This window comes from Camelus bactrianus, chromosome 13, assembly GCF_048773025.1.
Source record: "Camelus bactrianus isolate YW-2024 breed Bactrian camel chromosome 13, ASM4877302v1, whole genome shotgun sequence".
In the NCBI taxonomy this organism is placed as follows: Eukaryota; Metazoa; Chordata; class Mammalia; order Artiodactyla; family Camelidae; genus Camelus; species Camelus bactrianus.
Window position 1 is genome coordinate 5,063,951 of NC_133551.1, and position 72,089 is coordinate 5,136,039.

The 72,089-nt window shown below is 41.8% G+C and overlaps 1 long non-coding RNA gene across 1 annotated transcript; it reads right to left on the reverse strand.

The window, feature by feature from the left end:
• Positions 1-6,845: 6,845 nt before the first annotated feature.
• LOC141579673 (uncharacterized) lies at positions 6,846-43,601 on the reverse strand. Its single transcript, XR_012511535.1, has 4 exons — positions 43,513-43,601; positions 38,467-38,566; positions 10,817-10,914; positions 6,846-7,083 (listed from the first exon to the last, which is right to left on the reverse strand). It is a non-coding gene; the product is annotated as an uncharacterized LOC141579673 (long non-coding RNA).
• Between the last annotated feature and the right edge of the window lie 28,488 nt (positions 43,602-72,089).

The following is a 72,089-nucleotide window of genomic DNA, read 5'->3' on the forward strand; positions in this document are numbered from 1 at the left end:
AGGCTTGGCAATTAAAGGTGGGCTTTAGCTCTTGCTTTATTGCCCCACACACCCCCCCCTTTCTCACTATGCTCCTTTTAGTCAGTGTTCAAATCCCTCTTAAGCCAGGTTACAGCCTTCTCTGTGTTGCCTCAACTAGTTTCTCCCAACAGCTCTGCTATTCTTCTTTCTCTTGGTGGATTTATCTTCTCCCATGTGCCATGTACATGGCCATTTTCCCCAGGGCCTCGTCCTCAATCCTCCACTTGGCAGGAATGAATCGCCCCCACGGCCTCACCCACAGCTCCTCTGAGCTCCTGACTGTTGAATCCAGCTTAACAACGGGCATCACTCCTCAGATGTCCCATAGACACTTTGCAATCAAAATGCCACACACAGAACCATCTCCTCGAAAACATCTCCTCCCCTAACACTCCCACTGCAGATCCACTCTCCAGATGGGTCACTGGAAAGTCACCTCAGCAGCTCTGCAGCCCGCCGCCCCGGCCCTGTAGTCCCCTCTGCAGCAGTCACCACTTCTGCCGCCCACGACTCTCTCCCTCTGCCCAGGGCCTCTCTGCAGGGGTGTGCCACTTGTCTGGATTACCTGGGGTGGCCCCCGAAATATCTTTTCCCCCCAAAATATGGGCCTCCCCCCAAAAATGTTATTATCCATTCTGCTGCCACTATAACCAGATCTACTTTAACATAATCATTATGCAATTCTCTTGCTTACATATATTCCAATATAGCCCTGTTTCTTTAAGGATACATTCAAGTCTAATCACACAAGACCCATCGTGACAGTGGCCTTGTGCACCTGATATTCCCACCTGTGGATACTTTGTTCTAACCCTACTTGTTGTTCTTCAGTCTGGCCAAGCCGCTTCATGCCGTGTACTCTTATATGTCTCTACCTCTCTGCATGAAGTGTCCACTCCCTCTACCACACATTAGAGAGCTAACTTCCTTTCACCTTTCAAAATTCAGTTCAAATATTCCCAGCTCTATGAAGTCCAATGTGTGTTCACCTGCTTAGGAATCCATCAGCTACTCGCCAAGTCTCGCCTGCCCTGCGGAGTGCAGACACCAAGTCTTACCTGTCTTGGTCTCCTCAGCAGTTGATACAGTGTTTGGCATAGCAGGTGCTCAGTGTTTGTTGGATAGATAAATGAATGAATCAGTAAAGAGATGAGAGGTCTACAATCCCCCCCAGTTACTCAGCTGCCATTTTGGAAAGTTCATTCTGTGGAGTTAAGGAAATGTCAGTGCAGGTGGTGGGCAGACAGAACAGAGGTGAGGGCGTGGGGGAGAAAGGCCAGGTCCTGGAGAGCGCAGGAGAGGCGTGGGTGGGAGAGCACTGGAGAGAGAGGGAATGGAGGGGGCGGGTGCAAGGAGATGTTGAAGAACAACTGATATTAACTGCAGTAAATTAAATGGAGAACATAATATATGAAGGGAAGATCAAGTTAACACAGCAAGGGTGGAAAAGGCAGTACCAGAGACGAAGAGCTCTCACTTCATCACTCACTGCATTTCACTTACGGCACCCGCCCTCTGGGAAGGCAGCGCCAAGTTCTTGAGAGACTGGTGTTTGTGCTTTGGGTGCTCTAAGTACAAAACGGTATCTTATGGCTTCCAGATTTTAAGACTGATAGATTATTTCTCTTATGTCCCGTGTCTGAGTTCTCAAACAGCAGGATCTTTTGCTTCTGGGGGTGAGCTATTGTGGTTAATAACTCAGGGTTACTCCAATAATCTCAAAGGACAGTGGGGAAATCACTAGAACAAATAAAAGAGAAATTTCACTCAGAAAAAAACATATGCCCTATAGAACCTTGTGGGGGCCTTGGGGGCAATGTTACCGCCAACTCATCTAACAGTTGTATGTGAGTGCATTGAAACTCCAAGCTCAAGTCACTTAAACACGTATGAGAACCAGGGTCCAGGCTGTGGTGCTTCAGACATGCACGGGAAGATGAAAAGCCTGACTATTGCCTCCGACAGGATCAGTCCAGCCGGGGAGCGCAATGGACACAGACATGATCACACACCATCAAGACAAGAATCAACTGCAATTCATGCTTAGAAAGGAGAGCAGAAAATCTCTAAAAAGTTGAGGGTTTGCTGGCAAGGCTTGGCAAGAGCCCTTCCAGGCAGAAAAGCAGAGAAAGATACTTCTGGCGAAGGAGACTAGGGATGGTGGCAGGGTGCGAGGCCTAAAGAAGCAAGGGTGGAGGGCTCCAGGGTCATCTGTCAGAAGCTGTTCCCCTTCAGCAGCTAAGAGGCCTAACTAAAAAGGCAGGTGTGGTGTCATTAATGATCATGGGGAAAACTGGGAGGAGGAAACTGAGGTCAGGAGATCACCACCAAAGGCACTTTATTTGAGAGGAACAAAAATAATTCAAAAAGCACTTGGAAATCCTATCTCCCATGAACGAAAAGAACACAAAATAAGTTTCACTCCAGCGTTGAATACAGAATAACAGACTGCCTACTCTCAAAAATTGATTGAAATTTCTAATTCGTTAGGGATTATTTAGAGAATAGGAAAACGAATAAATCTGAACAATCTCTCTACAATAGCTGTTACTCCATCCTGTTATGTAGGGTAGAGTTAGGCTGAATTATTTAATTAGTATTTTATTGAGACTATAAAGTTCTAAAAGTCCTATCCATTTCTCCCAAAAGCGTGCAACTTTTCCTTTCAATGACCTTTATTTGACTTAACTAGAACAATAACTATTTTCCAAGGCATTTTTCGTGTGTGTTAAAATACCAAATGATATGCTGCCCTCAGAATGTTGTTGTTATTATTAATGCTGATAATAGCCCCAATAAGAAATATTTACAATTATGACTCATTTTGGAATAACAGGTCATTGGATTAAAGTCCTTTTGAAAATAAGCAGAAAAAACGAACATAATTTCTACACCAGGGACAGGAGCTGCACCCTTAATCGAACCTGGTCACTAAGCACAACAAAAGCAAAGATGAAACTCAAATCAGACACCAGGCCACAAAGCATAGCTGACTGAAGATGACACAAAATGACCTTTCATTCACCGAGGGAATCAGATGCGTTTCTATGTATATTATATATTTTAAAAGCAATTATTATATATATAGCATGTAATTTAGGAAAAAGAAAACTCCCTCTTTCTGTAGACTTATAAACAGGAAGCCCAATGGGGTGTCTTGCAGACATGAACCGGCATGCATAAATGCAAAGCCTATTGACAAAAATACTTTCCTGTCTCCTAAGCTTAAAAAAAAAAAAGTAATTCAAGGCAGTGGTGAGCTCAAAGGTCTCAGATACAAAACGTGAACATCATCAGCCTTCTAGTAGATAAAAGTGCGCCATGCATAATAGAAAAGATGAAGTTTCCTATGGAAATCTATTTTGAGATGCAACAATTTAAAGGCAACCGAGAGCTCAAAACCAAGTTCAAACAAAGAGAAACAAAGGCCAAGCAAATTTACAGAAATGGACAAAGACATTGGAGAAGGAGGGGATCTGTGTTCTACCAATACTCCAGATCAGCAAATTCATCCTGAATTCAAGCCAGTGATGTGCCATGAGGTGACTCAAGGAACCAGGCTGAAACCATCGGCCAGAAGAAATAGGAAAAATGTCAAAGGCAGGTGTGAGGTGTGGAAGGGGTGACCCTGTGACCCTTGCTGCCATGAGGCAGGATGCTCTTGCGGGCTTTCTGCACAGGCTGGCGGGCTCACATGACTCTGTTTAGAAGGATATCAGCCAACAGCTGTGCCACACGGGCTGCAGCCCGTGCTGAGTCACATCTAGTAACGGTTCTGAGTTCATCCTTAGATGACATGACCAGAAGGATCTGAGAATCAATGATGGAGAATTACCTGAATGAGTATTCCGTTTCATTCCTTGGCAGTAAACCTTCAGCATTGTACAACATAAATATTGACAAAGATATACACAGGCAACCTATTTGAAAGCCTGACTGCATAATTGCATCTAATTGAGAAAAGCGGGATCCGTTTCGGTATGCTAGGTCTTTGTTTGGCTCGGTAACCGATGCTTCTGAGACCCAAAGCATATTCTAGTATAACCGACAGCACAGAAATCCCCACTGATGACTTACTCATTTCAGGGTATTCATAAAATAATCCCAGTTTGCCCGTGGGATACAGATGGTTGTCCCATTCCCATCGTGGGGTGGTCTGTTCTGCTCCCGAAACTGTGGCATCATTAGATTCATGACCCAGCTGTCAAACAGATCAAATTATAAAGCAAGATATTATCAGACCAAGGTCATAAAAGTATTACTGACATTTCAAGCTGAACACATCATCTTCCCAAGAATTTAATTTCTTGTTTTCAGGATAAATTTCTTTTTATTGCTGCCTACCTACACTCAAGTATTGTGAAAACTAGTCCTGACTACGTACCTTGTGTTTACCAAAATTGTAACGACTACTACTACTTTATCTCCTACCTCCTTTTCAGGTGGGCACTTTAGCTTTTAGAAGATACCTACCCTCATTTGTTTTTTCCCCCATTTCTCTGCTATTATCCACCATGGCATTTCCAGTTTGTAAATTGTCAGAGAAAATAAGTAAAAGAAAGAAATACAGGGTCGGTGAGCTGGTGATAAGTGCTGCAGAGGAAAATAAAGGAGGGCGAGGAATGTGTGGTAGGGAGGAGTGTGGATGGGGCAAGTGACCTTTGAATAAGGCAAAGACGGAGGCAAAGGGGTGGGCAGAAGGAACAGTGATCACAGGCCTTGAGGTCCCTCACGCTGGACAGACAGCATGGAGGCTGGTGTGGGCCAGAGTGAATAGGAAATAAGTGGTGGTTTTGGGGGGTGGAGCCTTAGAGGCTGCCGTGAGGATGTGGGCATTTTTCCCTCTGAAGGAATTGTGGAACCATGGAGGATCACTGATCAGAAAAGTGATACTCTAACGTTGGATCGAACAGGTCTAAGACCCTAATTTCAGCTGAACAAATCAAGGGCCAAAGAAGTGACATGCCACCTCAAATTCAGTGCAGAGCTTGAAAGAAACAGCCTCGACTCGCAGCCCAGTGCTCTGCACCCTTCTGGATGTTGTCCCACAGAGCTGTCTCTAAGGTTAAATTTTTTCCTCACTCAGAGGCTTGTGGGACAACTGAATGCTTCCCCCTTTTTCAAATGGCAATTTGTCCTGAAAGGAATTCGGAGTTGGCAGTGAAACAAGGCATGGACCTGTAGACTACAGAGCTGTTGTTCCTGAAAGCAACAGCTGGCGCGTGGTTTACTCGTGGAGTTCAGCAGAAGAGACAGAGCAACAACAGACAACTTAGCATCTGGCGGAGCTTCGGCTGACTGCACTGCACGTATGGATGGATTTCAAATTTGGACAGTGAGGCGTCTTCACACGAAAGGCAGGTGTATACATCATACATGCCCACACGTCTGTATGCACACACACGTGGACACACACAGAGTATATGATGTGACTTGTAAAGAGCTTCCCCTGCTAGGTTTCCCACTGCCTCTGATCTCAGCGTTAACCTTTCCCTGGCCATGCTCCCAGGGTTGCTACGAGATTTCTTTGCAATGGAACATGCCCTTCGCTTCACAAACTTTCCCCAATTCTTTCAATGACATTAGGGGAAGAGCAGGGAGCTCTGTGAAGGGGTGGGGATATGGACTCGAGATACCCCTGAATCTGAATCCACACTTCATGGCTTATTTGTTATTTAACTTTATTTACATTCAAAATGCAATTGTTGCAGATCTCAGAAGTTGATTTACACTCACTGCTGTGGCAGAATGTTGCGGTCAGTAGACCCACCACTGGATCCTCTTATTCAACACGTCCTTCCAATAATTCAGATATTACTGTATCACAAAATGCCCATTTCTATATTTTGATACCTGCTTTTCAGTATAATTATCTTCCTTCTTTATTCTCTAAATCTTATGATTTTTAAACATTTTTCTGAGAAGTGTTCCACAGGCACTTTACATATGATAAGTTGATAAAGAGATCCTGGAGTTCAAAACCACATTTAAATCCTGAGATAAACTCAACTGTGCCGTATACATGGATAGGTTTAGTCTGCTTCCTTTGTTACTTTGTTTAGTAATTTTTGTTTCAAACAAGATCCTACTGTATAGCACAGGGAACTACATTCAATAACTTTTAATAGCCTATAGTGGAAAAGTATATGACAAGGAATATATATATATATATATGTATGTATATGTGAATCACTATGCTGTATACCAAGAATTAACACAATATTTTACACCAACTATACTTTCAACAAAAAATGTTGAAATAAAATTGGGAAGTGAAACTTCGACTGCCCAGGCTGCTGTCAAGATGAAACGATTCAAAGCAGGCCAGGTATTAGCAAACCCCCTAACACATCAAAACCCCATATGGGATCTTCTTTTTGAGCAGCACAGGCTAACCAGCTGTGGTCACCTGTAAATAAGGTTGAAGTCACTTAGACCCTTGGCTTGGGAACGCCGTGGCCACCGGGGTGGGGGTCACTGCAGCACCTACGAGAATGACGGGGACAGCCTGCTCCTCACTCCGCTCCCCAGGCCGCAGCCCGGAGCACTGCAGTCAGGTCTGAGGTCCGGCCGGGAGCGCACAGTTCCACAGCCACTCGGAGCCCTGCGGTGCGGGTGGAGCTGGGACCGTGCTCGTCCATCACCCTTCCAGGCACCCAGACTCGGGAGTCTCCTGGGGGAATTTTTCTCTGCCTCATAATTCCTGTCTCAGCCTCTTGTGGAATGCGGTCCATGCCCAACGGAAGCAGGGCTTTAACCCTCCGGGACCCAAATCCATCACGGTTTGGATCCAGGATGTAACTTCCATGTTAACTCACCTGGTGCTCCCTTCTTGTGCTGAACTGCCCTCCCCCGTCGATGACATTAGGTCGTATTAGAAGTCCCGACTTGCTTGTCCTTAGCTAAGACTCTGAGCCTCTTGCTCAGTCTTCCTGACTGGAACCACTCTTCTGTGGCAGAAAAGCTTGGGCTGTCGGCAACCCATCATTGTCCTCGGTCTTTTGGGTTTTCTGTTGGTTTATGGTTCTCATGCAGGGATACCAATTTGCACATGAGAAACACCTGTAGACATTTTAAAAAATACAGACACTGGATCCTCCCCACTCTCCAGCCAAGGCTGGAAGCTTTCTCCCTCTAGCAGTGGTTACACAATAATTTGCTTGGGAATTGACCACACATATTGGCATAATCATGGTAAATTGCCCTTTACTCAGTGCTTCCCACGTGGCATTTTCTACTTCATGTTGTCTTTGTACGTTCATTATCACATTTAATCCCTGAATTATAGATAATCACCTTTTCTTTTGAGGACACTCCTACTTGCTAATCTTGAATACAAGTATCTTTGATTCTCTTAATCTATTTCATTCCTGAGTTTCCTGTTCCTGGATTTAAAGAGTGAATTATGGACACATGTATTTAAGATTCTCTTAATATATCTATCTGACTCATCCTCTAACCAAATCATATCTGGAGAAGAGAGATTTTCTCTTTTAAATATTTGCATTTTCTTACTATATAGTAGTGCGTACACACGGTGGAAAATGTAGAAAGCATATAAAGTAAGAAAATTACAGCCATACATTATCTAAACACCAAAGGACAGTGCTATGTCATGTTGGGCATTTAACCATTTTTCTTAATATTTTATCATAAAATTTCCCTAGGGAAAGTTACTTAACCCTGGAATTGTACTAGACTTTTGTCAAGTACAGAATAACATTCCCAGAAATGACCCCAACATCAAAATAGTACGTGAGGCTGGGAAGGCCATAGGGCACTCAGCTTATTCTCTGAGTCCTACAAAGAATGCTGTTAATTCACTGATGTTACTCATTCGATGCCTGTGAGTCACTCACTCACTCAGCTGGCTCGGACTGAGACCTACTTTATACCAAGTGCCGATCCAAGTGCTGGGGAGACCCCAGAGAGAGCCTGGATCACGGCATCACTGTCCTTCTTCATTTGCTCCCAGAATCCTACTCAACAAACCCACATGGGATTGGGGGGTGGAGGCAGGTGAGATATGGTAAAATTCATTTCATTATGTTCCTTTAGACATATTTAAATAGCATGAAAATAGTCACTAACTTTGATAAGTTTTCTTTTCCCTTCCGATGTATTTTTGAGGATGGGTATAGTTTTGGGGCAGCAAGAGTAATTGATAGATCTTTAGTATGTTAGGATATTATATGAAAAATTAAGAAGGAAACTGGCACCTTATACAAAGAGAAGAGGCAGTGAGGAAAACACAAGCCACCCTCGAACTTGGCTACCATTCAGAATTTCTGGTATTCAAAAAAGGGAAACATAATTCAAAATATTTTCCCTAAATATTTTAGCCCAGAGTAGAAATACATGTAGGCAAAGTTCAGCTCACTGGAACCTACAACAATGTGCTTACTTAAGCGAAGGTATAAACAGACCACAGATACTATAATGCATCCTTTACTTTAAACTAGTTAATGTGAGCAAGTTTCATTTCACATGAATTGCTCAGTACCAATTTAGGAAATATATCCTTCTTGATTGGTAAAAATAGCTCACTGATAACCAGATTCAACAAAATTTAGTGTTAAATAATTAACCTATTTCCTTCAGGAAATGCTTTTGAGTAATCTGAGTTAAGTATTTCCTCTATCTGATCTATTTCTTTTCACAGAGAAAAGTAGTATTATTTGCACATGAGCTACTTTTACTCCTCTGGAGAAATCTGACTTTGAGCTCAGGGTAAGAGTTGTCTACTGCACAGTTGGGAAAAAAAAGATTCATTTCACAGCAAAGATCAGAATCTTTATTTTGAGGGGCGTGGTGAGCTGGGGGACAAGGGAAATGCCTTTGTTTAGAGACAGACCACAGTAATCCATCCTGAAGCTGAAAGATGAAGACCTTGTGAAGAAATGTGGAAGGACACACTGACACACAAATGTGTTCACTCTGCAAAAACAGAAAGAAGGAAAGAAAAAATAATTTAACTGCCCTATAAAGAGAATGGACAGAAAATTGGTAATAAGGGAGAGTGAAGGAAAGTTAGGGAAGGGAGGAGAAACAGTGAAAGGGAACTTGGATGCGGTGGGCAGAATAGCAGGTTTCTGGAGCTTACAATGAAGGATGATAAGAAAAAAAGTAAAGTTTAAAAAAGTTACAAAGTTTAAAATAGTTTAAAAATTAAAAAATGAAGTTAAAAAAATAATTTTTTTTATAGTGGCATGGAAGATTGTAAAATGATGGAGGTTTTTATTTCAAAATTCAAGTTGTTTGAGTTTCTCCTCCATGCTCCAAACAACAGTAAGAATTGCTTGTGTAATTGGTTTTGAGGGACACCACAGAGAGTGGTGAGCAATGCAGTTAGGTTGGCCAGGAGCAGAATGCTTTTGTGGAAGGCAAGACAGAAGAGATATCAACAGTTTCATGAGGACAGAAACTCAAAGCCAGAAATTATCTTAAAAAGCTTAGTGTGGTTGGCAGAAAAATGTTCCCCCCCAATATGTCTATGTCCTTATCACCAGAAAATAGGAAGAGGTCAGTTTCCCTGGCAAAGGGGGTCTATGGTTTCAGATGCGGTTAATGTTGCTAACCAGCCTACTCTAAGAGAGACGAGCTGGATTATAGAGGTGAGCCCATTGTAATCACCAGGGTCATTAAAGTAGGAAGAGGGAGACAGAAGAGGGGAGAGAGGAGAGGAGATTTGACCACAGGATCAGAGTCAGAGGCACACAACCATGCTGACCTTGAGAGAAGGAAAAGAGGTCACAGGCCAAGAGACGTAGGTGGCCTCTGGAAGCCAGAAAAGTCAAAGATACAGTTTCCCCTGAGGCCTTCAGAAACAGCCGTGCCAATATTTTGACTTCAGCAGGCTCCTGCGTTCAAGAACCCTACAAGGTTAAATTTGTGTTGTTTAGTGGAGACTATTTCTTTTTCTTCCTACTACCATGTCATTTGGGGATACTTGTTACAACAGAAAGTGAATACACTAAGCTCCTTGAAATGTTCAGAAATTGCAGATAACACTGGAATGTCCACTTTGATATGGGATAGGGCTTATGTGAAAATCCAAAGGACAGTGTGACCTTTGCTAACATCTGCTTTTCTCATTTTTAGGAAGAGAACAGTAAGTCAAAACCTCTGTAGTTATTATTTTAGACAAGTGTCTCTTAAAACATTATGTAGCCCTGTGCCTTAGGACACCAAGAGAGTCTCTGTTCTTAGAAGAACATGAATTCCATGAGATAGGGTCTTACATCTGAGTCCCACAGTGGTCTCTTATTGGCAATGAGAACTTGGGCAAATCATTTACCCTCTTTAAGCCACAGGATCTTCATTTGAAAAGGAAGATAAGAATAAGGATTGTTTGGGTGATTAAATTGTACACACACACACACATATATGTACAACATTTAATACAGTGACTAACACATACTAGGCACTCAACAAATTCCTGTTATGGATTTTTAAATGCATGTATAAAAGGAGGAGAAAGTTGCGGGAAGTTGTGGGAAAACTTAGTTCATGGCCCCAAAAAGGGCCATCTCTCAACGGGCTCTGATCAGTCAGTCCCCAGTGATGGGCTAATAAGCAGAAACTATAGCACTTGAGGATTTAATTTAAACATAAAAAGGAAGGAATTTAAACATAATTATTAAACAGGAGGTATGTTTACACTGTTGGCTGGATCATCTTATCTGGAGAGCTTTAATAAGCAGAGAGTCTCCCCTGTTTTAGAGATGGGCATGCAGGAAAATTACTTGGATGGGTGGGCCGTTCTCACCCCAAGATCACATGACTTAGTACTCACGGAAGTAACACCTCTTGTATGTTATTCCAGATGGACTGTCCTCCCATGATTATTGTCAGCTGCATCATCAGTTCAAGGAGACAGCCACCTGGGTCACACTGGAATATTAGAAAGAAAATCTCATTTAAATTTTAGATAGCTCTAACATGAAATAAAGTCATTATTTTATGCCTAAAAAAATCTAAGGAACAGAGAGTAAAGACACTCTTCATTGGGCAACTAAGAGAATACAAGAAACAGGTTAGACTGTCCGAACACAAAGCTGTATTCACACGTCTTCATTTCTGTATTTTCACAGCCAATACACCAGATCTCCAGGATAAGTCACAAATCTGCCATTAAAGAATGTGATGTAGAAACACGAGGAGTAGTATTTGACAAACTGGAAGAAGAACACCTTCATGGCTAGGTTGTTCCCACAGTCAGTCTGGTCCTTGGGATCTCTGCAGCTAGAATAAAGAAAAGTTAAGTCTGTAAAACTGTGAACAGCTTTGAGACCATAATCAAAGCCACGGACACATGAGTTAACAAGCTAAGTATGTATATATATATATATACACAATTCACACTTTTTTCATATAAGCTGTTTTGAATTCCTTAAAATAGCTACTATGTTAATTCCAACTGTACACACTGTTGTAAGAGTTTCTCCCACTATGAATGCAATATCACACAAGGCAAAAAAAAAAGTCACCCTTTCCTTAAAATTTATAAGCACAACAGTATCCAATGGGCAAGAACTGTCCTCTGTCAGGTGTAAGTTGAAAGAAAGCTACTTCTAAACATCCTGCTAAGTGAAATTCTCTTGTCTCCCTGAACGGCAGGAAGGTAGGACTATTGAAGAAAACAAACAAAACACGGGGCAACTTGCTAGAAGCATTTGGGGAACATAAAACATCCTCCTAGTTCAAAATTTGAATTGGTCTTAGTGTTTTCAGAAGATGACCACTGAGCAGACAACTGGGAGAACGACCCAGCCACATGCAGTGTGTGGGAAGCAGTTAACTAGGGCCGCTAAGCCGCTGGCTGGGATACAAGCCAGAGAGAAGAAACATTTGTTATAGAAGCCACAGCTGATGAGAATGGAGCTACACTAACAGGAACAGCATGGGGGGAGGACACATAACAGTGTGATTACTTGTCCTCTCCGTAACGCACAAGCAAATCTGCCACTGGAACCACGACCCTCTTCCACTTATTTGCAATAGAGAGACTATTTACTTTCAACAATAGGGTACATGATCTAATGTAATTGAAATTATTATTAAGCACTGACATATTTACACAGAGCTTGGACATTCTAAAGCTTTCTTTGTCCCTTTTACTAATGCATAGTTGCAGCTAATTCACTTCTCATATAGGCTAGAGAAAATACGTTTACACTTGAAGTTTTCTAAAGACTGTAATGTACTGGAATTGAAGTGCCTAAAAGATAAAGTCTCTGTTTTGACCTGGTTCTAAAACTGGTGTAGAAATGACCTCAGCTGCAGAAGGAGCTTAACAGACTCAGTCATCTTGATTGCCACTTTCTCATATATGGCGTTCAGGGTCACGATGATGTTAAAACTGATGAGGGAAGCAGTGATGGGCGTGGCCCACCTGCACAGTCAGGTACTTCTGGATTGGGTCTCTTCCATTCAGGTTCTTGGGAAGTTCTGCTGAAAATACAATGAACACTGAAAGTCCGTAGACAGTGATCCCAATAACTGAAGCAATGGTCAACAGGACCTGACAACCCAAATGCCCAGCAGCATAAGGCTCACTAATGATCATATTTTTACACAGAAAACTTGCCCCCAATCTACGCTTAAACAGACAACATGCACGTGCTGTAAACCTCACATAAACCTGAGAAGTGATGTAAATCGCATGTAAATGCCACAAGAGACGTGAATATCCGGCATGTTAAATTTTAGGGGAGGAGGAATGAAGGATGTCAAAAAGAATGAGTGCATCCACTAATGTAACATGCTGACAGCAGGAGCAGCTGTGTGCAGGGCATAAGGAATATATGGGAACTCCACTTTCTGTGAATTTTTCTGTAAACCTAAAACTGCACTAAAGAAGGAAGCCTGTTAAGTATATCTTTAAATGGCTGAAAATGGAGTAACTGGTGGCATGTTCTTTTGGAGACAAGTCTGTGATAGCAGAACCAATGAAAGTATCCCTTCTACATCTATAGAATTATTTAGGTTATGAACTAGTTGTAACCCATGAAGGGGATATGCTTCCTTTCAAGGGAGAACCTATCACTGATTCAGGGGTCAGCAGGTGCTAGCTGTCATCTTCATTCTGAATAGGACCAGTGAAGCTGTGGACATGCCCTGAGGGAAATAGTGGAAGTGACTGCAGGTCTCTGCTGATGAAAGCTTCACATGCTTTTCATACTCCTTGAGATCTTAAAATGGCAGGTACTCCTACTCCCTGCATTTGCACAAGATTCATGTCCCTGATCCATTGTAGATCTGACTGTGTGGATTCAAGGGCAACGGGAGTGTCTGAAGCATAATTTGCACGTGGCTGGTAAGGCTTCAGTTCCTCACTAGGCAGGTATTTTTCTGCCCACTGAAGAATGCACATTAAAGGTACCATTTTTAAACTGTTTTCCTTCCATCTACCTTCTTGGTCATAGTCCAGAAGCATGTACTCAGGGTCCCTGGCTGCTCCTGATGGCTGCCCCAGAGAGAAAGCTACAAAGAATGTGAATTTCAAGACTAGGTGAACCACATCATGTTATTTACAGTAACAGCGGGAGGCTGGCTTGCACCTGCAGGGGAGAGCAGATGGAGTGTTTACAAACCCCTCCTGGAGCCACACTCCTGCATCTGGATCCCAGCTCCGATGCTAGCTGTGGGGCCTTGTGCAAATTTCTTAACTTCTAGGGGCTTCAATCTCCTCACCCATATAATGGGGGGATAATAATAGCAATTTATAGGACTATTGTGATGAGTCAATTATTTACTAATTGTGAAAACAATTAGAACATTAACCACAGGCATGTGAAAAACTATACCTAAGTATTAGCTATGAATATGGTGACCAAAGTCTTAAAAAGGTGTTTTTCTTAGTTTTTAAGCCATCACTTTGTAGAGAAAGCATTTTATTTTCTCCTCTACTCTCTTTCATCATCCTTTTCTTCACAGTAAGCCTTCATGATTGTGAAAGGAATAACTTTTTGGTGTGTGTGTGATTAAATGTGAAAATTAGTTAAGGCTGTGAAAAATGTATTATACAAGGTATATTAAGCCTTCCTCTCTTGTACAGCACATATAGGCTATTTAAATACTATGCATTTTTAAAAAGTCTGCATAATAATTTTTTAATTATGTATTAAGTAATCTTAATAGTTAAGATTCTTTAAATGCTTACTATTGCTTCAGCACACATCTATTTTTCTAAATCCTCACAATCACCCTGTTGGGAAGGTAATATTATATCTCTTTTACAGATGAGGAAATAGAGCCACATGGAGATGATGCAAATTGCCCCAAATGAAGCAACTATTAAGTGAAAGAACTGAAATACTCAAAGAGCCCAAAGACACACTAACTGTAGAGCACTGTCTACTACATGGTCTGTGAAATCAATTGTAATTCATTTCAGAACTTTTACAAACTTGACACATTTCCATTTTTCTTCCAAGCACTTAATGGGTTCAATATTTCTTATGAAACAGGAAAGCTTTCCATTCTCCTTCCTCAAGTTTCTTCTTATTTATCATCTTTTCTGATCATAATTTTAACATTTGCTCATTAAAGATAATTTGAAAGTACTCAGTACTGGACAGAACTGTTGTCCTGGATCTGTCCTCAGTCTTAGATGAGGGCCCAGAATTTGCTTTAGGATAAATAACCTCCCTTTTGTTTTTAGTCCTGTGATTTAAGCTCGATTAACCAACTCTTTCTGAAGCACCAGAGGTAGATCTCAGTTGGTTTAAGACAAATAATACCCCTCATTGTATTGGCCTCACACATGATTGGAGAATTGGCAAATAACCCAGTAAGAGCCACTATTATGTGAGGAGATACGTGCTTGTGCCCATGTGAATGATAAGCTTCCTCTATCAAGAGAGGAAGCTGCCAAAGAGACCTCTCTTGGTTTGGATGGATGATCTGGGATGCTGAGTGCCTAGAAGCAGCATGCTGAGACATCATTGGACACAGAATGAAGACAGGACAAGACCAGCCCTTGACATCATCTGGGCTACAGTATCTCTCCTTGACTGAAGCCAGACCTCAGATCTGAGGTTTTCATTTACAGGAACCAATAAATCCCATGCATCCTCATTTTTTGGGTGTTGTTTAAACACATTGGAAATTGATTTTGTCACCTACAATGAAAGGACTCCAACTCTGAAAATGAATAAAAAATAAATTAAGGAAAATGCTTCTACCTATAGACATAATTCCTTCAGAAGGGTACATTGTTTGTATATTACAAATCATTTTATATATTAATTTTATTCTCAAGCCTATCGTAAGTGTAACACTTTGACATGTCATAAAATATTTTCATGGACACACTTTTTCATGGCTGCAAACTATTCTACTTTGTGAACGTTTGGAAGAATATTTTGGCTGAGATTTTATATATATATATATATACATATAAAAATATGTCTGTGACTTGCATCCGTACTGACTTTTCCCTGCCATTTTGAAATACTTCCTGATTAAAAGTTTTTCAAAGCTGAATTAGTTGATTAAAACATAGGAATATTTTTGACTCTTGATATCAACTGCCAGACTGCTTTCTAAGAAAGCTTGAGGAGTACACCAGAAATTAACACAGCATTGTAAATCAACCATACTTCACAAAAAATATCCAGTAACCTAGGCATGGGATTGGTGATCACTGGCATTTCATCCTCATAAACAGAGCTGTGTCACTTGAGAGGTGGAAAACTACTTCATTTTGATGTGCACTGAGTGAATTACCATTGGAGTGTGACATCTATTTTTCTTTGTGAATGTGTGTTCCTTTTCTCTGCCTTCTATGCTCCTGAGATTTTTTGATGTTACCTTTGAAGTGATCTGAACTCTCTATGTATTGAAGGAATTAGCCCCTTGTTGGATTTGTAAACAAATAACATCCTCTGGTGTTTTGTTTAAAATTAGGATGCTTCTGATGCATGGAAATTTTGTATACTTTCCTCAGAAACTTACTGTTCATCTAGAGTTTGTGTAAACATCCATATTTATTTCTAGTTTTTTTCTAATTGTGTTACTTTTTAAATGTTTCTGGAATTTCTCACAATATATGGTTCACTGTATGATTTCAATCTTTTCTTTTCCCCCCAAGTAGCTAACGAGTGTTCCATTCACTGAATAACCTTTATTTATCTCCCTGATTTGTAATGCCTTCCATCTCTTATATTAAATTATTATTGATATCAGAGCCCATATCTGGACTTCCTGTCCTATTTTCTAATCTGGCTATTCTTGAACTACTAAAAGTCTCATTATCTTATTAATTATTATATTACTAATATGATTTTATTCACAATAAACCCCAAATCAATTTTATAACTTCTGATATTTTGGAGATATGATCTTTTAATCTAGAATCATGTGATTAAAGCATCTTTTATATCTTTCAGTAGTTTTTACTTTTATTTTTTGATAGTTCCTACTATCCTTTTCTTAGGTTATTCTTAGACATTTTACCTTGGTTGTTACTCTTGGAAAATTTTAGAAATCTTAATGCCTCCATCTGGTCTCTTAATCAGACCCTGGAGAATCCTAAACCACTGATCTGATTTGAACAAATGAGGAGAAAAGAATAGGGGGAAGCACTGTGAGCAGAAGAGACTCTGGAACCTCCAGAGTGGCGCCCTGCATTGGCTCAGATGTTCTCTGGAAAAAGTTTTCTCTATGAGACTTCATAGTTCCCAGCTTGATTTTCAGTTTTCTCAGGATTTCACATTAGATTTTAAAAAGTCTGTGGCAGGTTCTTACCCAGAAAAAGAGCACTTGCACAAAGGGTTATATGTATAAACTTTCCCCAGGTGGTAAATGGAAAACTCTCTTCTTCCTAATTAAAAAAACAAGTTAAGTCAATCAAGGGATTACACCAATGAAATGACTTTTCTCCTAATTGGTCAATAAATCCTAAACATAATTTAAAAAAAATAATTTTCAGACATAGCCTCATTATTTGTAATTGCATGGGTTTTTTCCTTTTTTTTGTTCTTTTCTTTTCCGTTAACGATGTCAAACAAACAACAAAATACGTACAGTGTTCATTTTAATACTATTTTTTGAAAATGCATATGTGAACAGTAAACTATTTCCCTGCCATGGTCTGAGCTTGGGGGTCTGGGTACCTGACGAGGCCTGAGCTTGCCTTAGATTTCAGAAGTGACGGTAGTGACAGCATAGAGTCCGTGCAGGACAGAATGTTTCACAGGTGTCGGCAGCTAACTGGTCTCCACTGTGTGTTTCTTGGTTGAGCTTTATGTGTTAATTAGCTACAACTATGAAGTTTTAGAGTTTACATTTTAGAGTTTATATTTCGAATATTTTTAAGAGATGAAATCAGTAAGAATCAAGGTTTACCTGGATTATAAAAACAGATATAGTATAATAATAGCTGTCCCTAAGTACATGGCCCTTCCTCTGTGCCAGGAAGTCTTCCAAGTAGATTCTGTACATTACTTCGACCCGTCATTGCCACAGTCATGAAGAAGCAACCCTCTTATTCTTATTTTATAGGAAACTATGGCACAGAGAAGTTAAGTTGTCCAAGATCACTCAGGAAGCAAGCTGCTGTGTTCAAATATGAATTTAGGCAACTTCATTCCCAAGCTCTCACTACCACAACGCTGGCCTCTCTAAACAATGGAGCATACTTTCGCAAGTAAAGTAAAATGCTTCAATTAAAAAACTAAACAAAAAATATTAGGCAATTTTTTAAAAAAGGAAGTACGATAAAGTGAAATGAGTTTTCATCTTCAATTTTTCAACAAGCATGTTCTAATGAAAATTTAAACTTATTAGCTGGCAATTTTAAATTTAAAATTGGCAGTTTAAATGACCAAAAAACTTTTCTTCAGTATTTTTTGTATGCTGCCAATATGATACGTTTTTGTTTTTCAGGACTCAAAAGCATTATGAACATCTAATTTTGTCTAAGTTTCAGCTTTCAACTCTGAATGTACAGTCTTTTACCAACATATGCTTTGACCCCCATCTTCAGTTGTAAACAATGGGAAATATTCATAATGGGGATTATTAGAAGCTTATTACATTGTAAAAGACAAATGTCACTTTCTATTGGTAGCTGAACCTCATTTTTTTCCATTTATAAAAAGAGGAGTTTTACCTGCTCCCTCCAGAACTTTTCAGTGCCAACATTCTGTAGATCTGTGATTCAATTTATTAAATCTATAGTTGGAGACATTTTCAGATGCTCCTAGTAAAAGCATTTTCTTTCCAAGAGTTATTCATGTTCACAACATACTGTCCTGCTGCTGCTGACTGCAAGTACCATCAGCTCTAAATTATCTCAGCTGATGGAAAGAAGCAATAATACAGATGACTCAAAAAATCATCTTTTCATAGCTCTGGAACGTTGATACAAAGATATATAGTTTTATTTTTTTAATTTTGCAGCAGGAGTGGCAGCAATAAATTTACATTTCCAATTATATAAAATGCCTAGCTCAAACACTGCTCAAACACTGATGGCATCTCAACAAATGTTTCCCTGCTTCTCCTAACCCTTCTCTGACTTTAGGATGAGAGTCATGCTGCTTTGTGCACATCCCAAACGGAAGTGGGAGCAGTGACCGTGACTTAGTTAAAGACAAAGGGGCACCTAGTCTACGATGAAAAGGAGGCGGCAATAATGAAGGCACATGTGAAAAAATGGGAGTCAACTATAAAAACCAATGTGTCTTTCCTCCTACATCTATGTCATAGCAGCTAATTTATATTTTGCATTTATTTATTGGTGTTATGAAAGGATAAAATTCAATGCCTCTTTTCTTATACACTTATACAAGACTTTTTCTTTTCCCCCTTTTTACTGTTACTATGAATGAAGGACCACACTTCTCTTCTGTGTACACCATTCCAGTCAGTGCTCCTTCAACTTGGCTGCACATTAGAATAACCAGAGGAGCTTTAAAAACTTCCCTATGCCAGAATGCACCAAAGGCCACTAAGTACCATCCGAGTTAGCAGTGATGGAATCCAGGCAACAACATTTTTTAAGGTACCCTGGTGATTCCAACATGCAGCCAAGGCTGACAAGCCCAGAAGTAAACAGACTAAAGTGCATCTAAACAGCGCCCGCTTTTCCTGGGTAATCTCATCTGTCTCCACGTGGGGACACCGCGCCTCCTATTCTGGCTGGACTTGTTCTTCCTGTTCAAACGTGTCCCATTTTTACTCAAGTTCTGCCTGGCGCCGCTTCCAGAACTCCAGAAGTAAGGTGACTAACAGAGAGAGAGAACAGCAGAATGTGGATCTTCAGTGATGACTGATGCTTCAGAAACCAGTACTTAATATTTATTACCCTTAACACTTTCGTAAACGGTTAATAAAATCACATTTATTTATAGGCGATACTAAAGAGAAACATGAGTTAATGCCTTTTTTTAAGAAAAAAGAAAATGTAGATTATTTATTGAACTTTTGGAAACAGACTAGCTCTCTAGCTCAAGAAAAAGTTATTAACGTGATGGTCAGACGCAGGTGACTGTGTCTGATGCTAAAGTACCTGCTACCAGCACATTATGCCCACTAAAAACACAAATATCAGGGGGATGGGTATAGCTCAGTGGTAGAGCACGTGCTAAGCATGTACAAGTTCCTGGGTTCAAGCCCCAGTACCTCCATTAAAAAAGAAAATTAAAAAAAAGTAAAATTAACTGTCACAATTTAAAAGCAGTGCACGGTCCACCCTCCAAGCCTTCTCCTCACATCCCTGTCTCTTCTGTCCAAAGGACCTGAGGGTGGGGAAGGGGATAACAATGCTTTAGTAACCCTTGCATTTCTATTTTCCACCACCCCAGTCACACAAAATTAAAATAATATTCTTAAATATGGAAAACTGCCATTTTCCTCAATCTTCAGTAAAGTAATTTTTAGAAATCGTCAATCTGTTTTAAGACTCGTAACTTCAAATAGTAGACAAAAACAACATGAAATGTTTATTGAAAAATATGGCTTCAGGGTAAATCCCCTAAGCCCTTCTTCCAACCAGACTGTTACCCCTAGGCCCTAACTCTAGAGAAATTCCAGAATAACCACTGTTCCCTCCACCATTATACCTGAGTCTCTACCATGCTCTGAGAATAAAGAGAAAAAAGACACAGTCCCTGCTTCCGGGAGCTCCTAGGTGCACAGGACTCATCATGAAATGATGGCTGAGGAGGCGTGTTAAGACGGCTTGGATAACAGTCAGCAGTGGGTGCTCGGGGCAGAGAGCCGGAACTGTAGCCAACGCTCTCCCAGAGGAGGGAACCACTGTGGTGAGTTCTGAGATGCCCTAGAAGTGATCAGGTGAAGTTATAATGTTAAGGCCATTTCTCCCTGGGGAGCTGCACATGCAAAGGAGGGAGGCCAAAGAGAGCCAGGTCACTTCCAGGAACTGCAAATAGTCTAGAAGTGAGAACAGGGTGTGGGAGGCAGGTGAGGCAACCAGGTGGAGAGATCACAGGTGCACATCACACAGGACTCTGTGTGCCTCCAAGGTAAAGGAGACATGCAAAGTGATCTAGAAAGAAAAAAGATAGAGGCAGGGAGACCTATTGGCAGGTTCATGTGAAGGCCTGCTGAGGCCCCGCTAGGAGGAGAGAGAAGAAAACATTTCAGCAGGTGGACGGATTGGCCACAGATGTGATGGAAGGGCAGGAAGAGGTCAAAGATGCCGGCCAGCTTTCTGGCTTTGGCAGTGTCCTAAATTATAGTGCCATTTCCTAAAACAAGAAGGGCAGGAAGAGGAGCAAGTCGTGAGAGGAGACAACTGATTCAGTTCTGGCTGGGTGCCTGTGGGCTCCAGGAGAGATGTCCAATAGGCAAATAAAAGTCTAGAAATCGGGAGAAAGTTCTAGGCTGAGCCAAGTAGTTTTCCTGCTTCAAGAGGCTAATGGTTGTGAGTGGACAAGCTCACGAGAAGAGATGTAGAGGGGTAGCTCTCACCGTCCTGCACATGGGAAGCATCTGGGAGCCTTTAAAACATAGTGCGCCCCAGCCTGGTGTGGGGCCTTTGTACTGTTTTTTGTTTTTTAAATACTTTCCTTTTTTGGGGGGGTAGTTAGATTTATTTATTTTAATGGAGGTACTTGGAATTGAACCCAGGACCTCTTGCATGCTAAGCAAGTGCTCAGCCACTGAGCCATACCCTCCCCACCATTTTTTTTGTTTTTAGACATTAGCTGTACTGAGCAGTCAGGGTTGAGAATCAACCTGTAGAGAGCAGAGAGCCTTGGGGTAGAGATCAAGGAGAAGCTTCCCAGAGCCCTGCAGACCCCAGCAAGGGCAGCCGGAGATGCAGGGAGCCTCGGATGGGCTGTGAGGAATGTGAACTCAACACTCCCCAATGACAAACATGTTTCAAGCACCCACTTCCCAGCAGTGTTTCTTCTGAGTTTACTACTTTTCCAGTAATACTGGGTGAGAATAGAAATAATCTGGACAAAGGGATCAAATTCAAATGCTCGTTCTGACCATTCTTAGCTGCGTGATTACTGATTAAAAGGTTACCGGTCTGCCACGTGTAAACTGGGGGACCTAGAATCGTGCTCGTGGGCTGCTGTGAGCGTAATGAAATGACAACTATAAAGGCACTCCTGACTCTCAGAGGTAATTGCTACTATTGTCCCCATTTGGGACACCAAGAAACAGAGTCACAGAAAGCTTCAAACATTTGCCCAAGATGAAGGTTAGTGTCTGGAATCAAGCCAATGACTTCGTGGATCCAGAGCCCAGGATCTTCTTACGAATAACACGGCACTGCCCAGGCTCCCTGCTCCAAAACCCGCCTCCCTTTGGCTCAGTTCCATGGGCCCTGGGCTGCACAGATGTCGTCACTGCCTGCCTGCCCGCCCGGTGTCTGACCCCGGCACTGCTCCCTCCATCTCACACACCGCTTCCTTGGGCACACAAACCCTCACGAGGCCATTGCTGTGGGTACTCGGATGTTTACACGGAAATGCAGGTGGCAGCCCAGCTTTTTGCTATAGATGCTGCTGTCAGTGGAGGCAAAGAGCTCACAGTTGGTGGCGGAGGCCACTTCTGGTATCCTCCTTGGCTGGAGAGCTGGATGGAATCCAGTTTCCCTCTGCAACTTAGACATCCAGCATGAGAGTTATGTAAGGCCATCTGGCCTCTCAACATAGAAATGATGCCCCCGCAGTCGTACTTAATATTGTAATCTCCTGGCTCCACCAGGGAGCAGAGGCCATGGCCTGTTGTCCAACAAGTTTTGTTTCCTTACACGACAGCTACAATGGGGTGAGTAAACACCGGACCAGAAAATCTACAAAGCCCTCGTGTACTATTTCCTGACACTTGCAGGTCACCCAAATACCCCAGATCCTTCAAGTAAACAACTAGTAAGAGGAACTGAGCTGGCTCGTCTGTCAGATCCCTGATGGCAGGACGGATTTGTCCTCTCCTGCTCTCGGGATCATCCGTTCTCCTTCTGTGTGCCCTTCCCCGATTGAAGGAGACTGTTCTTTGTTTATGGGCTATGGAGTATTTGTGGCTGTCTGACGAGAACCTTCGAAACTAGAGCTCTTGGTGAGAATGGAAGCATGGCACCCACGTCTCATGAGCTCAGCTACCGAACAGCCTCATCTAGCCAAGACTGTGGCCAACACCAGGGGTCCACGCTGTTGAGTGTTGGGTCTGGAGAGCAATGCCTCCACCACTGAGAAGCTGCCCCACCACTTGTGCCCTTGTCCCCATCCAGGGGGAGGTGACGCATCCATGGGGTGAAAGCCTTGAGGGCACTAGGTGACTGTGGACCAAGCTGTGACTGGCTGGTCCTGCCCCCCAAGTGACCCATGTTACCCTCACATGCAGAAAATCCCCAAAGAGACCCCTGCTTGAGGGAATGGGTCACCTATAAGCCAACTGTCCTCGGGCCACCTAAGAAGCAACACAGTATACACAGTGAGCCGCCCACTCACTACAGTATCCAAGGCTCACAGTTCCCTCATGTGACACCATGTACCCCCAGCAAAAAGAAGACCGTTACTTTGTAATTGACTTGAGAATTCTACTGAAAACACTGCCTTCCACCTTCCACTTATGAAGTTCTTTCCACTGTGTCCCCTGCTCTGCAATTGTGCAATCAGTCCAGAGCTCCCTCATGAGAAAGGAAGGAAGGGGCCGGGCAAATCCAATAAAGGAATGGCACAGCCTTTAGCACCAAGATGGTGGAAAAGTCAACTCCCAGTAGATCTTGAGCTTCAATACACACTCACCGAAATACAGCAGGATGTTAAATGGCACTCCCACAGGTCCCAGGACAGGTTCAATGCTGACCATAAAATGTCAAAGGGTGAGTGGTGGCCCAATTTCTGGGAATCCCAACACCTTTCCCAAAGCAGTTGGAATATTCCTCCCACTTATTAGCATATGAAGATACTGAGTGCATAAAATCTAACAATCCCACACCTCGTGGTTGCTCTCTCTGCTGAGATAGACAGCACACACACTGTCTGTGGAGTGTGTATCTACTTTTACTTTAAACTGGAGCACCCAACCCCCATGCCTCATGGCCTTTCTGTTGCCTTCTGAAACAGCCCACTCTGTCTATGGTGTATATATCTCTCTGAATAAATCTACTTTTACTGAACTGTGGCTCTCGAATTCGTTGCTGGGCAAACCAAGGACCCACACTTGGTGAGGTGCATCCCAGGGACCCAAATACGACCTGGGATATGGCCATCCTCTCCCTCACATTTTCCTGTATCATACATTCCTTCTCAAAGGATCTCACCTTGTGCACGCCAAAATAGACAGCACTCATGTGTCCTGACCAGGATCTGCTCCTGTGTGTATCATTTCTTATTTCCACTAGAACATCAACTTCAGGAGGACAAGGATTTGGTTCTGTTCACAAAGGAAGCACCAGCACATCACAGGTGCTGGAGAAGTATTAGCTGAATGAATGAGCTGTGGGAAGTCCTGGGATTTCCACCTGGAACTCCTAGCCTCTTGGGTCCCAGCTGACTACAGGTGCTCCCTGCTACTCATGGCTGACCTCTTGCCACCACTCTCTGCTCTGCCATCACCTGAGCTGGGATGAGCTGAGATGGGCACACACCCCGGAGAGCATGGCGCATGGTTCATGCCGTTACAACACACTCGCCCCTTGACTGTTAGAGGTTACTTAGGGTGGACAAACTGAAGGCAGCACCATGTGCACCGCCCTACCCCACAACTCACTTGAAGCACCAGGACTGCACACAGGGGAAACGCTGGCCCTTTGCAACCTAAGGAGAGGGACTATGGGTGAGAAGAGGGTCTCTGTCAACTAACAGTCTCTTTACAAGCCCAGTCTTAGGAAAGCTCTTTAAAGATACTTTTTGTATCATCCTTGTGTTTCTGTAATCCCTCTAGATTTTGTCATTTTAATCTACACATCAGAAATACAGATATTCTTGAAATCTCTATTGATTTTCAATGAAGAAAATCCTCAATTTCCTACACTGCTAAGAAAATTACTGCACTTTATTTAAAAAAAGCAGCTTCCTTTCATGACTTCCTATCTTCAAACACCTAATTTCACAAGAATCAGTGAAGCAGGACATGAAAATCATGCTGTGCTTTATCACCTACAGGTGGGCAGGGATGAAATGAATGAGTACTGATCTCATGAGACGGGTGAGGGTGAGGAAGGACCAAGGATGAGAAACCAACATTTTCTAACCCATTTCTCTTTTTCAGAGTCCCAGACAAAACAGTGTGATTGTATCAACTAAAACAAGAATATCTGCACCCTTCTAAATGCACGCTACAACTTTACTACTACACACGACACTCTGTCACTGACCTAAAGGCTGATGACAGCCAAGAAATTTGCAGGGATCTTATTCTGTGCTCATCCCTTTTTGTCTTTGGAACCTCAGGATATTTGCCTCCTCTCCCTGAGTGTCATTTTCCTCATCCTTCAAATGGGAGTGTAACAGTCATTTATTTGCTCAGGGTCTATTCGACAACTGGAGACGGCTTATGAAAACAACAACAACAAAAAAAGCAAAACAGAAATTCTGATCTGTGCTGTCTTCCTCCTCCTCCCTGAACATGAATGGCATCTTTCACTGAATCCCGAACTTAAGGAGTAGTTCTGATGAGGAAGTCACAGGACTGCCGTGTAACTGAGAAATGACCTGGTGTAAAAGAATGAATTGCCAGCAAATCCTCAAAACCCATAAGGGTGGAAACCCTGGGAGCTACAGGCATGGGTGGGAGTTCCTTAGTACCCCATTTCACAAATGGGGAGAATTTTGCAGGATCCATGAAAGACACAGATAGCCCAGTAAAACCACACCATGTTTTGGAGTACACCAGGGCCACGTCGATGCTGACCTGTACTTCTTCGTGTCCCAGAGCAAGGGCCCTGGGCAGGGGTGACTGTGTTTGAGGCTGGACAAGAACTTTCTGTTCTGTCTCTTTTGCTCTCTCTCTTCCTGCAATAAAACAACTGGTAGGACTCTGGTGGGGAGCAATATACCCACATTCTCTGGCAAGCCACACACCAGGCAGCTCTAGCTGATCTGAGAGAGGACTCTTCAATGAACATATATACATCAAAGTCAGGCAGAAGGCTGCCTGTGACCTTGGGAATCCAAACCAGCTTGTCCTCTTAATCAGGATATTAGACATCTAAAGAAAGTGTGCACCAGATGAAGACGATGCATTAGACAGCGTTGGTGGTTATGGCCAGCAGTATCTAAGGACAAGTCATGCTCTGGCAGATGGGAGCATTTTGGTTGCTTTAAGAGTTTGCTACTGAAGGGCTGGGACATTTCATTGGGCCTTGAATCTCCACACCTCTTTACTCACAAAGGCAGACAAGTTAGGTGAGCCTGCTCAGCCTTTATTCCAACTTCCTAACCAAAAGGCTATGAGGTTGAAAATATATTTCTCAGACTCTTCTGCAGCAAGGGTTCCAGATGTGGCTTTAAAAATGCCCATCAGAGATTGAGATTTACAAATATTAACTACTATATATAAAAATAGCTAAAAAAACTAAATTTCTTCTGTATAGCACAGGGAACTATATTTAATATCTTGTAATAACTTTTAATGAAAAATATTATGGAAAGGAATTCATACATATATATGTGTATATGAATGACTGGAACATTGTGCTGTACATCAGAAATTGACACATTTTAACTGACTATACTTCAAATAAAAAAAAATATATATATATATAATGCCCATCAGCAGCTTCTGAGTGTCACTTAAAGCAGAAACCCAGATGAATGGAGGCAAAGGTGGGTGGAGGAGCTACGTTATTTTGCTGGGGTGGATGCAGCGGGCATGGCAGGGATCTAGAAGGAATGCTCACAACAGCCACTTACTGATCTGCAAGTGAGTTTTGGTAATAGCTTCCTGAAATCCTCCCCACCCCTCCTGATGAGCCAGGTGTCTGGCGTTTCTCTGGAAATCACTAGGCACAGCCTGGGACTCAAAGGTAAAAATTAAAAACTGCAGTAAGGTAGCGAAGAGGCTGGCAGGACGTGTTGGACAAAAGTAGGTCAGAATCAACAAAGAATGGGGAGGGGATACAACGTGGGCTGAGGACCCTGACTACAGTTGTGGATTGTCTGTGTTAAGGACTCTGAGTCAGTATGAGTAGATGGATTGGTGTGGACTAAAATGGTGGCCATTGTTCAGATAAATATGTGATTTGGACTTTATTTATTAGAGGAGGGATTTTTTTCCCCCTTCAACATTGATCATTCCTAGGGAGCAGAAAAATACTCTGCCACACAACATCTAAGTGCAAAAGAGATGCTACGGGATGGTGGTGGTGTGAAAAATTTCAGTCCCGCAGTTCCAAGGTTTCCTTAATGAGGTTCACAGCAGTTGGTACTTAAAATAAAATAAGGTACTTATAATAAAGACATCATCATATGTACATATCCTTAAAGATACACATATGGTGCTATAAGTGGGCCTGAAATGTGTTCTACATTCTAAAATTCGATGAAATAAAATCAGTAGCTCAATATGCCTCTCGGCTCTATAAACATGATGTAGCTAATGATCACAGAAAACAAGATCAGCTAGTAAATTTGAAATTTGTCTTTTCCAGTGTCAAAGATAATATTTTTTGCTTTACTTAAAAAGCATTTTGTTAATTTGGACTGTCAGTGTCCATTGGTATATGGGGTTCAGTAGATATGTTCAGATGTTCTAGACAGTGAATCAGAGCAAAGACTGAGGTTTAGACAGTAGTTAAATGCCTCACCCGTGTAATCATCATCCACATATTGCTATACTGAAAATCCTTAAAACTGAGAACTTCATTAAAACAACTAAAAGAAAGGGAAAAAAATAGCCACAGACTAGTGGAAGATTTGTAACGTGTAAAAATGACAAAGGGCTATTCATGAGCATATTCTTAAAAACCCCTACACTTTAATAAGTAAAACAACAAACGGACAACAGGTTGCACACTTCTCCCTGTAGGAGAAGCCATGCAGATGGACTCTTATGTGAATGGGGCTGGAGCTGTAGAATTAGTTACTCTTGCAAGTAACTCAGTTAAAAACAAATGCAAATGGGATACACTTCTACAATATCTGAGTAAAAATCTTGGAAAACTTACTCCTCTGTTAAGCAATGACAATGGCAAAATTTGTTAAAATTAACCTCTGCAGAACTCTGGAAATTTAACCAAGGCTTCCAGCAATAAGGGGAATGTTTATTTGAGAAAAAATAACAGCTAAATCTCCATAAAGATAGTCAGTTTTGTCATATCGTAACTTGAACTACCCCCATCCCCGTATCCTCACCTAAATGGTGGCCTTTAAAAGCAACAGTCTCACAATCAAGGAAGGGGCAGAAGTGATTTGAAGTTACCCAAAAAATCCGCCCCCAGAGAGCTGTCACTAATTCACCTATCTCAAACTCATGCTGTGCAAACAGCCTGTCCCCAGAGTGTTTGTGGAAAACAATCAGCAGTGAGTAACTTTACAACTGCATGAGGCAGTGGTACCAGTACAGGCTAATTAGATGCTGACTAGGAAACTTAGAAGGCAAAATTGAGTATTGAGACTTTCTGGGGGTGGAGGTAGGGTTAAATAGCTCCAAAAAATTCTGAGAATTGTAGAAGTGCGTACACATGTGTGGCATATGGCAAGGAAAGATCTGAGAAAATCTTAAGCCTTCAACTCTGGCTGAACTTGAGGTTCTGCATAAGCAAGAACTAAAGTCTACAGAATAGCTGCAGACTGCCTGCCGGTGCTGAGGGCATCCTTCAGCATGCAGGCACACAGCCACCTGGCAACAGCTCAAACGATTGGCTCCAGGCATTGAAAGAATTCACTGTCCAATCATTATTACAGTGATGACAACTAGGCTTTCTGCACACATACAGATCTCATGGCCATGCATGATAAAGAATACAGACTTTACAGAATTTGTTCAGGAAAGTAACTAAATAAATATCTGCAGCAGCAATGACAATGGAAACAATGATAAACCCTGGAGATGAGGAAAATCTGGCTTTCAGATCTGCCATATTGTAATATTTTAAATGTCCAGTTTTCAACAGAAAATTACAAGATGTACAAAGAAACAGAAAAGTTTGGCCATAACACAGGGGAGAAAGTAGTCAATAGAAACTCCCTGAGGAAACCCAGACACTGGACTTACTAGACAAAGACATAAATAAGGAATTACACATATGATCAAAGAGCTAACCGAAACCATGCCTAAAGAATTTAAGTATGTGAACATCTCATTGTACAGAGAATATCAATAGATAAAATTTACATTAAAAACCAACTGGACATTCTAGAGATACAAATATAATGACTAAAATGAAAAATTCAATAAGAGATTTCTCTGTAGATATGAACTTGTTGAAGAAAAAGTCAGTTAATTTAAAACTACTGAGATTATCCAGTCTGTGGAACAGAAAGAAAAAGGAATGAAAAAAATGAACACTGTGTCAGAGATAGGTTGGACACCATCAACAATACCAATACATATATAATGTGAGTGCCAGAAGGAAGGAGAGAAAAAAAGGGGTAGAAAAAGTATATAAAGAAATAATGGCTGAAAACTTCCCAAATTTGATGAAAACATTAATTTGTACATCCCAGCAGCTCAACAAACTCCACGTGGTATGAACGTAGAGACATCGAAAATAGGCACATCAGACTAAGTGTGTCAAAAGAGAAGAACAAAGAATCTTGACAGCAGAAAGAGAAAAGAGGCTCAACATATTCAAAGGCTCCTCAGTAAGACAGTTGATTTCTCATCAAAAACCATGGAGACCAGAAGGCAGTGGGATGGTATCGTCAAAGTGATAAAAGGAAAATACTGTCACCAAGTATTTTATAGCCAACAAAATGATTCTTCAAAAAAAAAAAAGAAGAAATTAACACACTTCTACAAAATCTGAAAGGATCAATTGCTAGCAGGCCTGCCCTACAAGAAATACTAAGGATAGTCCAGCAGGTGTAAATGAAAAGACACTCACCTGAAAAATAAAGAGCACTACTACATGAGTAAGAAAATAAAACAGTATAAATACAGTATTACATGTACGTGTTTTCTTCTATTTGATGTAAAAGACAACTACATAAAACAATACTTATGAAACAGTGTAGTAGCACTTATAAATGCATAAAGGTGTAACTTGTATGACAGTGACAGCATGAGGAGGGGGAGGGAAAAGATTGATATCAAAGCAAAGTTTTTGTGTACTATTGAAATTAAGTTGGCATTCATGTGAACTAGATTTCTTTAAAACAATATGTTAATAATAATCTCCAGGGCAATGGAGGAAAAGGAGGAGGAGGAAGAGGAGGAGGAGGAGGAGAAGAAAAAGATAAAATAAACAACAAATTAAAATGGCACACTTGAAAATGCCTACTTTGTAAAAAAAAGTGTAGTAATAGAGCATTGGGGAAATAAAAAGTCATATAGAAAGCAGATAGCAGATGTAACTTCAACCTGATAAGAAATTACATTAATGTAAATGAATTAAATATTCTAATCAAAATAGTAAAGGCAGAAATAAATGGAATAGAGAATAGATGAAGAACAGAGAATAATCAACAAAAAGAAAAGTTGGTTCTTTGAAAAGATCAAGAAAATTGACAAATTTTTAGCTAGTACTGAAGAAAAAAAGAGAGAAGGTTCAAATTACTAAGATGAGAAATGAAAGGAAGGATGTCACTACTGCCGTAACAAAAATAACAAGGAATATAAGGGAATACCATGAATACTTGTATAGCCAATAAATGAGATAATCTAGATGAAATGGATAAATTCCTAGAAGGATATGTGTCTAAATCTAATTCAAGGAGAGATAGAAAACTCAAATAATCCTACAATAAGTAGTGACTGAAACAGTAATCCAAAACATTCCCACAAGGAAATGCTAGGCCAGTATGGCTTTGCTGGTGAATTCCATCAACTAATTAAAGAAAAAACAAAAACAAAAAACAAACAAACAAAAAAATGCTTCACAAACTCGTCTAAAAATAAAGAGGTGGGCACACTTCCCAATTCATTCAATGACACGAGTATCACACTGATACCAAAACCAGACAAAGGCATCACAAGAAAACTAAAGACTATCTCTTATGGATATAAATGCAAAAGTCCTCAACAGAATAAAAGCAAATCCAATCCATTAACATATAAAATAGACCACAATTCAGTGGAATGTATCCAGGTATGCAAAGGCACTTCAACATACAAAAGTCAATTCATGTAATATGCCATATTAATAGAATAATAGATAAAAACTAGGAATAGAAGAGAACTTCCTCAACTTGACAGAGAACATCTATGAAAAACCTGGAGCAAAGATCATACATAATGGTGAAAGACTGAATTATTTCCTCCCAAAATCAACATTGTACTAGAGGTTCTAGTCAAAGAAAACAGACAAAGAAAATAAAGCCTCTAGATTAGAAAGAAAGAAATAAAACTATTTCAATTCCAGATGACATGATATTATACATTGAAATCACAAGGAATCCACAAAGAAAAAAGAGAGAGAGAGAGAGAGAAAAAAAACTATTAGAATTAAAAACATAGTTTGACCAAAATTGTAAGACACAAATCGATATATAAAAAAGTAATTATATTTCTATACAACAGCAGTGAATAATCTAAAAATAAAATGTAGGAAACATTTTCATTTACAATAGCATCAAAAAGAATAAAATACTTAGGAATATTAAGAAAAATATGTGGAATACTGAGGAAAATGTCTGAAACTTGTATATTGAAAACTAAAATACTACTGATAGAAGTTAAAAATGACCTAAAATAAATGGAAAGCTCTTCTGTGTTCATGGATCAGAAGCCTTATCATTGTTAGGATGGCATTTGTCCTCAAAATGACCTATAGATTCAATGCAAATCTGGCTTTTTGGGAGAAATGAGCAAACTGTTCCTAAAACTATGGAAATGCAAGATACCCAGAATAGTCAAAACAATCTTGAAAAAGAACAAAGTTTTGAAGTTTCCAAATTCAAAACTCAGTAACAAAATGGTAATCCATACAGTGTGGTACTTGCATAAAGGACACACAAATAGATTGAGAGAAAAGAACTGAGAGTCCATAAACAAACTCTTACATGTAGCCAGTTAATTTTTCGTAAAGGTTCCATGACAATCCAACGGGAAAAAACTAATTTTTACAAAAATGATGCTGGGACAGCTGAACATACACCTGGAAAGAAAGAAAACTGAACTTTTATCTTAACACCATTTATGAAAATTAACTCAAAATAAATCACAGACCTGAAATTATAAAACTTTTAGAAAATGAACAATGAGAAAATCTTCAAGATTTTGAAGTACAAATACTTCTAAGATATGACAGCAAAAGCACAAACAACAAAAGAAAATATATCAAGTGAACTGGACTTCAGTAAAATTAAACACTTCTGTGCTTCAAAGGACTTCATCAACAAAGTAAGAAGACAATTCACAGAATGGGTGAAAATATTTCCAATATTTTCCCTGATAAGGGACTTTTTATCCAGAATAGACAAAGGAGACTTAAAACATGAAAATACAAAGACAAATACAATTAAAATGGGCAAAGAATTTGAATAGATGTTTCTCCAAAGAAGACATACGAATGGGAAATAAGCACATAAAAAGATGTTCAACATCAGTAGGCATTAGGGAAACAGAAATCAAAAGCACAATGACATGCCACTTCATACCAACTAGGATGACAAATATATATGATATATGATATATAAATATGTATCTATAAACTCGGTAATAAAAAGTGTTGATGAGGATGTGGAGAAACTGGACTCCTCATACATTACTACTGGAAATATAAAATGGTGCAGTCACTTTATAAACTACTTTAGCAATTCCTCAAAATGTTAAAAGTAGAATACATCCCAGCAATTCCATTTTTTGATATATCCTGAGGAGAACTGAAAATATGTGTTCACACAAAAACTTGTCCATGAGCATTTCAGCAGAATTATTCATCATCAACTGATGGATGGATAAGCAAAGTGGTGTATTTATAACAATGGCATATTATTTGAACACAAAAAGGACTTTGGGTACTGATATATGCTACACCATGGATGAGCCTTGACAACGTCACACTAAATGAAAGACGACAATCAAAAAAGGCAGCATACTGTATGGTTCTACTTATATGAAATGCCCAGAACAGGCAAATCCGTAGAGACAGAAAGTAGAGTGGTGGCTGCTGGGGTCTAAGGGAAAGGAAGTTTAGGGAGTGACTTACTAAAGGGTACTGGTTCTTTTTGGGAGTGATGGCTACAAAACACTGAAATGTACTTAAAATCCTAATGCACAATTTCAAAGGCTGCATTTTATGGTATGTGAATTATATCTCCATAAAGCTGTTACTTTTGAAGCTGAGCCCACATATGGAGCAACTGGCCCAGCACTGACTGCAGCATCTGGAGGGGGAGTGACCCACCCACCCACCACAAAGGAAAGGATCACCTGACCCAGTGTTGGAGGGGTGCAATCTTCTTGCCGAAAGACACTGTGAGCAGCACAGACAAGGGGGCAAACAGAGCAAGGTGAGTTTGTGAAACAGGGCGAAGACACAAAGGCCTCTCAATAAAACCATTAAGAGCACACAGTCTCTAGGAGAACACATCTTTGTTTTTAAAATCTTTTTATATCTGTTTTATTCCTATTACATTTTTAATCTTTATTTTTAAACAGTCCTATATGTTTACAATTCTCATTTCATTTATATTCTCTTGGTTTTGATCTGTTATTTATTAGTCACAGGTTTCAAATATTGTATTTTGAATTTTCTCTTCTTTTTATTAAGATTCTTAAAAGATATCTCAACTCGATTCCTATTCTGCTTCAACTTGCTCTTCTATTATTGATTATACACTCTTTTCAAACCTTCTTTTCCTCCATTCTTTTAAAATTCTCTCTCTCTCTCTTTTAAGTTTTATTCCCACATAGGCTTTAGATAGATAAATAAATAAACTCCTTTAAGGACCACAATAGATAACTGATACTCCAAAAGCCACAGGGCCAGAGAGATATGAGCAGAATGAAGAAGCAGAGGAAGTCCTGCCAATTAAAAGAGCAAGAGAAATCCCCTCAAAGAACGATCAATAAAATAGACATTGATGGCCTACTAGATCAAGATTTCAAAAAAGAAGTGATCAAATTACTGAAGGAACTAAAATAGATAGTCTTTAGAGACATAAAATACATCAAAAACAAAATAGAAGCTATAAAGAAGAGCCAAGTAGAGTTGGTAAATTCTTTGGCTGAAATGAGATCTGACCTAAAGGCTGTACAAAGCAGGCTAGATAATGCAGCAGAACGAATAAGCGACCTAGAAGACAGGACAACAGAAAGCACCCAATCAGAACAGCTGAGAGAAAAACAAATATAAAACAATGAAAACAATATAAGGAACCTATGGGATAATATAAAGCATGCCAATCTATGCATAATAGGGGTACCAGAAGGGGAAGAAAGAACAAAGGGGATGGAAAAGGTAATTAAAGAAATCATGACTGAAAACTTCCCAAACTTAAAGAAGGAATCAGACACCCAAGCACAGGAGGCTCAGAGGGTCCCAAACAGGAAGAGCTCAAAGAGAAACACGCCAAGATATATCATAAATCAAGATGGCCAGACTGAAGGATAAAGAAATGTTCCTAAAGGCAGCAAGAGAAAAACAAAGAGTGAGTTACAAGAGAAGGCTCTCAGCTGATTTCTCTACAGAAACACTACAGGCCAGAAGGGAGTGGCAAGATATATTCAAAGTCCTGAATGAAAAAAAAAGATGCAGCCTAGGATACTTGCTCCAGCAAGGCTATCCTTTAGAATAGAAGGAGAGATAAAGAATTTCACAGAGAAGCAAATACTAAAAGAATTTAGCAACACTAAACCCATGCTAAAAGAAATATTGAAAGGTCTACTCTAAATAGAAAAGAAGCAGGATGCTACAGAAATGAGAATTCATGACTGTGAGAGTATTTTTCCTTTCTTCTTTTTTTTTTTTTAAATCTTGTTCTCAGTAGGATGGGTTTCAGATTACATTAATATCTGTTTAGTACACACAGTTACAGTAATTGGTTAACAGACTTACAAAAAAGTGTAATCACAAGCCAAAAACTTACAAGTGAGTCACAAAAACTAAATACAATACAAAGGAAAATTACCATACCACAAAAGGAAGAAGAAAGGAACCAAGAAGAAATACCAAATCAACTGCAAAAATAAGTTCTAAATAGCAATAAACTCTCATCTATCATTAATTACTGTAAATGTTAATGGTCTAAATGCTCCAGTCAAAAGACAGAGTAGCAGACTGGATAATAAAGCAAGAAACTTCAATACACTGCATACAAGAGACACACTTTAGGGAGAAGGACACATATAGATTGAGAGTGAATGGACGGAAAAGGATATTCCATGCAAATGGAAATGCCATAAAAGCAGGTGTAGCAGTATTGATTTCAGACAAAATAGACTTTAAAACAAGGGCCATAAAGAAAGATAAATAAAGACATTTTATAATGATTAAAGGATCAATACAAGATGAAGATATTACAATCATTAATATATATGCACCCAACATGAGCACCTAAGTACATTAAACAACTACTAACAGAGATAAAGGGGGAAATTGATGGGAATACAATCATTGTCAGAAATTTTAACACCACATTAACATCACTAGACAGATCTTCCAGACAGAAAATAAATAAGGCAACAGAGAAATTAAATGATACAAGAGAATAATTGGATTTAGTGGATATTTTCAGAGCATTACAATCCCCCATAACAGAATAAACAATCTCTTAAAATGTGTGTGGAACATTTTCTAGGATTGATCATGTACTTAGTCACAAAAGAAGCCTCAACAATTTTAAGAAGATAGAAATTATCTCAAGAATCTTTTCTGACCACAATGCCATGGAAACTAGAAATCAACTTCAGAGAAACAAAGGAGAAAGAAAGGAAAGCATTGAGATTAAACAACATGCTATTAGAAAACCAATGGGTCAATGATGTAATCAAAGTTGAAATTAAAGAATACCTTGAGACAAATGAAAATGAAAACACAACCACACAAAACATATGGGACACAGCAAAAGCAGTGCTAAGAGGAAAGTTTAGGGTAATGCAGGCCTTCCTCAAAAAAGAAGAACAATACCAAATAAACAATCTAACCCACCAGCTGAAAGAACTAGAAACAGAAGAGCAAAAACACACAAAAGTCAGCAGAAGGAAGGAAATAATAAAGATCATGGAGGAAATAAATAAAATAAAGATTAAAAAAATAGAGAAAATAATCAATCAAACCAAAAGCTAGTTTTTTGAAAGAATAAATAAAATCGAAAATCCTCTGGCCGTACTCACAAAGAAGAATAAAGAGAGAGCACAAATTTGCAAAATAAGAAAGGAAAATGGAGAAATTACAACAAATAACATAGAAATACAGAATATCATATGAGAATATCATGACAAACTACATGGAAAAAAATGGATAACCTAGTGGAGATGGACAAGTTTCTGGAAACATACAGTCAACTAAGACTGAATCAAGAAGAAAGTATCCACTTGAACAAATGGATCACTAGGAATGAAATTGAATTAACAATAAAAAACCTCCCTACAAATAAAAGTCCAGGACTGGACAGCTTCACCGGGGAGTTCTACCACACATACAAAGAAGAACTCATACCAGTCCTTCTCAAACTCTTCCAGAAGATTGAAAAGAAGGAATATTCCCAAACTCATTCTATGAAGCCACTATTACCCTGATACCAAAACCAGGCAAAGACACCACCAAAAAACAGAATTACAGACTAATATCACTGATGAACACAGATGAAAAAAGTCCTTACCAAAATACTAGTAAATAAAATCCAACAGCACATAAAAAAGATAATACATCATGCTCAAGTGGGGTTCATCTCAGGGACACAAGGGTGGTTCAACATATGAAAATCAATCAATGAAATACTTCACATCAACAAGAGAAAGGACAAAAACCACATGATCATCTCAATAGATGCAGAAAACTTTTGATAAAATTCAACACCCATTTATGATAAAAATTCTCACCAAAGTGGGTATTGAGGGAACATATCTCAACATCATAAAAGCTATAGATGACAAACCTACAGCCAGCATAGCACTCAACGATGAAAACCTCAAAAGATTCCCACTAAAATCTGGGACAAGTCAAGGATGCCCACTATCACCACTCCTATTCAACATAGCCTTGGAAGTCCTGGCCACAGCAATCAGGCAAGTAACAGAAGTAAAAGGGGTCTAAATTGGAAAAGAAGAGGTAAAAGTGTCACTATATGCAGATGACAAGACAATATATATAGAAAACCACACAAAAACTACTAGAGCTGATCGAAGAATTTAGCAAAGTAGCAGGTTACAAGATTAATGTTCAAAAATCAGTTGCATTTCTTTACACAAATGATGAGTCAACAGAAAAAGAAAGTAAAGAAACAATCCCCTTTAAAATAGCACCCAAAGTAATAAAATATCTAGGAATAAATCTAACCACAGACGTGAGAGAATTATACACAGAAAACTATAAACCATTGGTGAAGGAAATTAAAGAAGACTTTAAAAAATGGAAAGGTATCCCAAGCTCTTGGATTGCAAGAATCAATATTGTTAAAATGGTCACACTGCCCAAGGCAATCTACAGATTTAATGCAATCCCTACCAAATTATCCTGGACATATTACATAGAACTAGAACAAATCACAATAAAATTTATATGGAACCATCAAAGACATAGAATTTCCAGGGAATAACTTAAGAAAAAAAGAAAGAGGCTGGAAAAATAACTGTCCCAGACTTGAGACAATACTATAGAGTTACAGTCGTCAAGACAGCATGGTATTAGTACAAAAACAGACATACAGCCAAATGGAACAGAATAGAGAGCCCAGAAATGAGCCCAAATACTTTTGATCAACTAATATTCAACAAAGGAGGCAAGAATATACAATGGAATAAAGATAGTCTCTTCAGCAAGATAAACATAAGACAAGATACAATAAACCTCCTAGGAGAAAATACAGGCAAAATATCTGACATACATCTCAGAAATCTTCCCCTAGGGCAGTCTACCCAAGCAATAGAAATAAAAGCAAGAATAAACAAATGGGACCTAATGAAACTTACAAGCTTCTGCACAGCAAAGGACACCTTAAGTAAAACAAAAAGACAACCTACAGAATGGGAGAACATTTTTGCAAATGAAACTAACAAAGGCTTGATCTCCAGAATATATAAGCAGCTCATATGACTTACTAAGAAACAACCAAATAACCCAATCCAAACATGGGCAGAAGACCAAAACAAGCAATTCTCCAAGGAAGATATACAAATGATCAATGGGCACATGAAAAAATGCTCCATATCACTAATTATCAGAGAAATGCAAATCAAAAGTACAATGAGGTATCACCTCAAACCAGTCAGAATGGCCATCATTCAAAAATCCACAAATGACATATGCTAGAGAGGCTGTGGACAAAGGGAAACCTCCGACACTTCTGGTGGGAATGCAGTTTGGTGCAGCCACTGTGGAAACAGTATTGAGTTTCCTCAAAAGACTAGGAATAGAATTGCCATATGACACAGGAATCCCACTCCTGTGCATATATCCTGAAGGAACCCTACTTCAGGATGACAGCTGCACCCCAATATACATAGCAGCACTATTTACAATAGCCAAGACATGGAGATAGCCTAAATGTCCATCAACGGATGACTGGCTAAAGAAGTGGTATATTTATACAATGGAAAACCACTCGGCTATAAAAACTGACAATATAGGGCCATTTGCAGCAACGTGGATGCTCCTGGAGAATGTCATTCTAAGTTAAGTAAGCACCGTAACAAGGAATAAAGAGAAGTTACCTCTAAGTACAGATATTTTGATTAAAATATACATACAGAAAGCAAGTCACCCCCACGACTGCTGCCAGGAGGAGCATCTGAATGTAATAGCCCAGCCCAAGCAAAGTAGATTCCGACCTTCTCTCCGTAGAATTTCCTGTAGAAAGACAGAAGGTAGTTTCAGAAGACACACATATTCACACTGTAGCTTCATCCTCATGTTAATTTCTTTTTTCTTTGTTTTTTGGTGGGGCATAAATAGGTTTATTTATTTGTTTTTTAAATGGAGGCATTGGGGATTGAACCCAGTACCTCATGCATGCTAGGCATTCACTCTACCACTGAGTTATACCCTCCTTCCATCATACTAATTTCTGATTCTAAATCAAGGGGGCTTTAAGTTTAAACCTCTGACTCAATTCACACTTAAAACATATGCGCTTTCACAGCAGCCCCCAAATTCTACCGTGAAATAAGAAGTATTTTACGTATCATAGAAATACAGATCACTGGTTCACCTGCTGAAGAGAGATAAATGAGAACAGAGCAAAGGAGGGGACGAGGCCGACTCCGGAGCAGATGCAGGGGATCATCACCACTCACTGGACAGTCTGGCACATTCAACAAATCCCACCAAAGATCATTCTTAACAGGCTTGACACAAGTGGACTTCAACTACTGGCTCAGTCATCTGAGTCTGCCTTATCTCGGGAACTTCCCTGGAGCAAATGCATCGTAAACCACAGATAATAAGGAAATGGCTGATAATGATAACAACTGGGAGTGCAATGTCTCTCTGACAAAATATTTATAAAACTCATGTAGGAATGGAAGAGGGCAGGAGGGATGTGGCAGAGTAAGGAACTGCCCTGTATTCTTTGTATCTAGCACGTCGGCTGTTCCTAGGTTTCAAAAACCCTTCAATGTTACTCAGTTAATCTGGAGTAGACGGAACAGGCCAGGGAGGCAAGATTAGAAGAAAGGAGGCAGGGCACGAAGCGGTGCCAGGCTGGTCCTGAAAGGGAGACAGACACAGACAGGCAGACACAGAGGGCTTAGGGATGAGGCGGAAAAATGAGGCGGCGGCTCAGGTGTGTTTGCTGCTGCTGCTACTTCCCTCAGCTGGAGCACTGCTGACGCGGCAGTGCTGGGTAAAACCTGTGACTTTCCTCAGCTCTGAGTTCTCTCGGAAGCTTCCGGCTCAGTCTGGAGCTGAGATGAGCTCCGAGGGCTTAGCCTAGGGGGGACTCAGCTCTGAGAACAGCCTGGAGTCCTGAGAAACTTCACGCAGGAACCCCTAGGGCTTGACCAGCGCTCACAGGGCTGCTGTGAGACCAGCTCCATCGTCAGAGACCTGGGCGTGGACCATTCCATGGGGAAAATGGCTGAGCCCGATGCCAAATCAGATAGGAGGGACAAAGTGTGTTCATTCTCATGTGACTGGTCTTTGTGGCCTGGCTCACAGATGGCAGGCTCAGGATGGTGTCTGGCAGAGAAAACCCTGGCAATGGGTTTGAGATGTCTTGGACTCTTTCTTGTTAAGCTTTTTGTAATACATTCTTATCAACTATCCATCCTGAAAATGCCACATTCAAAACTGAAAGAATGTTAGAAGTTGCTTGCTCCAACTGGCCAATGGTAAACACACCCTGCTACAGTTAGAGAGCTGGTCAGGCAGCCTCTGCCTGCATATTTACAATGACGGAGAGTTCATTACTTCCAAAGGTTACATGTCGGCAAGAATGTCAGAAAGAATTTTTGAACCTTAAACAGATGTCTGCCCCCTAGTCCTTGCTGAAAGGCTAGAAATAATGAGGATCCCTTCAAATGTAGTTTTGTCTGATTGTTATCTCTCTCTGTCAAAAACACCCCAATTCTTAACATCAATTTTTCAAAATTCAGCTTTGATTTCTTTTTATCAAACTTATACCATACATTCATTAAAGAGTCAAACAGTTCTCGAACACCGATTGTAAAAAGGAGCAGTTCCCAACAACCACCCTATTTCCTGGTCAGAAGCAACAATGTTCAGCTCCTACTGCTGACTCTTGGAATAAAAACTCCCTATTTCTGACTAATATCCTTGTAACACAGCCTACTGACTTTTTCAGCTTTATGTATCACCTATTTAACTTTCTATTTTGGAAAATGAATATTAAGCTCTCTTTCAAACCACATCTCCTCTACACACCCAAACCTTCATTCTTCCAACCTTTTGATACAAATACATTATAATTTTGATCAGCTCAGTATCCTTGCTTTACATTATTAGGACTCTGTACAGACTGTTCACAGCTGTAGCAAGTTGTCTGCTAGGCTTACTTTTTTATTCCCTACTTTGTTTTTCCTGGAGTTAATAATTGTCTTGGTGGTTCATAGCTTAGATTTCTCTGCGCTTAACAATTCAACCCCATACCTTCTCCTAATGAATAACTTTCTCAATAATTTCCAATTCATTGTCTACAAATTTCATCTCCTTGAATAAATCTCTTCAGATCTCCTTCAACCTGGATTAACGACATGCTAGTCTTGTCACAGAGATCAAGGGGCCACTAGTGGGAAGCAACAAGGGAATACATGGACCAGGAGAAGGGAACAGATCAACATAATTTCCTTCACAAAACATACTTAAAATAGTGGGAAAATTGTTTTCTTTACAAACACAAACACACACACCAACCCCAAAATCCCATAAAGAATGATTAAATAGCCATCAAACCCATTGCCCTGCCATCAAATTCTGTATAACATAAGACAAAAATAACAGAAGGAATATATCATATAAATATGAATCTCAAGGGGGATGGGGTACACTCAGTGGCAGAGTGTGTGCTCAGCAAGCATAAGGTCCTAGATTCAATCTTCAGTACCTCTATTAGAAAAAAAACATTAGAAACAATAGAAAAATGTATCAACTTTAAATATTTACAAATATATAAACTTCCTCTTTTAAAACTGTTCTACAGGATAATCCGGGTTAATGAGAAAGTGCCTCTTCATGACTGTGATCCTGCTGATAATTGTGGGAGGAAATTAGAGTATGACCACATGAAATAAAATCCCTTATGAAATAATGATCCCGGGTGACAATCATTATTGGCTGCTGTCATCACAAAAAAGAGAGTCAACTGGACATTATGTACCTTATGACAGGAGTACAAAACTTCATATAACAAATATTCTTGCACAAATTTGAACCTCGTTCAGATCAAGCTTTTAGGGGAGGATCAAATCACTTAGCTAAAGCCAATACATAGGATGGAGAAATAAGTCTAACCACAGGGGAGAATGAAATCAACCAAACAGGAAATAGAGAAATCCCTCAGCAATTTCAAGGAAAATGAGAAACAGGAAAATTATAGATTAGAACCCACTTGAGAGATATGCTAGCTGCAATGTGTGAACTTAGTCTGGATCCTGATTTCAACCCCAAAACTGCTTAAAAGTGTATTTTTGTGACAATCAGGGAATTATTTTGTAACCCTAAAAAAAATGAATATTCCAATTGTATTTGAAAGAGACCTTGTCATTTCACTAATGAAAGGTTAAGCTACGTAGGATTGCCTTCAAAATGATCCCGAAGTGGGGGAGGGGAAGAGGTGGAGATGAAAGTTGCAACAACAGTGACTCTGAGTTGATAATTCTGGAGATGGGTGACTGATACAGACAGGCTGGCTGTGCTGTTCTCTCTACTTCTGTACGTGTTTGAATCTTTCCATAAAATGTGAAACAAACAAAAAGACTTCAGTGATTTAAAACCCTCACTTGGAAGGTTAAGAGGTTTGCCCAAGTAGGTGGGCATCTGAATGGGGCACTGAGATTAGGAAGATCAGGCACCTGGCTCCAGGCCGACCTGGGGCTACCTTGACCCTTCTCTTCTCCTCACCATCCACAGCCAGCCCATAACTGCATCCTGTCAGCTCCACTCCCCAAACGCATTCTCCCTGGCTCCCACCATCTCTCATCTGGCCCACTCCAAGAGCCTCCGACCACGCCTCCCTGCTTCCTGGGTCCCTGCAATTCATTCTCCACATTATCTTTGCAAATTGTGAGAGAAAATTACCTTAGTGCTTAAACTATCATGACTGTTTCTCACTGCACTTAGAGTCTACACTACTTTCCGTGCTCCTGATGCCCTTCTAAACCTCGCGTCTCATCACTCTCACCAGTGTTGGCTCCAGTATCTCCTCAAACCTGCTGAGCACATTTGTGCCTCGGGGCAATGGACAAGCTGCCTCTATTCCTGGGGTGACTTATCCCAGATCCTCAAAGACCAGCCTCCTTATCACCATCTCAGCTCACATGTAACCTTCTCAAAGATAGCTTTCTTGACTCCATTTCCCCCAAGTCTCCCATCTCAACACTGTATTATTTCCTTCATTTCAATCTGAAATTGTTTCCTTATTAGCCCGATTATTTTTGTTTGCTCAGTTGTCCTTGGCCTCCCTCCTCCCAGCAGCCTTGCACAAACAGCATAAGCTCCCGGGGAGCAGCCGGCGCTGATGCTCTGAGAATACACATGCTGAGCGCGACATTACAGTCACGTGGTGTAGTGAAACGGTGTCGAACAGCAGATAGAGCTAAGCAGTGAGAATACTTCTCTTATTTTATAATTTAAGTGAAACCTAACATTTACTCCTGTTTAATGAAGAATTTGGTAGGTCTTTGTTCCCAGTTCCTGGACGGCAACCCCTAAAGCCTTGAAATTTCCCAAGATAGGAGTGTCTTTACTATTCATGGTGGACCCTTGGATGGCTTGTGTTCATGAGATAACTCAGGATGGGGACTGGCCAGCCAGAGACACCAACCATGTGATTAGAGGAGTGGGGCTTTGAGCTTTGTGACAAGTGACTGACCATCAGGAGAGGTAGGGGCTCAAATGTTAGGGCTTTGACTTACAGTTAGTGTTTGGGGTAGCCATGTCAGTAGTGACCCAATAAATCATGTCTTTGTAATAAAGTCTCCAGTAAAAACTTGGGGCAACAAAGCTCAGAGCTCCTGTGAGCTTCCTGGTTGGTAACACTCTCGGAGGACTGTCACACTCAGAAGCCATGAGGGCAACCCTGAGCCCTTCCCACTGGAGTGCTCTCCACAACAGCTCACCTGATGAGATCTAAGGGCTGCTTCTTGTCTATGCTTCGAGGAGGAGCACATTCCCTGTACAGAAGGCCCTGTTCGCTGGGGCAGCTGAGGTCCTGTGATGGAGGCTGAAGTTGCACTGGGAAGCAGAAGCAAACAGGTGAGCGTCACTGTCACCACGTGTTCACATGTTCTGCTAATAAAATGTGGTGCTAACACTTTGTGGTCATTTGTAAATAAGGGGCCCTCCTTTGCCAGAAGGGATGGAGGTACCATATAATTTTTCATAATTCTCACCGAGGATTAATACTAACCCCTTGAGGGTCATTTGCAAACGTGGCTGGAAAGGAACACTTGGATGTTACAGTCCTGGGACCACCGTGGGTACCTGGTGAGGGCCTTGCAGATGCTTAATGTCCTACAACCGGGCCAGTCTTCCACAGCAAAAAAAACTACGCCACCCAAGTGCCCAAACTGCTTCAGTGGAGGCAGCAGCCCCCTCCTTGGACACCCAGAGGAACCTGGACTCTTGCTGTTTAGGGGCAGGGTCAATTCTAAAACCCAGGCTATTTTGTCCCCACAATTCAGTAGTTATTCGGTGACAGCACATGGAATATAAACAATAAAGAAACTTGACATGATGTTATATATTTAGCTTACTCAAGAAACAAAATTTAAATCCAGTCATTCTCCTTCCCACCTGACCTACATTCCTTTCTCCTGTACTAGAACCAGATTATTACCCACCCAGCCTTAGCATGGGTCCTGACTCCACTTACCTCCCTCCCAAACACCACATGAGATGATTCCTCAGCCTGGATGTGGAACCAGCAATTACAACAGGCTTTAGTGGAAAAGAAATGGTTGTGTGCAGATGCCAACTAAACACTGTAGAATCCTGGTGTCCCACATTAGTAATCATGACAGCTGTTTGCAAGTGTCCCCAAAGTTCATTTCAGACTCTCACTGCTAATTTTGCTGGGATATAAATATAAAACATGTGGACTGCTGGGCTGGACTGCTATGCTGAGTCTCTGATCCAGGAAGCTCAGTGTCTGCTCCCTGCAACCAGCTCCCTGTTCTGTTCATGCATGTGCATCAAGCAGCTGTTTAGTGTCCATTTTAGTATCTTAGACAGTGCATTTCAGTATGGTCTTCATCCACAAATACGTGTACCACACAGTAGTAATGATCAATCTCAGTCTTTGCTTTCTTTTGTCTTAGAGAGTCAGATAAACGGATAGCAAGGTAACAAAGTCATAGAGCGCTATAATATAGTATTTCCTTTATTTCAATGACAGGATTTATTTAAAGAGCTTAGATATAACATCTTTGCATTTATGGCATCATTTAGCGTCTGAAGCTCTTACATTTTACAAACTTCATTTCATGCGAGATGTTGTCAGTTAGAGAAGTGCTTCTGAATTTGAGGGGTTGCTGTCATCTCAGATGGAGTCCCTAAAAAATGTCAAAACTCTGCAGTATTGTCATCATGACAAGAACTCAGACAGATGAAATTTGGAAAGCCCTGTGATTTACTAGTGCACAGACAGAAAATGGTATTTCAGAGGGAAAAAGCCTGAATTACAGAAAATGATAAATGAAATGGTCTAACATGCATTTCCCTTACAAAGAACTAATACTTCTTTGGTTGATAATAACATCTGTCAGTAATTATGAAAAGAGCTGGCAAATGCATAGTACTTACTATTAGCCAGGGCTGTTCTAAAATTCAAGCAGATTCATTAATCCCCATAGCATCTCTACGAGGTGGGTACTATTATTATCCCCATTTTATTGATGAGGAACTTGATAAACACAGAGGCTAAATGACTTTTACAAGGTAGACAGCGAGAAACCAGCACAAGTGTTCCAGCCTGAGTCTATGCTCTTGGCCACTTCTACCTTTTTTTTTTTTTTTTTGGTGGCAGGGAGATAATAAGGTAATTCTGGTGGGGGGTGGGGAGGTAATTAGGGTTATTTGTCTATTTTAGAGGAGGTGTTGGGGGCTGAACCCAGGACTTTATGCGTGCTAAGCATGCGCCACATCACTTGAGCTGTACCCTCACCTCTCGAGTCTATGCTCTTAGCTGCTAATCCACACTGCCCCACATGGTAACTCTGGGGGAACTACAGTTCATTCATTCATGCACTTGTTAAACTCAGCCTTCCTGGTGCCTGGGATTCAGCAGTGAACAAGACAACATGGTTCCTGCCCTAAATGGGCTTGTCGACTCCTGACATATTATCTTCATTTTACCCAGGAAGTAACAAGGTCAAGAAGACTCACCTTTTCCTGTTAACACCGGAGGATACATGAAGTGCTTTATTTCATTTCTGCCATTTGACTTACACCATGGGAAGGGAAAGCTGCCTTGAAGATCCCGGAGCTCACAAGCCAGTTAATCCTGAATTTTTTTTTAAAACTGTCCCTTACTTGATACTTGATCTGAGAAAGGATGAAGTAAACCTAAATGGATTCTAAGAAAGCGTGTGGTTTATACAGGGTAAATAACCAGCCACTGTTTACTATCCTAACAGGAATCTGTAGGCATATTTCTTTTCTTTCTCTTTTTTCATTTTTATGGGCAGCTTTTAAAAACCAAACCAAACCAACAAAACCAAATCACTTATAATTCAACAGCAGGTTCTAAATCACCCCCAAGACAGCAGCTAAACTCGGTTTAGACTTACAGTGCGGCTCCTGGTGGTTGGATTGATGAATGTATCTCTATCCTGAATATAAAAGTCGTTCACGCAGCTCTTCTCAAATAGGGCAATGAAAAACTCTTGTTCCGGTTGTTGATACTTTCATCCACTTGGAGGACTTTCATAAAACAGCTGAAGGTATCAAAGGCTGAGGACACGGTTTTCAGATGATTGGGATTCAGAGGCAATTTTATGTACAGTATCTCAGCGTATGTACAGAGCACCTCCCACAGGGTGTGTACATTTGCAAATACAAGCTTGTCATCCAAAACCTATATTGGGAGAATGAAAACACAAACCAGGAAACTATTTTCACATTTTTAGTACACAGATTTTTCTTACATTGCTGGTAGTTAAAGCACTTGTGCAAACACACACAGATATGACACTGGTAAAAGTGAAGATATAATGAAAATAGATTTGCAAACCATCATACATTTTTGCCTTAAAGTTAATTTCTTTGTTGAAATTACTGAAAAGTTATTTAAAATCCTTACAATTCATTCATAAAATAACCAATGTTTTAGATGAAGAAAAGTAAACTTGTTAACTTTTAGTCCAAATTAGTAACTAAAAATAGAAACACGAAAAAATTCTTTGCAGGGGCATTGTAATGACAATTTTTTAAATTTCTTAAACCTAGGACTATTTACATATCTGTTCAATATAATGTTAAACAGCCATTAAAAGGGATTTAAAAGAATTATATTTATTAATATGGAATATATAATAAAAGGAAAAAGAAAAAAATGTGAAATAATAATTTTCATTTTTGGAAGGGAAAAATATCTACATTTGAACAAAAAAATGTTTAGAAGGATTTTAAGATTCTTTATGTATAACTAAGGTACAGATGATTTTTAATTCCACTGTTTTTAATTCCATTGGATTTTAATTCCAATGTTCTTTCATTTTCAATTTTGGGGGAAATTTTTATAATAAAAAAACTTTAAAATTGTTCTTGCATAAATACATTAATAGATATATTTATGACTACATTCTCTGGCTATTAAAAAAGATCTCCTAGCTTTGGATCTGAAACATACATTCCATAATGCAGATTCTGACTGACTCGCCTCCCAGTCCAGAGCGAAGGCACGGCTAGGGTGACATGTTTCAAATATCATTCCAGGGAACATGCAGGCTCCCAGCCAACGGCTGCAAAGGGACTGACACTGATCTTCTTGCTCCCAGCTGCAGACCATCACAAATGAGTTTAGATTCATAGGCTCAAGTTTTCTCTGTCAAAAGAAATCAGAAAATGTTAGGCTTTTACTTTCACCAAGGGAACAAGAAGTTGTTTGATTTTCTTTTATTAAAAAAAAAAACAACAAACCAATTTGAACCTGAAGAAAAGACATTTGCTCAAAATACCACAGTAGCAATGAAGGTGCTCTGGCTGGCAGGGACTTGTTGGATTCCTGTGAGTGCTGGACTCCTCACATGGAATTCCCTTGGCACTCCAGAAGGCCTGTGGTTGTCCCCATGGGTTTGTGGCCATATGTGGTGCACAAAAGTCTCTGGCTTTGCCACAATTTCAAAGGCTTTTTTGGCTTATGAAAGGCTTTGCACTCAAATGGAGTTTTCTTGAGTCCACTCACTGATGTCATTCACCAGAGTTATAGTCCAGATCTGACATTCTAGACTCTTAAAATCTTGCAGACATTCAAATGGTTCAGGTTTGGATGTGTATTCACCTCTGCAGGCCTGGACCAAATTCCATAAAGCTACCCGGACAAGTTCAGCAAAATGCAAAGACATTTTTCTTTCTGCAAGACTGAAATGTCTGTGAAGCTATAAAAACTTCTGCATCTACAAAAATAGGGAACCAACTCATCAATAACATATCTATCCATAATGCATGGACATTTGAAAAAATACTGTATTTACTCCTATTAAATTCTATCTGGCTTTTGCCAAATTGTGTCCTAAACTGTAAGGAAAGTATATAAATGTAGAGAATTTTTGACCTTTTAAGAGAAAAAGGAACACTCCTACTCGGTTGGTGGGAATGTAAATGTTGCAGCCACCATGGAGGACAGTATAGAGTTTCCTTAAAAACCTGAAAATATACTTCCATGTGATCCAGCAATCCCATTCATGGGTATATGTCTGGAGAAAAATATAATTCAAAAAGACACATGCACCCCAGTGTTCACAGCAGCACTATTTACAATAGCTAACACACTGAAACAACCCAAATGTTCACTGGCAGATGACTGGATAAAGAAGTTGTGGTATATTATATATATATGTATATTTACATATATACACGCATATACACACACATATATACACATGAACACACACACACAATGGAATACTGCTCAGCCATTAAAAAATTAAATAATGTCTTTTGCAATAACATGGATGGACCTACAGGGTATTATGCTAAGTGAAATATGTCAGAGAAAGAAAAACAAATATTCTATTTATTAACTTATATGTATATCTAAAAAATAAAACAAATTAATTACTATAATAAAACAGAAATAGACTCACAGGTACACAGAACAGACTGGTGGTTACCAATGGGGAGAAGGAGGAGAGGGAGGCAGGGAGGGGGTAAGGGATTGAGAGGTAAAAAGTACTATGTATAAAATGGATAGGTTATAGGGCTGTATCATACAGCACAGGGAAATATAGCCATTATTTTATGGTGACATTAAATGGAATATAATATATAAAGATGTTGAGCCTCTGTGTTGTACACCTGAAAATAATATGATGGAAATCAACTACTCAATTATAAAATACTTAATCAAAGTTTTTTTCATATTATTTGCAATAAGTTAGAAGCCAGCACTGTCAATAGAAACATAGTGCAAGTCACAATTTTCCAGTAATCCCATTTAGACAATAAAAAGGAACAAGTGTACTTAATTCCAGGAATAATTATATTTATCCCAAAATATCCAATATACTATCATTTCAAAAGTGTGATTAACACTTTGAAAACTTTTAATAAATATTTTACATTATTTTTGTTGTACAAAGTCTTGAAAATCTATTATGTATTTTCCACTTATAGAACATCTCAATTCACAATAGCCACATGTGGCTGGTGGCTACCATACTAGACAGAGCAGATTACACCATTCACACTTCTGATAAATTACCTGCTCTTATTTATTTAAAAAACTTCCAGAAAAGGCTTTAGATATTCCCTATATCTAACAAAGCAACCTTGACGGGTGAGGAATATCTTCATTATAAAGTGAAAAATAAAGGTAAGAGAGCCATGGTTACATGTAAGTTAATGTAACAATTCCTTCTTAATTCATTCAGGACTTAACAATCTTTCTTCATATTCCAAGGATTCACTGTCACTGTGCAATGTTTTTCACTATAATCATCTTTGGAATTGAGAGGCTTCTGATGACCCTGCTTTGTGCATCTGTACATAAAAGAAAATAACAAAACAGAGAAAAAGACCTTATTAAAGATAATTTAGGGGGGTATAGCTCAAGTGAAAGATCATATTCTTAGCATGCACAAGGGCCTGGGTTCAATCCCCAGAACTTCTTATAAAAATAAAATAAATAAAAACCTAATTACCACCCCCTGCAAAAAATTAATTAATTACTTTAATTAAAATTTAAAAAAAGATAATTTAGAGAAGCCTTATCAGGCTACAAGAGCTACAATGAATGCCCCTCCTCCATTAATTTAGAAGAAGTTTCACAATATTTCCCAACATAAAGGCTAAAATATAATTCGGAACACTTCCTGATGGTCAGCATCATTTTAACAAAAATGTAGATAATTACCTCCCTGGTGTCAAAGCTCTGTCAGAGATGGGCACAGAAAATTTAGTAAAAATTATTTTGCAACTACCTTTGAAAGAAATGCTGAGAAATGATCTTTTCTGTTGGAAATTAGCCTGCTTTTACATTCTGCAGTAGGCATACGTGTTTACAAACCAGGCAGGAACTGGATCATATTTTACACATACTTTAGAAACTGATTTGAATTTTGCTCTCTACCTGCAAGGCTATTTCTTAGGTAATAACATAAGCTGGCCACTATACTAAATTTTGTTTCCCTGTTTGCTTAATCCTCACAACTCTGTAAGCTGCTATTATTACACCCATATAACAGACATAGAGCTTGAGACAGAAAATAATTTGGGTAACTTGGTAAATGGTGGAGCTGGGTAATATCGCAGCCAGTCTGACACTCAAGTCCATTCTTCTCACCGATGTCTGATACTGCTGCCTACATTCAGCAATGACTCCTGATTTCATATTTAAGTGTGTCATTTCTAAAAGTGCAAAGCTATATTAGTACTGCTGTGTAAATTATTCTTTTCAGATGTGATTGCGAAAAAAACAAAAACAAATAAAATCAGGGTGCCACTGAGGGGAGGGCGAACTGCATATGGATGGACACAAGGGGACTATATGAGGACACAGTTGCACAACTCTAGAAATAGTTAAAATGGCTGACTTGTACAATTATAATATGTGAATTGTATGGCCTGTAAATTACACCTTAATACAGCTATTAAATTAAGAAACTGAGATACCAAATTAAGACTAAAACACATATATATATATCATACATAGTACAACAGGCAAATATCATTATTTACTGCACCATTTTCCTTCATGCAGCTTCCTTTCCTCACCTGTTAATGAAAGGATGATTCATTTTTAAAATAGCCTTTTAATTTATTCAGCAAATAATTTTTGACGGCCTACAATGTACCCAGGACTACTCTAGGCACTTGGAATAGATCAATAAACAAAACAAAAGTCCTGTCCTCACGGAGCTTGGTTGGAGTCTAGCTGGGGTGGGGGGTGGAGATGACAATACACACAACAGAGCAGCAGAGGAGGTGGCATTCTAGGAAAGAGGAACCATGGAAAAAAGTAAAAAGGGCAAAGTAAAGAGAGTTGAGGGTATAGGATGAGGGTGATGTTGTATTAAATACCAGAGCAGGGCACACTGTGAACTGAGGTTAGAATTAAGACTAGGAGGTGAGAAGTCCCAGGAGGACGGAATAACCATCACCAAGGCCAGCGTGACCTCGCATGTTCCAGAATGGGGGCACGGCTGGAGCTGCGGAGAAGGGTCAGTGCAGATCCTGTATGGCCTTGGAGGACATTGTAAGGACTGTGGCTTTTACCCGGGGTGAAATGGGGAGGCACTGCAGAAGGACGACACAATCTAACTTAGGTTTTCAAGGCTCACTTGACTGTGGGGTGAGAATAGTGCAAACGGGTCAGAGATGAAAGGTGGGAAGCTACTGAGAAGGGCTATGCAGGAGGAGAGGACAGTGGCTCAGGGCAGGGAAGCAGCAGTGGAAGCAGGAGCCATGGTGAGAAGTGGCTGGGCTCTGGATATGTTTTAAAGGCAGTGTCAAACCAGATCTATTGACAGAATTCATGTGGTATGTCAGTGAAAGTCAGAATAACTCCAAGATTTTTGACCCAAGCAGCTGGAAGGATTAAGTTTCCACTAACTGAATGGGGGATGCTGCATAAAGAACCAGTTTGGGGGGTAGGAGGACCAAGAGCTCAGTTTTTACACATGTTGGTTTTAAGATATCAGAGTTCCAAGTGAAGATGCCAAATCAGCAGAATATTATAAGAGTCCAGAGTTTGAGAGAAAAAGTCTAACGGGAGACAGAACTGTGGGAATCATGGGTCACACAGGTGGTACAGGAAGACATGAAACCCAGGTACTCAAACATTAAGATACCCTGGCATTAACCATAGAAGTTATCCTTGAGGGCTTGCCTACTAGGTGAGGATATCAGTCCTATTTCCCGACCACTCGAGTTTTAAAAAGGAACTTACAAATGAATTCGTGCAAGACACTGCCTCCAGTGTGTGGGATCAGAGCTGGAGTCAGAGAATGGGATGGTGCACGCTACTCCCTACGGCACATTGTGTGTGTGTGTGTGTGTGTGTGTGTACGCATATTTGTGTGAGCAGGGGGATGAGTTACACCTGTCTTAAGAAAAAGAGGTAGAAATTCTAGAAGCCGAAAGATGAAAGAACATCCAGATCTGGTAGAGGGAACAGGGGAAACATTGTGTACTGTAAGACATATCCCCATAATGCCATTTCCCACCATTCTTTTATCAGGAACACAGTTGGAACCTGGGGAATTATGTAGATACGTGTGATGTACACAAACTTTCTGACTATGTAACACTAAATATCTACATATGTAGCAAGTTAATGATATTTATATCTGCTTCAAGTTTAATAACAAGTTCACAACAGAAGGAAAATAAAATATTGAGGACTGGTAGAATTATCCTTGAAGGACTTTCAATGCTCAGAATGGAAGCATAAGCGGCTTCACCCCACAAAGTATGTCATTAAGAGTCAAGAATGTTTTTTATTTGCTTAAGAAATTGAGAGTTACAACTTCCTGCTTTAAAGAGTTAACTTTAAGACAGATACCATACTATAAACAACATCTATACTGGTGCTTTCTTAAAGCTATTTTTAGTTCCTGCTTGTTCTGATGTACTCCAGAAACTCTGCAAAGAAAACCTTCTATTCAAAGGCTTAAAGGAATAAAAAAAGAAATAACACCGCATTCTTTTAAGTGTTCTCTGTACTGAAAGTCATTTGCAAATGCAGCACTCTGCCACATATCTACATTTTTAACAATAAAGACTTTTGTGCAATTTTTCAATTGCTATGTGACTTTGCGTCAGTCTCTCACTCAGAAGCAGAATGGAGTACCAGAAAATGACACATCATGTCTAAAACTACAGATGTGGAATATGAACTTACACCAGGAAACAGCTAAGTGGGAGGGTAAGGTTTACCTTTTAAGTTACCGTAAGTGCAGTTACACCTTCTCCCTGCTTCCCCTGTGAAGTGAAGAACTAGTCTTTTCCAGGAAAGCTCTCATTCTGAGTACTGTTTTCTTTAAAATATTTGGAGATTCTTTTTTAAGGTTCTTTCACTTTTAAGTCTTTCCCCAACTCTACATCCCATAACAAGTGTTAAAATTTTCCAATAGCCTATTGTTACAGAACATACTCTACAAAAGCTGAGGTTTCCCAGTGCTTGGATCCCACAACTCTGCTACCAGATAATCCTAAAGCCTTCCTTCCATAACTGACTCTTCTACCAATTCCCAGCTGCGGGCAAATTCGGCTTCTCAGCCCAGTTAACTTTCTAACTCTGCCTACGAACAATCTACTGCCAGTAAGGGAAATCTAAGGGAGCCAACAAAGCCCCTAGTGAGGGTTGCCTCCTTCAAACAATCAAGAGGCCATCACCAAGCAAATATTTAAACCTACTGCAAAACTTCTGAAGACATCTTACAAACAATATAGTTTATATAGATTCATACTATTTGCTCTGGAATAGTGATTTCCAATGGAGGGAACAAAGGACCACATGACCCAAGCAATTATTTAAAACTGCACATAACTATCCCTCTTCACGTGAGGATTCAGGTAAGCCTGTCTTATAGGTCTAGGTGTAACAGAATGGCAGCGCCCCTAGCAGTAGGGTGAAAAGCAGCGAGGTAGACTTTTAGTGAAAGGGAGTGATGTAATAGGACCCACCGCCCACTTACCTCCCACCACAGGACAATCATCTCAGATCGAGAACAAACACTTTGGGAAACAGAGGTTGTTTATGTTTTTATGGTATCTGGTGGAAATAATGCCCTGAGTCACGTGAAGTTGTGGCTGCAAAATTGAACAGGAGACCAGACATTTTCACATTCAGGACACAAATAATCAGCCCCCGAGTGGTCACCATATCTGCTCTCCCCTTTGCCTGTTCACCCCAAAAGCTGCAGGACTCTCCTTCTTGCAGTGACACCCACCATTTCTCACAAATTCCTGCCAAGTTCACGTCAGCAGCTGGTGGTGTCAAAGTCAACATTTGTACTGCTCTGAAGTCTCTCCATTACTTTATATCCTTCTATTTTCTCTGTTGTCTTCCTAGCTACCCTTGCATTCAGAAGCTGGTTAACGCACTAACATTGACTCTGTAATCAGTCCAGGATATAGGAAGCAGAGATTCAACTGTAACCAGTCCCAGAATACTTGTCATGCCACTCTAGTGTCCCAACAAAATACTCTGGCATCCCTCATCTCACCCAAAGAACCACCGAATTACTTAGAGGTTGTAAAAGTAGAGGGTTTCTCTTCTGGGAAACACTGGCTTGTGGTAGAGTCTTGATTTCAGTTTTTGCAACTAGTTACAGGCAAAAAGACATGGTCCGCAAATTTTCTTCAAGCGTTTGGAATTTAAACTTTTATTAGATACAGAGCCGGCGGACTAACCGTAATCTATGAACATATGGTCATATTATAAAATAATGTCCATGTCTGCCTTACAGCCATGTAAGAATTTGAATTACACCTGCATCCTGTAGGCCTTTAGAATTGGATGTGAAGCATCCTGTGTTAAAAACCTCCTATCCAGTCCCAGAACACCTTAAAGACAACATCACATTAATGCCACTGAATACATTAGTATAGAACTTGTATGGTTAAGTTACATCTCCAATTTCCCAGAGCTGGAAAGCAGATGCCTAGAAAGGCTGGAAAAGCCCAACTACCAAAACAGCTCAAAAGTTGAAGCAGACTCCTGCACCTCCCAGGGCGGAAGGCGGAGAGTGGAGGGGGCATTGCCAACCACACTGTCCTCCCCCAGGACGTGGCATGTGGGGAAGCAGGCAGGAGTGGGTGGCTGGGACTCAGAGGTGGAGAGGTGATGAAAGCAGAAGTGGAACTGCTCTGGTCCTAGAAAAACAGAGCTGTAAAAAGCTCGGCTTCTGTTCAACCCGCTTTGTCTCCCACTTCCCCTCCCACCTAAGTGACAAACAGAGCACAGTCAGGCACTTTCTGCCCATGACGGTGACTACTAGCAGGAAAGGGACCAGGATAAAAGCATGTCCTACAAAAGATCAGTCTGATTTTAAAGACTGTGTTATAATCAATGAAAAGCAGTGTCAGAGTGGGACACTTGTGAGGTGCTCAAATAGGGAGGAAGAGGCTGAGGATCCATTTCCAGCACTTCCATGTCTTTTATCACTCCTATTTCTGACCTTTCCTTTGCCACGTTTTGTAGCACTGCCATCACTGGCAGGTAAAGGGGCAGCAATGAGACTTGGCCGTTTGGCTGATGGGGCTACATTTCCCAGCACTGGAATGAAAAGGCACTGGAAGAGGAGCAGCTGGAAGATGTGAACCGCGGTCCTGGCTTGTGCCAAACACTAACCAGGTGACCCTGGGTTAGGCTGTTAGTCTCCCTGGGCTTCCAGCTGTTTACTTATAAAAGAAGGTTTTGTCATTGCACAAATATATCCAATATGAAATGTAACGTGAAAGTCAAACATAATGACAACTCACCTGCTTGCCTCAGGGAACTGTAAAAGCACTGAACACTATGTGAATGTAAACACAGAGTTAAGAAAACTGTTGAGGTAAAGCGCTAAACTGAACATGGAGATAAAGTTTTATGGATTTTCTTGGCTTTCTTTTTTAATTGCAACACTGAATTAATAGTTATTAGCTATACTCCAAACCACCACCCCTGCGAATAAAGTAGGTTAGCACTGCCTGGATGCCTGCTATTGCCCGATGCTAAGCAGGGTGAGGGTATAAAGGAGGCTGAACAAGGGAGTCTTCTCCAGTTACCAGCTAAGTGAGGAGACACATTGGAAACCAACCGGCAATGGTACCAAGTCAGTACTCAAAGACTAGATTACAGGCTACCGATCATGAACAGTGCAGAAATACAAAGAGGAGCTAGAAGTATTTGGAGTAAATAGGGAAGAATCAATGAAGGGGATGGGGCTCCAACTAGTTCTCAGGGCAATTCTAAGCTGTTTTAACTGAGGACTGGATAGGAAAAGACTGGTGACTCCTGGTTTTTAATAAGGCACAGGTTACCCTAGGAGGCTAAGTCACATAATGATTGGAACCAATAAGGTAAGGCCAAAGTGATTAAGGGTCGAAACTACCTGGCTGAGATCTGGTTGTGGTAAGTCTTTGACTTGACTCTAGATGTTGGAGGGTCAAAACTGAAGGTTGACTGAAAGGAGGGGAAAGAATATCCAAGAATTCAGCAGAAGGAAAAATTCTTGTATCAGGGATGAACGCTCTTCATCAGAGTATCAGCAATCAGAATAGACATTTGAAACCAAAAACATACAGTTCCAGAAGCCAAGAATATGTGGAGGGTGGTGAGAGAAATATAAATCAAAGACCATTCCAAGCCTTTGGGTATTCAAGACTAGAAGAATGATTATGCCACTGAATAAATGGATACGCTGCAAGAAAAATGATTATGAAATCAGCTTTAGACATGTTGAATCTGACATATGAGCTAAGAGTAGGTGTTCTCTAAGAAGCTCAAAATTCAAAACTGAAGCACAGATCTAGAGTACAGGCTTAAGATGCAGATGGACAAGACATGATAAATCTCCTAAAAGAAAACATACGCAAAACATTATCTGACATAAATCTTAGCAACGTTCTCCTAGGGCAATCTACCCAGGCAATGGAAATAAGAGAAAAAAAACAAAAGGGACGTAATTAAACTCATAAATTTCTTCACAGCATAGGCAACCATTAGTAAAACAAAAGGAAACAACAACCTACGAATGGGAGAAAATATTTGCAAATGATACGACTAACAAAAAAGCCTTAATTTTCAGAATATATAAACACCTCATACAACTTAAAAACAAAAAAACAAACAACTCAATCCAAACATAGGCAGAAGACCTAAACAAGCATTTCTCCAATGAAGACACAAATGGCCAATAGGCACATGAAAAAATGCTCGATATCACTAACAAACAGAGAGATTCATATCAAAACTACAATGAGATATCAGCTCACACCAGTCAGAATGGCCATCGCTCAGAAGTTCATGAATGATAAATGCTAGAGAGGCTGTAGAGGGAAGGGTACCCTCTTACACTGCTGGTGGGAATCCAGTTTGGTGTAGTCATTATGGAAAGCATGGAAATCCCTCAAAAAACTAAAAGTATATTTACCCTATGACCCAGAAATCCCACATCTGGGTATATAACTGGAAAGAACTCCAATGAAAAAATACCTGCACCCCAGTATTCATAGCATCACTGTATACAGTAGCCGAGATATGGAGGCAAGCTAAATGTAGCAACAGATGACTGGATAAAGAAGTTGTGGCATAATTATAGACTGGAATATTACTCTACCATGAATAGGACAAAATAAAACCATTTGCAGCAACATGGGTGGAGCTAGAGATCGTCATTCTAAGTGAAAGCAGCCAGAAACAGAAAAATACCAAATGATATCACTCATATGTGCAATCTAAAAAAATAGAGAAAAAGACACTGTGAACTCATCTACAAAACAGAAACAGACTTGCAGACTTAGTCAACAATCTTAAGGTTACCAGGGAAAGGGGATGGCAAGGGATATATTTGGGAGTTTGAGATTTACAAATGTTAGCCACTATATATAAAAATAGATTTTAAATAAAGTTTCTTCTGTATAGCAGAGAAACCTATTTTCATTATCCAGCAATAACCTATAATGAAAAAGCCTATACAGCCACCAACTGAGGAAGCAAGAGAAGAAAGGAGAGTTAGTTATGCTGGGCTAGAGCCCACTTCCAAAATCATTGTCAGCCACTGAGGCTGCCCCGAGGGCACTGAGCACTCCTCCCAGGGACAGACTGACATGACATGCGTCCTGTGAACCTGGGGCAGCAGAGGCCGTCCACAGATCTGGCCCTGGGGGAGATGGGAGCAAGTCCACCTGATCCCCTTGGGGCAGCACCCCTCCCCGCAGACCCCGCCTCCTGACTGCACCGCTCCTGCCTCTCAGGAACCCACTGACTTGAAAACAAGTGATCCACGAACCTGGGGCAGCGGCAGGGAGATGGGCAGCGACCTGGCAGGCTGGTCGACTTGCCCACTTCTCTCCCACGGCCTGTCCAGGGCTCGGCTTTTGCTGCTCCAGGCACGGTCCGCAGGTCAGCCTGCTTCTGGAAGGAGGGCGCGGTGTGGTCGAAGGCAGTGGCGGGTTATGGGGTCTGCCCATGAGAGCCCGTGGATTGGCTTCAAACTCCCCAGCGCATGGCCTGAGATTGGCCTCTGCTGCCCCAGATTCGTGGAACTCAGGTTACAGGCCAGCCTGCTCCTGGAAGGCAGGTGCTGTGCTGTCAGGGAATGGCGGCGGCTGCGATGGCGGGACTGGGGCTGCCCTGTGAAAGCGCGGGGTTTGCGACCATTTCCCGCTGTTGCTGCAGCCATCCCAGCACACTGATCACACTGCGCCCACCTCCCAGGGGCAGCCTGACCTGTAACCTGAGTCACAAGAACCTGGGGATTTAGAGGCCGCCCCCAAGGTCAGGCTGCGGGGAAGATGGGAGCAAATCTAGGGGCTCTCATGGGGCAGCCCCCATTGCATCCGAGGTCCCGCGACCGCACCGCACCCGCCTCCCGGGAGCAGGTCATGGTCTGAGGGCCAGTCAGAGATGCTTCGGAGCCGTCCGGTGCCCTCCCACCTCCCGGGGCAGTACCTGCTCTCCTAAACCCGGGTATAAGCGGCGGCAAAAACGCGGGGTTCAGGAACTACTAATAGCGGGGTTACCACTAACCACAGCGGCGGCTGGGACCCGCCTCAGGGTCCTAACGGGACGCGCGGCCGTGACCTCACCCCCGCACCCCTCCCTGTGCGCCTCCTCAGTCGCACAGCCCAGGCGTCACCCGCCGGCTTCGAGCAGCACGCCCCCACCAGCGCCCCCTTAACAGCCCGGCAGCGGCAGCCAAACCAAGGGCAAGAGGCGGCCCAGAACCCAGGCCGTGTTCCTCTTCCAGGAGCTGGTCCAGGAGCAACCGGCTGCCGCCAGCTTCCACTCGTTCTGGGCGGGTTCCGGCGTCCGCGCATCTGTCCGTCAGCGCGTGCGCGCCCCTCCTCCTCCTCCCTCCTGCAGCGCAAACTGCTCGGGTGGGTCTCCTGCTTTACCAGACCTGGCCACTGGGGCCGGGAGGAGCCAGGTGGTGCCCCTCCTGCTCGTCCCGCCGGGTCTCCATCCCCAGAGCCTTCACCCCGCCACCGACTGGGTCCTGGCACTGAACTAGAACCACGACTGCCCTGGGCCAGGCCACACCCCACCAGCCCCACTTCCCCTGCTCACCTTCCCCTCCCTGTTACTACCCTCCCACCCCTGGCCAGGCCCAGTCTCCCACCAGACCTTAAAGACAGGGCTTCTTCTCCTCACACCGAGGTCTGTGCCCTGACACTCCGTCCTGCTTGGTCCTAACCTATGGCCCCTACACCCTCATGCCTCACCACAGGACCCCCAAAATCCTGAAACTATACTCCTCACCTCTCAGCCAGGTCAGTTCCAATCTGAGAGGCCCCACACTCCTCAACCTATACCCCCTCACCATGGGATCCCCTTCACTCTGAGAGCACCCCTACCCTAAGCTCACTCCCTCACCCCTAACCCTGTGGTTGGGGTGGGGAAATCTGAGCTCCAGTAATGATGACTACTGCCACCAGCGGGGGATCCAGCCTAGTGTGCACCTTCATAGTTAGTGTCTGAGGCTACAGGGCGAGGCAGGCTGGGCTGAAAGAGGTTCCAATTCCCGCCCTGGCACCCTGATCCCCGCACCCTGTGTCTCATCTGACACGATGGGTCAGGGTGATCCCAGGCTGCCAGCCAATGGCCTGTGGGCCTTGGGTGGTTGATGGTCCTGATGGTGATCTGGACCCCTAGGGCGGAGGCACTAGGCACGCGGACGTTTGGGGTGGGGGATTTCAGAGGGTGCACTTGAGCCCAGGGGTAGACAGCAAATGGTGGGCTGTGTGCATGGGGCTGTGTGCGTGGCCTGGCCTCAGCCCAGGTGGGTGCAGGTATCTTTTTCATTCACACCAGGCCAGAGGGAAGAGGGACGGGAGCTTTCAAAGCATCAATTTTAGGAAGCCAAGGCTGGAGAGAAAAGTAGGAATGTGCACTGTCCAGGCCACCATGGATCCCGCCGTGACGCTGGTCCCTTGCATCAGGGGAGACTGGCAGTTAACTGGCCAATGAGACATCCCCTGCTGTGGTATAGTTTACAGGCAATTGAAGGGATTTTGACAGGTAATTTTAATCCAATAATTGTCACTTTCTCTGCGGGAGATCAGGTCCAAAGTCATGGTGAATCTGGCAGGGACCCTGCCTGAACTGCAGCCTGGGACTGTAGAGGACCCACCCAGGAGTCATCCTCTTAGCTCTCACCCAAAGGCACTGTAATAGAGAAGAACAAATCTGACTCCATATTGGATCTTTTCCTTTCCTTTAACCCTCTGCCGTGTTTTCTAGGCTTAGTCTTGCTAGCTCTGCAACTTTTGTAAAACAATGTTGCCTTTAGGCTGAAATAAACAGAAGATCCTATTCTCAAAACTCTGACCTTTAAGGATATTAACACTTTTGCACTCTTATAAAGATAACAAGTTGCAGAATAGAAAAAGTTTGTTTTGTTGCAGGTGTTACAGGAACACGGTGATCTGATTCACGTGGACAGCTGCAAAGGATTCAAAGGACAAAGAAATCCGACACCAAGAAGTTTGCAACAACCAACCACAGCCCCTCCCCTATTTACTAGAAAAGGAGCCTGAAGTCTGACTTGGGGAAGATGGTTCTCCAAGATATTAGTCTGCCATTATCTTGGTCTGCAGCTGTCAACGTAGACCAGGTCATAGGGCCTCTGTAAAACCTCTAACAAAGCAAAAGTTATTTTCTACTCTGCAACTTGCTGTCTTTATATAAGTGCAAAAGTGTTAATATCCTTAAAGACCAGAGACTTGAAAATAGGCTTTCCTGTATATTTCAGGCTAAAGGCAACACTGTTTTACAAAAGGTGCAGAGCTAGTAAGATTAAGCCTAGAAAATAGGGCACAGGGTTAAAGCCAAAAGGACAGATCTTCTATGGAGTCAGATATTTTTCTTTTCTATTATAGTATATTCTATTTTTGTTTTAAGTTTACAAGAATAAAGTTTAGCCTTTTCCCATTTTAAATTGTGCAATTTTAAGGAGCATTAAGTGCATTAAAAATGTTGTGAGACCAACACCACTGGTTTAGACAATTGCCTTCCTCAAACTAAAAGCTTGTATACAAAGCGCACCCCACATCCTACCACCCCCAGCCAATGAGAAGCACTAATCCCCTTTCTCTCTCTGTCTTAACCTATCCTGGTTGTTCCCTATCAATGAAATCATATAAAAGGTGGCTTTTTTTTCTCGCTGCCCTCATATCTTAATTAGGGACGGGTGAATTTTTTGTTTGTTTGTTTTCACGTGAATTAGCATTTTTGTATTTTGAGAGGGAAATCCAGATGGATTAAAGATGAGACGTACCAAATGAAGCCCTTTTGGTAACTCTGTGCATAATCTCGTGGTAGGCACTGCTGTTCTAAGTGTGAAACCAGAGCCAGAAGGGAGATGCTTAGCTCTTCTTGTGGCAAAATAAAACCAAACTAAAGCAGAAAACAAAGGCCAAGAAAGACAGCTGGAAAGAAAAACCACAGCCTGGAAAAAGCTTTCCTCATGACCCAAGGTCGGAGAAAAGCTTCACATCGCTGTGGTGCAAAAACCTCTTGAAGCCCAGTGTTCTGAAAAGAAACAAAACACACACAGGCAGTTCCAACGAGAGGCAGTGCAGGTGGCCAGTGTGTGCTAGAGATGCTCGACCTGTAAGGTGAGTACATAGGGAGATGGACAGACTGCAGGGATAGCATTGGCCACCATCACACTGGCAGGTCTTTAGCCCGGTGACAACCAGCCCTGGTGACAACGTGAGCAGGCAGAGGCCCCAGGAGGTCCCCGGGAGGGAAGAGCAAATGGACGCTCCTCTCCAGCAGAACAAGGTACAGGATACATCAAAGTGCCACAGGAACATCACTTCCCTAGCAGTGCTGGTACTTAGAGAAGATTCCACCAAAGTGTTTGCACAATTTTCAAAGATAATTTTTCTTTAGTAACATGAATTCAAAATAATCAACATGTCATCAAGGGATTTTCAGAAGTGACCTGCCCTGGGCCCGAACAATACACACACATAAATACACACATAAACACATAAATATATACACACATACATACCGGAAAAGAGACAGACAGACTGAAACACAGAGAAGCAGGGGAGACAGAGAAACAGAGAGAAAAGACAGAGAGAGAGGCACTGAGAGACAGAGACAGAGAGAAGGAAAACTGGAGCTGGGAAGGAGTGGAACTCACGCACATTTTCACAAGTCAGTCTGCATGTCAGAACCTGGTCTCAAAGTCCATCCATCCTCCAGGGGAGGGTGTGGGGATCACAAAAGGGCGTGGGAACTGAAGGCAAAAAGTATGAAGACATTGTGGGGCAGTCCACCACAGAGGCCGAGATCAGACACTGGGCCTGTATGTCAACATGACAGAAAGACCTAGGAGGTTGTTTGCCAGAGCTGACGACGTCAGAGTTGTATTTAAATTTAGTCGCACGACTGGGAGCTGGGAAGCAAGCAATAAGGAAAGTGACTTTCTCCAGACCTCAGGGCAGACCCAGGCCTGTGTGGCATCTTCTCTGCGCTCCGCCAGCCCTCTGTGGGGTCATTCCTTTGCTAAGTCTGTGCACGAGCTCCCTGTGATGCCAGCCCATGGGGGTGACAGATGCAGTAGGTGTTTCTAGGTCTAGAGACAGGATGGCTTCTCTAGGAAGCAGGGGCCAGAATGATCCCCACTGTGCTGACGGGAGATTGGGGAGACCCTGAGAGGCACGTGGCTTTTCCATGGTGATAGCACTGTTGAGTGGGGGGAGCCATGTCTGAACCCAGCTGTATATTCAGAGCTGCAGCACTGGCTGCATCCAGGCCTCCCCAGGGCTATGAGGGGGGCTGAGTTGGTGTCACTGTGTGTGGACATGGCATGGAGTGAGAAATGATAGATCGGCAGCCCAGAAAGGTCCTTGGGGAGCTATGTGTCAGGAGGAAGCTTGGGTAAGTGGACCCCAGGAAGTGATCTCATTTCCCCAGCAATAGAGCCCAACAGAACTTGGAACTAAAGTCACCAGGCACCCACTCTGTAGAGAAGTCCCTACTCAGCTCACTTGATTGGAGACAGAGTCACGTTCTGCTGCATCCCAATATCCCGAGGCCACAGACCCCGGAAAGCCCGCAGCGAGGGGCTTTACCAACGCTGCCAGCGCTGGGTCATGTCTCACCCAAGGCGCCTCTGGACTTTTGGCCAGAGAGACCCAAAGGTAACACAGGGAGGCCCAGGGCAGGCCCGCCCAGGCCAGGCCACCACTCAGATCCCACCCAGGTATCCCCACGGCCCCGTCCTGGCTGGTGGAGGTGGAGCAGTCACGTTGGGGATGGGTTTCTGCCTCAAGCAAGAGCAGGTCAGAGGCCTGGGGGGCCGGTCACATCCACAGCCCAGGTCAAAGCTGGCTGGCTGGGATGTGGAGAGCCAGGGAAGTGTCCTGTTGCCCAAGGTGGAACCCATGCATTCTGGGTATGTCTTTTCCCTCCCAGGTGTCTGAGCTGAACAAGGTCTCGGTCTGATCTGGCAGCAGAGGGTTGAGTGGACAGAAGCAGGAATGTTCCTGGCCGGGCAGGGCTCTGAGACTTCCAGGCCGGGTCAGCTGCTTGTCACTGTCATTGCAGAGCCAGATACCACATATTGAACAGCAGCTGATGAATAAGAAAACCAACGCCCCCTCCCCCAAGTGAAGGGCTGATATGCCACTCTTCTGAGGGCCAGCGCAGGATCCAGGTGGGTCTGGATATGGCAGGGTCCCCTCCACCGTGGCCCACAAATCAGTGGGGCACGCCTCCGACCCAGAGATCACCCAGGGCTCTCACCAGGTACCTGCCCGGGGATGACGGGTTGCTCAGCACACCCTGCTCTGACATGGAGCACAGTGCCCACCTCGCTGCAAGTCAGGTGGAGGACCAGGAGCCCCCGAAACAGAGCCCGAAGTTCAGGAAGGCAGGGCTGATGCGTGTGTGTAGGTGAGGGAGGGGCGAGGGCTGGGCCACACAAGGATGTGTACCCAGAAGCTACTGTTGGGATCAGAGCAAAGAATGGCCTCAGACCACCTGTCTGGAAAAATTCAGTCACAGAACACATCCTGTGGGCACTTTCTGGGTGGGAGCTGTCTGGAAAGCTCTGGGAAGTTTCCTGTCCTTGAAGAGGCACATGGAAAGGGAGGCAGGTGGGTAAATTTTTCCTCTCACACAGCATGAGCTCTTCCACAAGACTTAAATCTCTCTCCACATCCAATAGTTACAGAGGAGGCAGGGACAGGGGAAGATGTCAGAGACCAAAAAAAGGATGATCTGGATCCAGCAGGAGACAGCGAGTTCCCTCCTGCCGCTCCTGCAACTCCTCCTGAACCTGCATCTGCAGCTGGACTGCTGGACAATGGAGAACCAGTTCAGGCATCACCACCAACTGGGGCAGAGCCCCCTCTGCACCCACCCACACCTTCTTCTCCAAAATGTTCTCCAAATTCCCACTATCAGTCCCCTCCCCTTCCCCCTCCCAAACTTTACTTCCCTTCCTCTGGAGATGTTTTTGTTTGGTTTTCTTTAGTTTCCTTTGTTTGTTTCACTTCATTTATGGCAAGCTTTATTTTTCTTTTTAGAGTTTCATTAATAAAATATAGACTTTTCCCCTTTTAAATTGTGCAACTGAGGATAATTAGAGGCATTCACAATGTTGTGCGACCATCACTACCATCTAGTTTCATACTATTTCTTTCCTCAAAGTGAAACCTTGGATCCAGAGCACGCACTCCCCTCCCTCCTCACCCAGCTCCTGACAACACCAAGTCCTCTTTCTCTCTGAGTGTCTTTACCTCTCCTTGGTGTTCCCTGTCAATGAAACTTTTAAAAAGTTTTCTTTAGTCCCTGCCCACTTGTTTTTAGCTGGGGCTGGGGATTTTTTTTGTTTTCACTTGAAACAACATTTTTATCATTTTAAGGGGATATCCAGGGGGATTAAAGATGTGATGTACAAAATGAAGCCCTTTTAGTAACTCTGTGCATAATCTCAGGGTAGACACTGATGTTCCCCCTGTGACACCACAGCCAGAAGACATAAGGGAGATGATTAGCTCTTCCTGTGGCAAAAACAAAACCAAACAAATCAAAAAAATTAGCAAAAGCCCAGAAAAACTGCTTGAAAGAGACCACAACCTGGAAAAAGCATTCCTCATAACCCAAGGTTGGAGAAAGGATTCCCATCCCTGTAGTCCAAAATCCTTTCGAAACGCAGTGTTATAAAAAGAAACAGAACAGACATGGGCAGTTCCAATGAGAGGCAATGCAGGTGGCCAGTGTGTGTTAGAGATGCTTGACCTCTCAGGTGAGAACACAGGCAGAAGGAAACACTGCAGAGAGAGCACCGGTCACCATCACACTGGCGGGTCTTTAGTCAGGAGACAACCAGCCCTGGTGACAATGTAAGAAGGCAGAGGCTCCAGCCGATCCCCTGGAGGGAAGAGAGAAGGGACGCTCCTCTTCAGGAGAACAGGGTGCAGGACGCATCAAAGGGCCACAGATGCAGCTCTTCCCCAGAAGTTCTGATCCTTACAGTTCATCCCACTAAAATCCTTACACACCTATTCAAAGATGCCTTTTCAAGGGTGATCATCACAGCACTGGTTGAAACAGTCTGAATTAAAGCAATACTAATGTTGATGAAGAGTGTATGGGGTCCATTTGTTCTGGTTCATGTGGATGAATGAATGCTGTGCAGTTGGAAAAGTGGGTGTCTGGTCTCAACCCAATGTCAAGGGAGGCCTCAGGGTGGAAGTATGCAGACCCACTGTCTGCACCCAGGGTCCCATCTGCATGACCACATATGTGTGAAATCAGTATAGATGTAAACTGATCTGATTGTGAGTGTGCGAGAGACAGAGATGGAGAAAGACATACTGAGAGACACAGAGACTGAGACATAAGAACCAAATCATTCATGACAGTCACCTCTGTGGGTGGGAATTACAAATCTCTTCTCTTTTAGGCAATATTTCAATTTTTTGTACTGTGTCTATATTACTCTACTAATTCTAAAAGGATTAAAATCCTATCTTAATGTGACCCATTCATTACTCATCTATGGAGTAATTAAAGTACATTAATCCTATTTTTAAAAGAATTTAAAGTCTTCTCAGGATGCAGTTCCATGTCAGCTCCGTGGCAGCAGAGGTTCTCCAGGAGGTCGTGTCTCTTCTGAATCAGCATCCAAAGAGGTGAGGAAGAAGTACCAGACTTGGACACTTAAGACTACAATAGATTAGAGATTCTGTTGAGAGAAACTAAGACCTACATTCACAGAGAATAATCCCATATTCATGGAGCAGAAGGCTTCATTCTACTAAGATGACAATAGTCCACGAATAGATCTAAGGATTCAAAGAATGCCTACCCAAATCCCAGGTGTTGTTTTGCAGGAATTGACAATCAATCTAAAATTCACGTGGTAAATCCAGGGGCTCAGAATACATGAGTGAATCTTGAAAAAGAAAACAAAGTTCTAGGAATGGAAAGTCAGATGGAACCCATGGTTAATACAAAAGCACTTTAATCTGAAGACACCTGAGATTCAATAGATGTAGAAGAAAACCTGTCATGGAAGCCAATTCTCTCCTCTCCCTTTGCCCTATTAAGTTAGGTTGATAAAAAAGCCTTTAACTTTCACCATTTAACATGGTACTTACTTTTCTGGTTGGCTCCTGCTTGTGTATAAATAAACCGTTTCTCTCGTTCATCTCCTCCTTACTTCTGTGGGCACTTTGGGAGGGACTCTGGATGATGGGGACCTGCTCTTTTCTCACCTTCTTTAGTGACATCTTTTGTCCATGGTGAAGTGCTTAAAACAAAAAGGCTCATTGGTTTTGGGTCAGATTTGGAACATGTATACCTTTGGAGAACCCCTGGAGGTACAAGGGGGTTCAATACTGCTGGGAGAATTTACTTGTCCAAATACATAACAAGATACTATTTGCATAGTTGTTTTTTTTTTTTTTTTAAAGATTCTTACCCTAAAACAAATACCCTATCTAAACCTCTTGGATGATCAAATAGAAAGAAAAAAGAGAATCATGTCTGGCCTAAGAACTCTTCCTTAATAAAATGGAAGGACAGAATCAGATTCAGAGCAAAAAATAAAATCCATTTATACCATCAACCCTCCCACTCTTTTGTACACTGTCTTCATGTAATCTGCCAGATGGCGCCCTGGAGAAGGCCCTTTGCCCGGAACTCGTGCTCATTTTCAGAGCTCTGCCAAGCATGAGGTTGGTCCCTAGGGCCTGAGAGAGGCTACTTGTGAAATCTTCTCTGCTGAGACCCACCGGACTGAAGGGAACTGTGTGCTCTGAGGGAGAGAGAGCACACCAAGCCTCTGTGGAGGCATCTCTGAGATCATTCCAAAGGCACACAGCTCTAACTCTGGGCATGGAAATTTTTGAGTGGCATCTTAGTTGGAAATCTCCTCCTGGATAGAAAGAAGCAGATTCAAGATGTTGCAATTGGATGGGCAGGTCTGCCTCTCGAATTTGTTGATGAGAATGACACGCAATTCACTGCAGAATTAGGAACACCCATCCCTGCTCTGCTGACTTCATCTACAGAGAAACAGAGACGTGGCCCTAGGGGGAATTAAACACCCACCAACCCTTCTTACCGATGTCAACGTCCCCACTTTATTCTCCTTTCAGGTCTCTGCACAAAAACTGTGGCTCAGCCCCAAATATCACATAACCATCACCCTGAACCACTCTGTCTGTGTCCAACTCGAGCATTAAGGCCTGTTACCATTACTGTCAAATCGTGTCCCCCTTTCAGCCCGTCTCCCGCCATCATCCCAGCCCAACCTCGGTGTCTCTCTCCAGGTCAGCAGCACTCTTCCCATTGGCTTCCCATCAGCTTACCTTGCCCTGCTTCCATTGCTTATTCCCCATATATTACCCACAACGGTCTTATTAAATTATGAATCGGATCAAGCTGTTCCGCTTTGCAAAATAATCTCGTAATTTTCCATTGTATTCAGAAGGATATCCAGAGTCCCTACCAAGGCCCTGTGTGATCCGGTCCCTCACCCGTCTCTGCAGCCTCAGTTCTCACCGTTCTGCTCCAGCCCATCTTCACCGCCCAGATGGTCCCCACCAGGACAGCTGTGTTTGTAACTCCAAGTCTCGTACTTACACTTCTCCCGGCCTGGGAGGCTTTTCTTGTCTGTTACCTATGTGGCTTATTCTTTTGCTTCATTCAGGACTTTGTTCAAATTATTTTACCCTCAGAGAGGACTTACCTGACCACATTATTTAAAATAGCACGCACATATTTCCTATTCAATCATTTTCTCTCCTAATATGCTTTATGTTTCTTTCTGGCAATTATTAGAACCTGGCAGTACGTCATATATTTATTTGCTTACTGGTTTATTGTCTGTCATTCTTACTAGACCTATATTCATGGAACCACAAATAACTTTTAACCAGTAACTTTCAAAATGCCTTTAAATGAATTCTTTTATAAGATGAGAATTTCAGATGCTTCCACGGGTTGCTTAGGGGAAAAAAGAGAAAGGATTCAGGTTGAACTAGGTTATTAATTACCTGGGAGATGGTTATTTATTTTATACATAGTAGTGTGTATCTGTTAATCCCAAACTCCTAATCTAGCAAAAGACCGAGCTGACTACTATTTTTAAAAGACATTTTTTTCTTTTTAAACTTGGGTTCTTTGAGATCTCTTTTCTTATTTGTTATTTTTCTTTTATTTTAAAGACTTTTTCTTATTATATTTTTACATTGAGGTACTGCGAATTGAACCCAGCATGTACTCTACCCCTTCAACTATACCATCCCCTCCAAAGACAATTATTTTTATACTTTGACAATACCATATTGAATTAAGATTTTTTGTTCCATTTTCCCTTCATAGAGTTTATAACTGAGGGAGAGAGTCGGAGGAAGCCCTGGGCCATCCTTTCCTTCTCAGCGGGTCACTACACAGCAGAGGAGCTTGGCTGTTTCCAGACCCAGCTCACCTTTCTGCTCTGAGGGCCTACTCAGGCGACTTCTCTAAACAGCGGCATGTTAGAAGCAGCAGAAAGCCAACTAGCGAGCAACAATGACAAAACTGACCCACCTGCAGTTGGACATCATCTGATCTGAAATGACCCTCTTAAAGCTCTTCTTCCTATTAGTGGATGGTTTTCAAAAATATTCCCAAGGAAATGAATCTCACTCTATTTTTCTGGATTTCTTGGGACTTCTATGACTTTAACTGCAGGCTTGATTTTCTGCAGAACATCTGTAGGGAAGCCAGGCAGAACATGTGAACAGACCCTGAAGGCCACGGCTGAGGCCTCCGGTCAAAACATCCTTGTTATGCAGAGTGTACGTTCATGGGACCATTTTCATGACTGCTGTAATTAGTTCTCATCCAAGTGTCCCACCTAAAATGTTTCTAGATAGAAGGTGGTCTGATGCAGGTGAGCAGTGGAGATGTGGGATGCAGATGGCAGACAGACTGGAAGGAGAGAAGTGAAATGTTTCTTCAGGCTTCAGTTTGGAAGATTTCTGATTTTTATATGGACATTAAAGTTGGTCAGGCTGAAGCACCGTTTGCTCTAAGACGGGGTGATATACACGTATCCCTACAACTTCTAAAAAATATGTTGAAGCTGGACGTGACAGCCTAGGGGACAGACAGGTTAGAGTGACACCTCCGTTCCAGGCTGCCTATGATCTTGGGCTCACAAAGAGGAAAAGTATACACATATTTTTCCTGTGTAGTTCTATGTGAAATTATTTTGACCCTTGCCGGATGGTGTAAGATCAGACATCATGTAGTCTTTCTTACATCGCAAAGACAATTCTTGATGAGTCAGCAGACTATTTCCGATGGCCCGGGGTCTGTGCCAGACATTAGCTGTCTAGACAAATACCACACAGCCCCCCATCCCTCAAGGAGATCACAGTGTGTCGTGGAAGAGTCAAATTTAAATAGGTTTTCAAAACAATGTGGTAAGAGTCACTTGGCATTATATATACTATATGTTCAGAGAGGCTCTTGCACTGCCTGGGGCAGGGTTCTAGAAGGTAGGGAAGGTGTCAGAGAGGAAATGCTTTCTGCACTGACATCTGAAGGATTCCAGCAAATCTGTAGACCAGGAGAGTGCGTGGTGGGGACGGGATTCTCAGCAGCTTGCGTGTCTCGTGCAGAGGTCTGGTCGTGTCTAACAGCACTTTGCAATTAGGGAAGGAAGGTCAGTGAGGCTAGAGGCTGTGAGGAACTAACGGAAGCTGAGGCTGAAAAAAAGCAGCAACTAGATTATGAGAAGGTGTGACGTTAAATCAGGGAGCGTGGACTTCCTCACATACGCAGCGGGGAATTCTTTGGCTTTTTAAGGAGGATAGTGACACAAATTTGTCATTAAAAGTGAGCAAAGTGGATTGTTCACTCTAAAGAACAGCACTGGGCAGACTAGAAAGGGGTGGGAATTAATGCAGTGGGGAGCGAGGAGCAGGGACTTAGTTGGGGGACATTAAGGAATAGAATTGTAGTACTGACGGGGGTGAGGGAGAGGAAAAGTAAAGGAAAACTCCCAGATGTATGGCACGGAAAACAGAAGGGATAGTGATGCGGTTGTTTGAAAAAGTAAACCTAGGTCTGAGCGACTGTAAATCCAAACATACAGAGCTTGAGATTTTTATGGGCTAATAAAATGGGAATGTCTAGTTGTCAATTATACGTATATTTCTGGGACTGAACTGAGATGCCCATGCTGGAAAAGATTTGACAGTTAATCAGTGGACAGAGAGCAGTTGAAGCCACGGGAATAAATGCCACCCACTGACAGTTTAACAAAGGAAAGGGAAGCAGGGCACTTCTGGTTCAGAAAATATGGCAGACCAGAAACTTGAAGACCCACTCACTAAAGACACATAAAAAAGTAGGGCAAAATGCCGCCAATCTTTTCTTGTTTTTTTACAGGCAAGTTTATTGTCGTATGATTCCTGTACAGTAAAATACACATATTTCACATGTTCTATTTGATGAATTTGATAAATGTCTACACCCAGAAAACCATCACCACGATCAAGATAGCTAACATTTCCATCACTCCCCAAGAGGGGCACTTTTTGAATCCCCATATTTATCCCTTCCCATCCCCTTCTCTCCCTGGGAACCGTAAGTTTGTTTCTCTATGTCTGTGGGTCTGTTTCTCTTTTGTAGTTAAATTCATTTGTGTCTTTTTTTTAGATTCCACATATAAGTGAAATCATATGGCATTTTTCTCTTTTTCTGGCTTACTTCACTTAGAATGACTATCTCTACGTCCATCTATGTTACTGCAAATGACATTGTTTTGTTTTTTTCATGGCTGAGTAGTATTCCATTGTATAAGTATACTACTACTGCTTTATCCAGTCAGCTGCTGATGGACATTTGTGTTGTTGCCATGTCCTGGCTATTATAAATAGTGCTGCTGTGAGCATTGAGATGCATGTGACTTTTTGAATTAGAGTTTTCTTCTGACATATGTCCAGGAGTGGGAAGGCTGGATCATGAGTTAAGTCCATTTTCAGTTTTTAAAGGAACATCCACACTGTCTTCTCTAGTAACAATGCAGCCCATTTTGTGAAAGCAGAGCCATTCTCAGAAAGTAACGGGTATTTCTAGGGGCCGGACATGAAGTGCAGTGAGTGTGGCCTGTTCAAGAATCAGAGGGCAGTCTGCCAGGGCTGGAGGAGAGTGACAAGGGAAGTGTGGTACAGGTAGGATTCAGACCACATAGGGACCTGACAGGCTGGGATAAGGAGCCTGGGCCTCCAGTCATTCCTTGGTAACCATGGGGCACTGTTTCCAGGACTCCCCCCAGACGTCAACATCCATGGATGC